Source organism: Pinus tabuliformis, chromosome Q, assembly GCF_031772625.1.
Source record: "Pinus tabuliformis cultivar Carrire ecotype Pingquan chromosome Q, CPIR1, whole genome shotgun sequence".
NCBI classification, from domain to species: domain Eukaryota; kingdom Viridiplantae; phylum Streptophyta; class Pinopsida; order Pinales; family Pinaceae; genus Pinus; species Pinus tabuliformis.
This window is the reverse complement of record NC_142296.1, coordinates 968,215,804-968,287,892: the sequence shown is the minus strand read 5'-3', so window position 1 is coordinate 968,287,892 and position 72,089 is coordinate 968,215,804.

The following is a 72,089-nucleotide window of genomic DNA, read 5'->3' as shown; positions in this document are numbered from 1 at the left end:
ACTGGGTCTTTCTCTGAACTAATATGCATGAGTTATTTATGAGAGAATATTCAGTTATCTGGAGAACACTAGTTGCATGCATGCATGCATCAACTGACTAAACTCACAATTAGTTCCACAAACTGTTTGGAACTAATCTAACTGGACTTAACTCAGTTAACTGAGCTAACTAATTACAACTCAAATACAACTCAACCTTATCTCTTTAATTAAGGGATAACTTCCTCAATCAAAGGGATAATTGTTGCATGTATTCACATAGACTTCATGTTTGATTTTCTCCAACTAATTAACTCAAGATGAATTAATTAATTATTTTTCAAACAGCTGCTAAGATCAAATTCGAATTTTAATTCTCAATTTGATTTCAGGGACTAATTAAAATTGGAATCTATCCCAAAATGCTATTTATAGCAATGCTATTTTTATCATTTCTATTTTTTGCTATTTCCAATAGAGTTAGAGTATATCCTGAAATGTTATTTTGAGCATTTCTTGTTGCTATTTTCAACGTGGATTCAACAACATGGACGTCATTGTGTGCACACATGCGATCCAACCCATTCAGCACACTCACCAAGGCAAAGACAAGAATCAATTCCAACTGGAGCTGAACATGTACTTCGTCAAGTTGATGTGCATGACCACCAACACACACTTGAAGATCAACACAAACACTATGCATCAATGTGTTGTTGGTTCAGCCACAGCCAAGAAGGCCATGCGCATGTTAGCAGACAAGTTGAATGAAGGAGTTGAACCAATGCACATGTTGCAACAGAGGCAAGAGTTCGCTTCAACAAGATGTCACCATGGGGTGCATGCACACCATCACGGACGACCAAGCTTGGCATCAGCTTACCACCTTCAACATCACAAGCATGTCAAAGAGTTGGTCTCACCTCAATGGACCGAGTGTTAGTGATGTCTTGCATGGCTTTCTCAAGCCATTTCATCCCACATGAGCACATGTGCATTGTAATGTAACGTCATGTCGAGTGGAAGTTCAAGTGTTAATAGTTGGATGTAACAGTCATAGAGTAGATGAAGAGTCATGAGGGTAGATGAATTGTCACAAAGGGGAATGTCAAGGGTCACCCCAACCTTTGCTATAAATAGAACCTCATAACTCATTGTAAGGGCTTTTGGTCAGCCAAGCTTCTAATAAGACTATCTTGGAAAGAGATTGGACAGTATTGTAACGCGCCTTGGATTCTCCACTGCACAGAGTTAGTTCATCTCTTTGGAGGAGCAGGCGGATGTGGCTGTAACATTCCACTGTTTGGGCTAGCAGGTTTACATGAATGTATTGTATGATTGGAACTTACACTTCTTTATATAATAAGAGCCACCATGTTTTCATGCATATGTTGTTATTCTAGTTGGATTGTTCCGGTTGCTGTAGCAATGTATGTTGTTTAACTTACATAGTTGTGCATGAACACTTTTATATGCAATTATATGAATCTTGTCGCAGATGTGTTGTTGGTTTAACAATCACTTTAGATTGTTGGACTGACCTACTTTCCAGATTGTGATGCATCTTCGCTCATGTGTTCCCTTCCCAGCTGAGTACACTTACAGGTTTCCAAGGGGCACACTCATCTCAACCCACATGTGTTAGAAACCTCCCATGCACCTTCCTTGAATCACTGCAACAGTCAGACCCTTGCTACTGACAGAGATATCTTACATGCCTCTGTATGAAATTGCGGTCAAGGCATTACCATGTGACCCACTATTGGGACTCCTACACCAAATGGTCTGAGGTCTAATTGGGAATTCTTACCTGGGATATCCCCTTACATGTTGGTGGGTACAGCACCATCAACACCTCTAAATATGATATCTCCACCACCATTGCTTTCTTCATCTCTGTCATGGCGGACCCTGCAGACTGCTCTACTCTCTACCTAGCCTCTTACATGTCATTCGCCATTCGATCATTCTCTACTACCAAGAACTTGAATGTCTAACTCGTGGCTTCTGCATAAGCCTTAGAAGCCTTGGGCATGGCAACTAGATGTCTTCTAACATCTAGTACAATCACCCTCTATTTTGTGTCCACTGGTGATGTATGATCATCCAGGAGGTGCTTTCTTTGTGCATGTACAATCCTCTATTTTGTTTCGTCAAATGCCAGATTGTACACATCTGCCTTTGGATCATCTTCAAGGAGAACAACTTCTCCTTGCTGGCTGCTGGAAATACTGAGAGGGGGGTGAATCAATATTTCTTTTCAATTGTTATGTTTGTCAGTTAAATCATTTATATTTAGAACACAAAATGAACAACGTGAATAAATGATTTTATTAATATAATATTTACAATAAATCAAGTACAATGTATATAGGGCTCCAAGCAGTTGTCAAGCACCAACTTGGACTTCTTGTGAGGCTCCAACCTCTAGGGCACCAACCTTGTCTTTTCAAGGCACCAACCTTGGATTTAGGAGCAACAACTCCAAGGACATCAATCCTTCCAATTTTGAGGCACCAACCCAAAGGGTTCCAACCCTCTACTATATATTGTCTAGATATGTTTGGTAGTTATTTTCTGCTACCAACATCTTCTTCATTGAATTCTGTCTATCTACACCTTCACTACTACATCAATGACAGCCTATCTTCATATGAAGGAGTCTTCACAACTCTTCATATTTCCCTAACAGAATCTGCAAAGTTACCTCATGATGATTTCAAATAGGCATCATGATCTCCAATAATGTTTCCAAGATTTGTTGAAGCTTTCCAACAAGATATCTATGCTAAGCCTCAATGTATGCACAAAAGCAATTCTCAGTTTTCAAGCCTCTGATCTTTACTGTTGTGGTAATTGTTTCAAGCATGACTGCTTCTCACTGTTCTTACTATCGAGATCTCTTACTTCCCAGAACCAGACTCACTAATGCTTCAATGCTAGTGCTGGCTACTGCTCCCTTCAAATGTTGTCAGATGAAATTTTATTTTTCCCCTTCACAGAATTGTTCTTCAGGTTGTGTTATGTACTTGATTAATTCATCACAGGTCTGAGCCTTTCAAATATCAACCTAATCAACAAAATTGCCTCATCCTTTGGCTTCCTCCTGTCCTACTGGACCTTCGACTTCCTTCTGTGCTGCTGGACCTTCGGCTTCCTTCTGTCCTGCTGGACCTTCGGCTTCCTTCTGTCCTGATGGACCTACGACTTACTTCTATCCTTCTGCTTACTTATCTTTCACTCGATCTTTGGCTTCTTTTGTACCTTCATTGTCTACCAGACCTTTCGACTTCTTCTTTCATTCGCTTGGCCTTCCAGCTTCCTCTATTCCTTCAAGTTCATGAGTTGTGAGTTGTTACGTCTTCTCTGTGATAGATGCCCGAGATACGTTACCCATATGGAGGTCCCACATGCCACATAATCACCTTTAATCACAATCGCAACTTCCGAAGGTCTTCTCATAACACAGTCGATCCCCTACGGCCGACGGAGCGGATGCGATATGATCTTAAGTAGTTGTTAATAAACCCGTCGAGTCCATAGCCTTATCGCAATCAACGGTTTGCGGGACTTCGACTGGCACATGGATTAAAATCGGCCTTAACCCCCGCAGTTGACCGTGATCTAAGGGTTGACTATGAGATCGACGACTAGGATTGAGTGTGGACTTCAGCCATGATCAAGGAAGTCCGTACTTTCCTACCCCCGCTCTTTCGATAGTTGTTGCTCCTGTGAATTCTCTTCACTCTTCCGCTCTTCTGATAGTTTTCTTCTTTACTCCTCTGTTATCGATGTTGCTCTTTGTTCTTTTGATAACACTTACCCTTAGGCATATGCGATAACCTACTTCTCTTGCTCTGATGATTTGTTTATTTGATGGATTTCGATAAACTATTCATCTTTCTCTTTGGATTCTTGCTCCTGTTGCTTTACTGGATCTACTGCGTCACTTGTTGTTCAATTGCTGATCAATTGACCTCCTGCATCATTTGTTGTTCAATTGTTGTTCAATTGACCTCTTGCGTCATTTGTTGTTCAATTGACCTCCTGCATCATCTTCTATTCAATTGACCTCCTGCGTCATTTGTTGTTCAATTGATGTTCAATTGACCTCCTGCGTCATTTGCTGTTCAATTGACCTCCTGCATCATCTGCTATTCAATTGACCTCCTACGTCATTTGCTATTCAGTTATTGTTCAATTGACCTCCTACATCATTTGCTGTTCAATTGACCTCCTGTTATTCAATCCACTTGGGTCCTCCATCTCATCATATCATCATATATCAAACTTTTATCACTATGAGCATTATGATCAATGGGCATAAATGGGCAATCATGTATCAAAGAATTTGCCATCAAAAACATTGTTATATTAACAGCAACCTAGATTAACAATCTCCCCCTTTGTCATTGATGGCAATATTCTTCTTCTATCCCCCTTTGACATCAATAGCAAAGGAGTGCACAAGGACTCCCCCTGTCGAACTGCTTCTGTTCTTTATGAATAGTATATTTTTATGGGTATGTTACTCCCCCTGTTGTGGTGCTCTTCTTTTTACTCAAGATAGAAGGATTTCTCCCTCATCATCAACTAGCACATTATCCCCTCTTCATGTCTCAAAACTTCTTAATAATGCTTTCAACAATGCTTAAAGATGCTCCATTTCAATGCTTCCGAATAGGCTGCAAATATCCATACACCAAATGTTCAAGTCCAAGTTTTTATGCTTCTACAATCCGAATTTTGTTGTCTTTGTAGGTTTTAACCCCGTACAGAAATTACCTGCATACGAATTCTAAAACACAGAAAATAAACAATGTGAGAGCATAACACATAAAACACATATACACAGAGATTTTCCCCTGGATCCCAAAACCGGGACTACCAGCTTGATTTTTCATTATGTTCCTTTCATTGTTACAATAAATATTTATACATGTCGAAGCATCCAATACCATGGACCGAAAAACCATCGCGTCCAAAACCATGGACCAAAAACCATCGCATCCAAAAACATGTGCGAAAATCATGCACAAAACCATAGATGGGTCCGCCCTACCTAAAATATGGTCCAAAACCCCTCAAACCCCCTTTGACCTCCCCCCTCTAACCCCCGGTTAACTACGTGGGCTAGTCGTGGAAAGAATATAACACAACTCAACATTCTCCTACTTGTTGTTTTCTTTCCATAGGGGACCACAAGAGAGCTTAGTCATTTATCCAGCCATACAACGCCCATTGTTTCTCTACACCAAGAGAACATCTTAGAGCTCACAGATTTTGTCAATGCATCTGTAGTATTCTTCAAAGTGTCCACCTTTACCAGCAACACCTTTTTGTCTTCTATCATATCCCTCACAAAGTGATACTAAACATCAATGTGCTTTGTCTTTGAATGATATGCAGGGTTCTTTGCCAAGAAAATTGCACTTTGGCTGTCACAGTCTATCCTTATAGCTTCCTGTACTAACCTCATACTTGAACACAATCTCTGCAACCAAACTGCTTCCTTGCTTGCATGAGTGGTTTCCATGTATTCTGCCTCTGTAGTTGATAGTGCCGCTACAGATTGTTTCTTACTCATCCAAACAACTGCACCTCCAAATTGGTTAAACACATACCCACTTATAGATCTTCTCTAATCCAGATCCCCAGCCTAGTCTGCATCAACAAACCCACGAATATCCAACACTCTGTCCAATCCTGGTCTTCCTTGGTAGCACAAACCATAATTACTAGTGCCACACAAATACCTGAAAACCCGCTTCACTATTGTCCAATGCTTCTTTCCTGGTTTTGACATAAACCTGCTCAGCACTCCCACTACATGTGCAATGTCTGTTCTAGTACAGACCATTGCATACATCAGGTTATCGACTACACTTGCATATGGAACACGAGACATGTCCTCTTCCTCTTCTTGTGTCTTGGGACACTATTCAGCAGATAACCTCACACCTACAGGAATAGGAACCTTCACCGGTTTACTATCCTGCATATTAAACCTTTGCAATATTGTCTCGACATACTTCCTCTGGTTTAACCAGACCTTCCTCTTTGCCCAATCTCTTTTAATTTCCATGCCCAAAATATAGTTTGCAACACCAAGATCTTTCATGTCAAATTTGGAGGACAATTGGGTCTTCAAATCCTGGATAATAGCTTTTCCATTTCCAACCAGCAACATATCATCCACATACAAGACCAGATAAATAACGCGGTCACCAATTAATTTAAAATACACACAGTGATCTGCTTTTCTTCTGGTGAAGCCAAGTCCCCGTATAAATGTATCAAATTTTTGATACCACATCCTTGGTGACTGTTTTAACCCATACAGAGACTTCTTTAACTTGCATACCAGTTCATTCTTACCCTTCAACGCAAAGCCTTCAGGTTGCTTCATGTAGATCTCCTCTTCTAGATCCCCGTGAAGAAATGTTGTCTTCACATCCATCTATTCTACCTCAAAATCAAAAGCAGCAGCAACAGATAAAAGTAACCTAATAGAAGTTACCTTGGCAACAGGAGAAAAAATGTCACCAAAATCAATTCCCGACACCTGGGAATAACCTTTTGCTACCAACCGAGCTTTATATTTCTCCATCTTTGCTTCTGCATTTGTCTTATTCTTGAACACCCATTTGTTGCCAATGGGTTTCCTTCCAGCAGGCAACTCCACTAGATCCCAAGCCTCATTTTTGTGCAAAGATGCCATTTCATCAACCATGGCCTCTTTCCAGAGTTTTCCATCCTCTGAATCCACTGCTTCCTTCACAGTTCTGGGATCATCATCAGTAACAAACAAAGAAAAATTTGAACAGAAAGCAGATGTACTATACCTTTCTAGTTGCCTTCTTTCTCAAATTGATCTTCTCAAAGCCGAAGTTTGTGTCTCTTCATCTTCTGATTCCTCCTCTGCTGTAGAGTCTGATTCTTCCTCCTTTAGCTCAAACTCTATCTTCTCAGGTTCCTTTGGTTGGACTTCATGTTTAATAACATCTTTCACCTCTCTGAACACCACATCTCGGATGTACACAACCTTCCTTGTTACTGGGTTCCAAAGCTTATAACCCTTTGAACCATCCTTATACCCAATAAAGATGCACTTTTCAGATTTACTATCCAACTTCGTTCTTTTCTACTTTGGAACATGTACATATGCATCACATCCAAATACCCTTAGATGTGAAAGAGGGAGTTTCTTACCAGTCCATACCTCTTGTGGAGTCTTATCCTCCAACGCTGATGAAGGTGACCTGTTGACCAGGTAACATGCAGTATCCACCGCCTCTGCCCAGAATTCCTATCCTAACCCGGCACCACTGAGCATGCTTCTTGCCCTTTCCATCAATGTCTTGTTCATTCTTTCTGCAACTCCATTTTGCTGAGGTGTATATGGAGTAGTCTTCTACCGTGATATACCACACTTCTTACAAAATTCTTCAAATTCCTTGTTGCAAAACTCTCCACCATTATCTATCCTCGGCACCTTTATCTTCTTCTTTGTCTGGTTTTCCACCAGAGCCTTAAATTCTTTAAACCTGTCAAAGACTTCAAATTTCTTCTTAAGGAAATATATCCATGTATTCCTTGAGAAGTCATCTATAAATGATACATAGTACACAGACTTACCCAGTGATGGAACCTTCACTGGTCCAAACACATCACTGTGTACAAACTCTAATATATGCTTCGCCCTCTTACCACCAGAGGGGAAACTCACCCGATTCTACTTCCCATATACACAATTTTCACAGAAATCAAAATCCAGAGAGCTATTACTCATACCTTCTACCATACCTTTACCATGAAGTATTCGAAGGCCCTTCTCTCCAATATGTCCAAGCCTTTGATGCCACAGCATGGTCTTCTCTCCAGAGACCACTAGATTTTCTGCTCCACTTTCAGGAACCATAGAACTATTGCACCCATCAATAACAATGCTACCTTGCAGCTTGTATAGAGTTCCAATCCGAACTCCCCGCATCAATACCAGTGCTCCCCAAACCATTTTGCAGGTATCCTTCTCAAACACTGTTTTTACACCTGCATCATCCAGCTTGCTTACAGAAATCAGATTTCTGGCAAATGTAGGAATATGTAGAACACCTAGAAGCGTTCTAACCCTTCCACCTTGCAACTTCAACTTTACTTTTCCGCTAACAACGATTCTAGCCTTCATGTCATCCTCCAAGAAGACATCACCACCATCATATTTCTCATACTCGCAGAACCACTCTCTATGCAGAGTGAAGTGAAAGGATGCACTTGAGTCAATCAACCATGCCTCATGATCTACATGTGTACTTGAAGAAGCCAAGTACACATCCCCACCTTCATGTGAGGTGGTTTTTGCCTCTGCAGAAGGAGCCTCATCAGATCCATTTCTTTTGTCAGGAGCTTTAGATTTACAATCCCTTTTAAAGTGGCCTTCCTTTCCACATTTCTAGCACACCACCTTTACAGGTTTTCCTGGAGATTTAGATCTCCCACTCGATGACTTATTTTTGTTTCTGTTTTGGGACCGTCCTCATACAGACAAAGCATCACCATTCTCGCTCTCCATAATTTTTCGTCTCATCTCCTCCATCAGCAAGGCTGAGACTATTTCATCAAATTGCAAGGCAGTTGCATTGCTACCTATTGCATTAACCAGACTATCCCACGAATTTGGTAGAGAACACAACAAACTGATGCACTTATCTTCATCTAAAATTTTAATATCAACAGATGCTAACTGACTTACCATGGTATTAAATGCATTCAGATGCTCTGTCACTGAGTCTCCATCTATCATCCTCAGGTTATATAGTTTTTTCCACAGGAACAGTTTATTCACCAGAGACTTAGATTGGTACAAAGTCCCTAACTTGTCCCATAAAGCCTTCGTCGTAGCTTCCCCTGATACATTCAGCAATACTAAATCTGAGACACACAATCGTATTGTGCTCTTTGCCTTCTGATCCAACTTCTTCCATTCTTCATCGAACACTCCCGTTGGTTTAGTACTCAGATCTACTGCAATCCACTGATATTTATCCACCAACAGATTCTCCATCTTGAGTTTCCACAACTCAAAACTCTGACCATTAAATTTATCGATCTCTATCTTTCCACTGCTCTCCATCTTCTTTCACCACCAGAATCGATCTCACAGATCTCCCACTGAACAGGGTCTACCACAAGCCCGAGCGAAACCCCTCAGCAACAAAGGCGTCCCCTTGAAGCCAAAATAGCTCTGAAACCAAATGTAGGTTTTAACCCCGTACAGAAATTACCTGCATACGAATTCTAAAACACAAAAAATAAACAATGCGAGAGCATAACACATAAAACACATATACACAGAGATTTCCCCTGGATCCCAAAACCGGGACTACCAGCTTGATTTTTCATTATGTTCCTTTCAATGTTACAATACATATTTATATATGCCGAAGCATCCAATACCATGGACCAAAAAGCCATCGCGTCCAAAACCATGGACCGAAAACCATCGCGTCCAAAACCATGGACCGAAAACCATCGCGTCCAAAACCATGGACCGAAAATCATGCACAAAACCATAGGTGGGTCCGCCCAACCTAACATAGGGTCCAAAACCAAAATTTTCTGGGGCACTGCCCTAGACCCCATAAAATGGGATTACGGGTGCCCCTCAAACCCCCTGTGACCTCCCCCTGTCTAACCCCCAGTTAACTACGTGGGCCAGTCGTGGAAAGAATATAACACAACTCAACGGTCTTCACAGTCAAAATTAAGGAGTATTTATAGTTTGAATCAGGAGAATATGCCACTGAAATTGTCATTCTCGCTATCTTTCTTCAAATCAGGATTCCTTTGTATCTTTGTGCTTCTCCTTAAGTTACTGAGCTATGTTTGACTACACAACATTCTCCTTCATATAGTCCTTTTGATGAGCCATCTTTTCCTTGTGTTCTTGTAAAAGTCTCTGCAAGTTGGGAATCACGATTTCCGTTAGACCAAAACCTACAAGTTATCTCCACTAGCAGATTTTGATATCCAATCTATGACTATCTTTTAAATTCTTTTACTGGTTGACAACTTTTTGCATTGCTTCAATTATGCTAGATTCTTCCAATTGCTCTTGCTTCAAGCTCCAAATGTGTTTGTTTGTTTGAAGGTTGCCTCTATTACTGTCCTTAATTTACCTATTCTCACATTATATCCCTGAGTCGAGACATTCAACTTCTGTAATACCAACAACATAGTTATTTTCCCTATTTCTATAGCATTGGATGGCCTTCTCTGCTGTTCCAATTTCTGCTTAGTGATCAAGTGTAAAACATCCTCAACAACAGTCCAAAGAATAGTTACAAGATCATGTTCTTCAATGTAGTGCTCCTGAGAAATGAACTTTATCAAAGGATGATTGTTAATATAGCTCAACAAGGATTTTATAAGGACCCTTTCATGAATAGCTTTTGCAATAATGATCAAGAATCACAAGCTCCCCCTAACTGTATGCATGGCCTCTTTTTGGCAGAATCCCATCATCAAACACTCGAAATATCAAGAATATTTTCATCAAGTCTGTAGAATTTCCCACTGTAGATCAACAGATTATGCAATATACTAAATCAAAATACAAGATCTACTTCTACAACAAACTTGCGGAAGCATAATCGATTTTGAGCAAGATCAAATAGAACACATATAACTAAGAATGAGAAAGAAATCACACATGAACATAGAAGAATACTCTGGGGAAAGCCTTAGCTAAAAACCTCGATCTCTGTATTATCATACAAGTGGAAATATGTTCAGATTACACAAAGCATCAGCTCACAAGCTATCATTCTCTCAATACTAACCAACAATACAACTCACAGACTGAATAGACACAAGATATGCCTTCCCTCAGCCCTCCAAGCCTCCTATTTCCTTGCGCAGTTTTCCTTGGGGTCCAACATTGCTACCTGTGTGAATTGGCCTCATCAAACACTCATCAAACCCAAAAGTAACTGCGCAATCTCCAAGGAATGAATTCCTTCTGCATGCAAGAGATATCCTCCATGGAATATTCCTGCAACTGATAGTACATTGTCCCATCATCTGATCTCAACTAGGTCTCTGTCTGAAATGACATGCATGACTTATTTATGAGATAATATTCAGTTATCTGAAGTGCAGTAGTTACATGCATGCATGCATTAACTAACTGAACTCACAATTAGTTCAACAAACTATTTGAACTAATCTAACTGGACTTAACTCAATTAACTGAGCTAACTAATTACAACTCAAAGTACAACTCATCATGATCTCCTTTAATCAAGGGATAACTTCCTCAATCAATGGAGAAATTGTTGCATGTCTTCACATAGACTTCATGTTTGATTTTCTACAACTAATTAACTCAAGATGAATTAATTAATTATTTTACAAACAGCTTCTAAGATCAAATTCGAATTTTAATTCTCAATTTTAGTTTAGGGACTAACTAAAATTGGAATGTATCCCGAAATGCTATTTATAGTAGTGCTAATTTTAGCACTTCTATTTTTAGCATTTCTTATTGCTATTTTCAACACTCCCTCTCAACAAGAAAGGGATTATCAGTAACCCCAATCCTGTCTCTGTGGAACTCGAACTTTCATTTTGATAATGCCTTAGTCAAATATCTGCATCTTGTTCCTCGGTCGAAACATACAGCAACAACACAATCCTCTTGCCCACACTGTCTCGAAGATGGTGATATCGTATATCAATGTGCTTGGACCTATCATGAAAAACTGGATTCTTAGAGAGTTTGATACAACTCTGATTATCGCAGTAGATCACAGTTGGATCCATCCTCTAACCAAACAATCCCACTAGAATATTCTGCATCCAAATGGCCTCGCATGTTGCCTGACTGGCAGCCATGTATTCAGCCTCTGCTGAGCTAAGTGCAACTGACCTCTATTTCCTACTGTACCAGGAAACTATCGTTGAACCAAGGTTGAAGATTCCTCCAAAAGCGCTCTTCCGGTCTAATGGACTCCCTTCCCAATCTGCATCTGTGAAGCCCTAAAGCTTCACTCCCTCTATCCGTTTGTACCACAATCCATAGTGAGATGTGCCTCTGAGGTATCTCAACACATGCTTCGCTGCCTTCCAAAATAGCTTGGCAGGCAGAACCATAGCTTGACTAAGCTAGTTCACTGCAAAGCATAAGTCTGGTCGTGTGTTCACTAGATACATAAGTGAACCCACAAGCTGTCGATAAACAGTAGCAACTACTACCTCACCTGAAGTAGCATCCTCCTTCCTCTAGTTCCCAACTAGAGGAGTCTGCATGGGCTTGCACTTCTCCATGTGGAAGCACCTGAGTATCTCATTGGCATACTTGCCTTGAGACACAAATACTTCCCCATCTTTCTGCCACACTTCCATGCCTAGAAAGTAGTGCATAAGACCCATGTCTTTCATCTCGAACTCTCTTGCAAGGTCCTCCTTGCAAGACTTGATCAACTGATCATCACCTGTAAAAATTAGATCATCCACATAAAGAACAATGATCAATGGTTTACCTTCTACCATGATGTGGTAAAGGTTTGCATCTGCTTCACTCTTGGTGAAGCCTAACCCAGTGAAATAGCTGTTGATCCTGGTGTACCAAGCACAAGGTGCTTGCTTCAGCCCATACAAAGCCCTCTTGAGTTGGCACACATGTGACTCACGATCGAAGGTCTCAAAACCTTCTGGATGCTCAATGTACACCTCTTCCTCAATCTTCCCATTGAGGAACACAGTCTTCACATCCATCTGATGGATCTTCCAACCCATCTGAGCTGATAGTGCCAACATCGATCTGATAGATGAGTACCTTTATACAAGAGAAAAGGTCTCATCGTAGTCAATCCCCTCGACCTGTGAGTAACCAAGGGCAACAAACCTTGCCTTATGTTTCTCAACACTACCATCAGCTGTCTGCTTTACCTTGTAAATCCATCTAGAACTCACCACTGACTTGTCCTGAGGTCTTGGGACAACATCCCACACACAGTTCTGAATGATAGAGTCATGCTCCTCTACCATTGCATCAACCCAGACTGGTTGTTGCACTGCCTCCTCGAATGAAGAAGGTTCGGTCTCTACACTTTCCCCAACCAGGGCCATGTAACCAGTGTACCACTTGGGTGACTTCCTCTATCTACGTTGAGAAGATGGCTATCCCACATTCTCTCGTGCATCCATAATCAACCTGTCAGCCTCCCTTGAGCATTTCCGCCAATCTTTGGAAGGCTCAATATGAGTGGATGTCTCCACTCCTGGATCCTTTGCATGCGACTGCTCCGCATCAATCTGAGGCTCCTCCTTCTTAGGAACTGAAAGTTCCTCCTCTGCATGCAACTTGAGCTCCCTCTCAAGTGATACTCGCATGGCTTTCTACTCGTCGAACTTCAGATCTCTGTGTACCACTGTCCTCTGACTAGTAGGCAGAAACACCCGATAGTTGTGGGGTGTATCAGCGTAGCCCACAAGTATCCCCAACTCAGTTTTTGGATCTAGCTTCCTCCGGGCATCTTTGGTCACATGGCAATAAACCGATGATCCAAAGATCCTAAAGTGACTCACATCTGGTCGCTTCCCAGAAAAGGCCTCCATAGGTGTCTTCATCCCTAGTATACAGTGCGGGCTTCTGTTCTGCAAGTATACTGTTGTATTGCATGCCTCAGCCCACAAATGAAGTGGTAGGCTTTGGTCATGCAACATCACTCGAGTTGCTCCCACAATCGATCTGTTCTTCCTTTCGGCCACCCCATTCTGCTGTGGGTTATGGGGTGCCGTCAACTCCCGTTTAATTCCTTCTGCAGCGCAAAAGTCCTTAAACTGTTGGGAGACATACTCTCCACCATTGTCGCTATGCAAGGCTTTTATTTTCTTTCCAGATTCTTTCTTTGCCAAGGCTTTAAACTCACAAAACCTCAAGAAGGTCTGATCCTTCTTTTGCATAAAGTAGATCCAACATCTACGAGAAAAATCATCAATACAAATAACATAGTACCTTTGTTTAGCGGTGGAGGTTGTAGAGAATGGTCCACAAACATTTTTGTGAAATCACTCCAGGATTTCTCCAGCTCTACTGTCTCGATCCTGAAAGGAATATTTCACATACTTACCCAAGGTACAACCTTTGCATGTATCTGTCTGCTCTAGTTTTCCCTTGGGAAGTCCGGTAGAAATCTGTTGCATGATCTTCAAGGCCCCATGGTGCAAGTGGCCCAATCTTCTATGCCATAGCTCGCCAACATCTTGGCTTTCCACTACGTCTCCTTTGGAACTCAATGCAGCATAGTCGTCTACCTCCAACTTGTAGAGATTCTTAACTCGAATCCCAATCCTCTTGGTCTGTCCAGTACCGATATGCCTCAGGAATACCTTTCCTTTACTAAAGACTACATCATAGCCTTTGTCTTCTAGCATAGCAACAGACACAAGATTCTTCTTCAGACCCAGTACATACTTTACATCAGTCAGGGTGAGAGGAGCTCCATGCTCCCTCTGAAACACAACCATACCTTCAACTAAAACATGATACTTTCCATCATCACCCATCTCGATCCACATCTAGAGATCCTTCTCCTCTAGAGTATTGAAAAGATTCTTGTCAGCGGACATGTGGAAAGAGGCTCCACTGTCCAGGTACCAAACACATCCCACCATGGATGAAACCATACATGCAATGAGAGAGAAATCCAACTCAAACTGTGAGGCCAATGCCTCATTGTTTGATCCCTTCAAGGATCCCTCCTTGGATTTCTTCTGTGGATAATTTGTAGCATAATGGCCCACCTCATGACAATGAAAGCATCACACTTTCGATTTGTCAAACTTCTTCCCACCATGGGAAGAACCGGATTTGGGATGGGACGCCTTCCCTTTCCCTTTCCTCGCCTTACTCGCTAAGCCTAGATTTTCTTCATCATCTTGCTTTGATGATGATCCATCTCTGGTGCTTCTTATTATCTCCTCTGGCATTAGATCCGACCAAAGTCATTCCCAATCTGGTAGTTTCTCTCTTCCATTTATTGAGTGTTGGTAGCTATGCCAGCTCTTAGGAAGTCTGAGGAGAGCTAGACTCACCATGTCATCATCGGCTGTCGTGATCCCTACACTTTCAAGCTCGTCCCTGCAGGTGGTGAGCTTGTTCAGATATGTAGAGATCGTGTCGCCCTTTTCACACTTGATTTTCCGAAGCTTGTCTTTCAACGCCAGCTTCCTTTGATCGTTGTTGTTCTGATATAGATCTTTCAATGTTTTCCACATTGAAAATGGTGTCTCCTTCCCATGGAGACTCAAGACTATGTGGTCTCGAACTCCCTCCAGAAGGATTCTCCTCGCTCTAGCCATACATTTCTTCCATTCTGCCAATTCTGTAGCATTAGCTGCTGCCGGCATGGGGACTTCTTGATCAATGAAGTCCTTTAGACTGTTGTCCTCTAATACTGCTTCCATGCGATCCTTCCAGGGTATATAATTCGAGCTGCGATCAAGGGCATACTCAAGTCTTAAACCGTTGAACACCATTGGGAAATTTGAGATGTGATAAGAATTAGAATTCTATAATCAGGAACTTCAACCTTCGAACTTCTCCCTTCTTTGTATATTGTTCTTTGCTTTGATCACATTTGCTCTGATACCATGTAGACTTTCCCACTGTAGATCAACAGATTATGCAATATACTAAAGAAAAATATAAGATCTACTTCTACAACAAACTTGCGGAAGCTTAATCGATTTTGAGCAAGATCAAATAGAACACATATAACTGAGAATGAGAAAGCAATCACACATGAACACAGAAGAATACTCTGGGAAAGCCTCAACTAAAAACCCCAATCTTTGTATTATCATATAAGTGGAAATATGTTCAGATTACACAAAGCATTAGCTCATAAGCTATCCTGCTCTCAGTACAATCCAACAATACAGCTCACAGACTGAATAGACACAAGATATGCCTTCCCTCAGCCCCCCAAGCCTCCTATTTCCTTGTGTAGTTTTCCTTGGGGTCCAAAGCTGCTACCTATGTGAATTGGCTTCATAACACACTCATCAAACCCAAAAGTAACTGCGCAATCTCCAAGGAATGAATTCCTTCTGCATGCAAGAGATATCCTCCATGGAATATTCCTGCAACTGATAGTACACTGTCCCATCATCTTATCTCAACTGGGCCTCTGTCTGAACTGACATGCATGAGTTATTTCCGAGAGAATATTAAGTTATCTAAAGTGCAACAGCTACATGCATGCATGGATTAACTAACTGAACTCACAATTAGTTCAACAAACTATTTGAACTAATCTAAATGAACTTAACTCAGTTAACTGAGCTAACCAATTACAACTCAAAGTACAACTCATCCTGATCTCCTTTAATCAAGGGATAACTTCCTCAATCAATGGAGAAACTGTTGCATGTCTTCACATAGACTTCATTTTTTATTTTCTACAGCTAATTAACTCAAGATGAATTAATTGATTATTTTACAAACAGCTGCTAAGATCAAATTCGTATTTTAATTCTCAATTTTAGTTTAGGGACTAACTAAAATTGGAATGTATCCCGAAATGCTATTTATAGCAGTGCTATTTTTAACACTTCTATTTTTAGCATTTCTTGTTGCTATTTTCAACAAAGTCAGCAACATGTGTTGTTGGCTGGAGGGTTCAGGAGATTTTCATATTGTATTTGCTTTCTTCTCCATACTTGTGTAACTTTATTTTCTGGCATGGTTCTAGCTTGAGAAGGTGCCCAAATCAAGTTACAATTATGTGCCATATGACCAATGTTATGACACTTGAAGCATTCTATGTTGTTCATGAATAAGAATTCATGACTTCTTCTTGTGAAATTGCTTCTCGGAGATTGACGGGGATCATTATAAGCCCTACAATCTTTTGCCATGTCTCCAAAGTTTGTAGAAGAATAACAATAACCAAGAAATAAACTTTGATACCTTGGAGATGGAGATTTTCTTGATGTACTCCTGAAGCCTTTCTGCCTTGAGATCCTTTGATGATAATTATTGCTTCTCGCATCCTTGACAACATTTGCATTTCTTCTTAGAACAGGACTTCCTTCATTATCGCCTTGACTCTTATCTTTACCTTTGCTGAAACTGGGAACATCAAGATTTTTTTCTAACTTCCTCACATCCTTTTTGTTTGAAGCATTATCATTCTTGCTTGAGTATTCACCTTTATACCTGAGACCTGATTTATCAAATGGACATCTTTGATGGCTGAGCATGTCATCCAAGGCTTGAGAGCTCTTCAAGGTTTTGTCCATCCCTCCAACCTTTTCCTAAGAGAGACAATCTCTTCTTCCAATTTTTCGCAGTCATTATTCTTCTTAGCAATTTGTTTCTCAATCTCTTCCTTAATACATATTGCATCGTTTGCTTCTAATTTAAGGGAGATGATATTTGACTTCATTTTGAAGATTTCTTCATTTTCCTTTGCTAGATTGCTCTCCATTTCTTCCTTGATCCTTGTAGCTTTACATGTTTCAGCCATGAGAAGGTTGATGTTAGATTTTAATTTGAAGATTTCTCCATCCTTCGCTTTTAGTTGACATATCATGGTGTTTCTCTCCTTTTCTGCTTCATCAACTTGTCCTTCTACGATTGCAAATGGTTCCATTGTCTTCTCAGCTCCTTGTTCTAACTTTCTTGCTTCTTGTAGTTGAGATTTGAGAGATGAGACCTCTACCTTGTACTGAACAATCTCTTCTTCAAGTTTGTTCAAGCTCTTGTACCTTTGTTCAAGTTGACTTGACAAGGTGTTTTCCTGTTTCTTTGCTTTATCCAATTGATTTATTGTAGATATGACTTCTTCATGATGCTTTCTTTTGCTTTGATGAGATTCCTTCTTAAGCTTCGCAAGCTCTTCATCCCTTTCTTGTACTTGAAGCTTGACAAGGTCAAATTTCTTCCTTGTTTGGTCTTGGTCACCAGCTAGTGCTTTTTTATTAAGTTCCTCGTTTTCCTTTTTCAAATTGATAATCTCTTCCATGGCAGTCATAAGTTTAGTGAGGATATCTTCTACAAATTCTTTTTCATTCTCTTCATTTTCTAGATCTTCTCTAGCCTTGATGTCATCAATCTTATCTTCAGCTTCCTTGATGGGCTCTGGATTTTCTTCTTGTTTTCCATCATTTTCTTGACTAGAGATCATTGTCAATGCTCCTTTTGAGTGAAGATCATGAAGTTTGTCCCATATACCCTTCACTAACGAACATTTTCCTAAATTGTTCTTTATAGAATCTGGTAGCCCATTCAAGATTGCCTTCGTCGCTTTTGCATTGTACTCCTTGGATTCTCCATTCATCATGTTATAAGTAACTACTAATTCCCATACTTCAATGCCTTAAGTCTTTAATAAATTCCTCATTCTTGCTTCCCATACATCAAATTTTTCATTGAACCATGGAGCCTTCACAAATTGAGTGACTTCTATTTCAGTGGTAGAGGGAGACACATATTTAGGAGGATTGGAGACTTTCTTCCTTGACTTCACCATTTTTGTTCTAATGATCAACCTTCAAGCTGTTAGGATTTTGAGTGAAGGTACTGGCTTTGATACCAATTGTTGGAAATACTGAGGGGGGGGTGAACCAATATTTCTTTTCAATTGTTATTTTTGTCAGTTAAATCATTTATATTTAGAACAGAAAATGAACAACATGAATAAATGATTTTATTAATATAATCTTTACAATAAATCAAGTACAATGTATATAGGGCTCCAACCAGTTGCCAAGCACCAACTTGGACTTTTTGTGAGGCTCCAACCTCTAGGCAACCAACCCTTTCTTGTCAAGGCACCAACCTTGGATTTAGGAGCAACAACTCCAAGGACACCAATCCTTCCAATTCTAAGGCACCAACCCAAAGGACTCCAACCCTCTACTATATATTGTCTAGATATGTTTAGTAGTTATTTTCTGCTCCCAACATCTTCTTCACTGAATTTTGTCTATCTACACCTTCACCGCTACATCAATGACAACCTATCTTCATATGAAGGAGTCTTCACAACTCTTCATATTGCCCTAACAGAATTTGCAAAGTTACCTCTTGATGATTTCAAATAGGCATAATGATCTCCAATAATGTTTCCAAGATTTTTTGAAGCTTTCCAACAAGATATCTGCCCTAAGCCTCAATGTATGCACAAAAGCAATTCTCAATTTTCAAGCCTCTGATCTTTACTGTTGTGGTAACTGTTTCAAGTGTGACTGCTTCTCACTGTTCTTGTTATCACGATCTCTTACTTCCCAGAACCAGACTCACAAACGCTTCAATGTTGGTGTTGGCTACTACTCCCTTCAAATGATGTCAAATGAAACTTTATTTTTCCCCTTCACAAAATTGTTCTTCAGGTTGCGTTATGTACTTGATTAATTCATCACAAGTCCGAGCCTTTCAAAGATTAACCTAATCAACAGAATTGCCTCATCCTTCGGCTTCCTCCTGTCCTGCTGGACCTTCGGCTTCCTCCTGTCCTGCTGGACCTTCGGCTTCCTTCTGTCCTGCTGGACCTTTGGCTTCCTTCTGTCTTGCTGGACCTTCGGCTTCCTTCTGTCCTGCTGGACCTACGGCTTACTTCTATCCTTCTGCTTACTTCTCTCTCACTCGATCTTTGGCTTCTTTTGTACCTTCATCGTCTACCAGACCTTTGGCTTCTTGACCTTTCGACTTCTTCTTTCGTTCGCTTGACCTTCCAGCTTCCTCTGTTCCTTCAAGTTCATGAGTTGTGAACTGTTACCTCTTCTCTATGATAGATGCCCAAGATATGTTACCCATATGGAGGTCCCACATGCCACATCATCACCTTTAATCACAATCGCAACTTCCAGAGGTCTTATCATAACATAGTCAATCCCCTACGGCTGACGGAGTGGATGCGATATGATCTTAAGTAGTTATTAATAAACCCATCGGGTTCACAACCTTATCACAATCGACGGTTTGCGGGACTTCGACTGGCACATTGATTAAAAACGACCTTAACCCTTGCAGTTGACCATGATCTGAGGGTTAAATATGAGATCGACAGCTAGGATTGAGTGTGGGACCTCAGCCACGATCAAGGAAGTCTGTACTTTCCTACCCCCCCGCTCTTTTGATAGTTGTTGCTCCTGTGACTTCTCTTCACTCTTCCGCTCTTCCGAGAGTTTTCTTCTTTACTCCTTTGTTATTGTTGTTTCTCTTTGTTCTTTCGATAACACTTACCCTTGGGCATATGCGATAACATGCTTCTCTTGTTCCAATGACTTGTTTCTTTGATGGCTTTCGATAAACTCTTCATCTTACTCTTTGGCTTCTTTCTCCTGTTGCTTTATTGGATCTACTGCGTCATTTGTTGTTCAATTGTTGTTCAATTGATGTTTAATTGCTGATCAATTGACCTCCTGTGTCATTTGTTGTTAAATTGACCTCATGTGTCATTTGTTGTTCAATTAACCTTCGACGTCATTTTTTGTTCAATTGTTTTTCAATTGACCTCCTGCGTCATCTGCTGTTCAATTGACCTCCTGCGTCATTTGTTGTTCAATTGACCTCCTGCGTCATTTGTTGTTCAATTGACCTCCTACGTCATCTGTTGTTCAATTGACCTCCTGCGTCATCTGTTGTTCAATTTACCTCCTGCGTCATTTGCTGTTCAATTGACCTCCTGCGTCATTTGTTGTTCAATTGACCTCATGCGTCATTTGTTGTTCAATTGACCTCCTGTGTCATTTGTTGTTCAATTGACCTCCTGCGTCATTTGCTGTTCAATTGACCTCCTGCGTCATTTGCTGTTCAATTGACCTCCTGCTGTTCAATCCACTTGTGTCCTCCTTCTCATCATATCATCATATATCAATCATCACTATGAGCATTATGATCAATGGGCATCAATGGGCAATCATGTATCAAAGAATTTGCCATCACAAACGTTGCTATATTGACGTCAATGACAACCTAGATTAACACTCTCTTGGTGTTGGGTTGTGTTATATTCTTTCCACGACTACCCCACGAGCGAGGGCATCACAGGGGGTGCGGTACCCCCCTGTATGTTGCGCGGGGGGTCATAGGGCAGTGCCCTGGAAATTATTTTTGGACCCTATATTAGGTGGGTGGACCTAACTATGGTTTTGTGCATGGATTTCACACAAGGTTTTCGGCATGCTGGTTTTCTGTCCATGGTATTTTGTAGATCCAATCAAAGGGAACTACAATTATGTTTTAATCTAGGGTTAATGGATTGGGGTTTATGGATGCTTCATCATGTATATAAATGTATTGTAAAATTGAAAGGAATAAAATGAAAAATCAATATGGTAGTCTCGGTTTTGGGATCCAGGGAAAAATCTTTGTGTATATATGTTTTATGTTTTATGCTCTCGCCATTGTTTATTTTCTGTTTTGTAGAATTTGTATGCATGTAATTTCTGTACAAGATTAAAACCTACACTCAGGATTGGTTGTGGTTTTGGAGGTGGCAAAGGCTGTGGTTTGACCCTGGATGCCCTCAGCATGAGATTGATGTCTTGGTCCTCTAGCTTCGGTTCCATCTCCATGTCTTTTACCTCAACCAACTACTCAATCTGCTGAGCAGATTCCCGAACGTGCACCTGCTCACCCTGTTCATCATCTCCCGGCTGCTTTGTTGTCTCAACCTGTATCTACTGTCAATGTGCCTTGTCCTTCTTCCTAATCTAGTTTCTGCCTTTCTTCACTCTCTCTCCTCCTGAGTTCTTGTTATGCTTTTAGCTTCTTCTCCATCTCTTGAAATATCATTTTAGTCTCTTCCAATATTTGCTTCTCCTTCTTCCTTTGCGCTAATCTCCTATGCGCTCTCGCCTCTTTGCATATATATCCCAAGCTACTCTCTCAGTAAGTGGATATTATTTGAACTTGTAGCTTTGCTCAAGTTCTGCGTTATTGGTAATCTTCCTCTTGCCTTTGTCTTGCGTGGGTTTGTTGCTCACTACTACTGTTGTTGTTTCTTCTTGTGGTGTTGTTGCCTGCAGTGCTGCTTTCCATTCCACAACCATACTGGTCGGTTCATTAAGCCTAAAGGAGTTATAGCAATACCTCCAAGGATCTTCCTCTAGCCAATGACATGCCCCATGGATCCATGGGTAGTACACCTTCACACAGTGGTTCTTGCATATGCAGTGTGGATAATAGGGATTGAAACTCTTGGTGTCGAATCTGAACTTCTTCATTCCTCAGTCTTGACATATTCATATTTCAAGGTACAGATCTCGTACATCCCAATCTGCAAAGAAAGAGTGGGCCATGGTGCCTTCTTCCTCCTGTATAGTCCTGCTGATAACCCTCTGGAGATGTGGTACACAATTTCTTGCATGACCAACTTGTCCGTGGCAAACCTCGGTAGCTCATGTAGAGGCTTCTCCATGCCAAACATCTTGATGAAGGTGCCACCGGGTGAGGCATACCAATATGCAATATTGAGCAATCTCCTCATTACTTCCTAGGACATGCAAGGTGGGTCATGTTCAAATATCATCCTATACAGTGGGGTGATGAAGTGGTTAGGCAGCCTCGTCATGACTCCTCGGTAGCTGCACTCGGAGAGCAACTTGCAATACACATTCACAACTTCTTCTAATGGTGTTCGTGTCTAACCCATGCTAGGGAACTGTTGTTGGGCACAGATTGCATCAAGCAAGTATGCAGACATATTAAATCTTTCTTTTCCATCCTTAGGCAGATTTCGGGCATTTGACATATGCACTTTTAGCTGAAGAGCCAACATGTCCACCAGTTGAAAGGCATTCGTTCATTTTCCAACTAATCCAACCTAGCAACTCAACTATGCAGGAAGGTCTTCATGCTCTCTTGGCCATACAAGAGACATGCAAATCTGAACAGGAGTTGGTAAGCCTTCCCGAGTGACTTCATCTTGTAGACCTAGTTGGGTGTTGTCTTGAACTTTGATGGCTCTTTTACCCAACGCTTCAAGATATATCTTGAGTTCACATTGTTGTTGGGAGTGAAGAACGGGCATCCATGTAGTTCATTGGATGTGGAAAGTGATACATCTGCTAGTAGTTTTCCTTCCTGAAGGTGGCAAGCTCTATTGCACTGGCGCTGCTCAGTGTCATCGTCTCGAGATTGGTATGTGAGACAACTCAGTGAATGACATCCGTGCACGGGAAGGCAAGTTACCTACATGCAACCTTGTACAAGCCTGAATTATGATTGTTAACATAGACTTAACGGTCTTCCAGATCTTCCTTGAAAGTTCCCGCAAATATGTCCTTTATTTCTTTCCATGTGTTCTTCATGTCCTTCTCTACGAACAAATGTGTGTTTATATAAATGAGCAAGTTTATTGGCACCTGTTCCACGTCTCCAATGTTTCTCTTTATAGTGTCCTTTGAACCATATCTCTTGGAAACCATGATGCCTTAACTGCTGAGAGAGTTATCAACAACTGATGTACCCGAAGACAAAGCGAACACTCACAACAAGCAAATTTTAGTTTAAAACACAATGCACTTCATAGAATGATCATTCAACAGACCGGGTGACTGGTGGGCAAGATTACGCAGTAGTGACTCTAGGATGCTTGGGACTGTCAGCTCGAAATACTCATTGCATAGTCCCAGCTTCGAGTGAGCTTGTTGTTGACTGAGAGCGCAGTCCAGCTGGGTTGAATGTGGACTGGAATTGCGCAATGCGCAATTTAGTCTAACTTGACTGATCGCTGGGATTGCACATTGCGCAATACCAGTGGGAAAGAATGGGCAATGACTCACAGAACAACGCAAAGCACTATTGGAGGCCAGTGATAGGCAACCTCTATGCAATTCTTGGGGTCAAGGCAAAGCCTCGAGTTCAAGAATGTGCAGAGCATGCCGGTGAAAGCAAGATCTGAGCCAAGGCAGCCTAGATCTGCCCAAGCGCGACTTGAAAACCGAGTAGATTTGAAAGCGAAACCAAAGAATGGTGCAGACAGGAGTGAATGATCATGCATGTAATCAAAACCAATGCAGGAATCAATGAAATTGATGAACAATGACGCTGGTAGAGAGGGTTGCTGCAACAACGATCGTTAGTGAAAAAACAATGTTATGCATGTGACACTTAGGAAAGACAATGAAAAACTTGGAATAAAACTTCTACAAGTTAAAACAAACCAAAACGCCAACAATTGTTCCATAAAACACTCGAAACAAAACTCACACAAGCCAAGGAAAGAAAAGAAACAAAAAAAACAACAAAAGACTTGGAAAGCAAAACTTACCTGGAATAAAATTGTGCCTACTATGCCGAAGGTTTCTATATGTCTTGGGAATGCCATAGCTCTAAGATTAGATGTGTAGAACGAGCTCTGGGGTGTTGTTTAAATAGATTTAGAAGTTCTAGGGTTTATGACGTGCATGCCACAAATCTAGGAAAAAGTGACACTTAGCGAGAAGTTTCGAGAATCGACTTTGCATGTAACTCCCAGTGCTAAAAATAGATCCCTATTTTTTAGGGATGCTTTTTGTTTTTTTGTTTTTTTTTTTATTATCTTTTTTTCTCTTTTCAGGAAAGGTTGCCATGCATGCATGGGAAGATTGCATTGTTCCAGAGGGAACCAGGCAACTTGCCAACACATGCATCAAACAACAAACTGAGGAATGATTCTACGCAATTCCTGGGTTGAGTGGCTCTGGCTGCCTCTGCACAATTTCCCAGTTGAATGCAAGTTGCCAGTTGGGTCAACACATTTCCTAAGTCAAAGCCCGATGCCTAGATGTTTTGCGCAATTTTCCTAGGCAAGGGAGTCAGACTACTCTACGTATTTCTGGAGAGCAATGTTGACAGACTATTTTGCGCATTTCTGGAGAGCAGTGCTAACTGTCAGGCTGCTTTACGCAATTCCTGAGAGAAAGGCTAGTTTCCCTCGAGGATTGCACATTTTGTCATGACACTCCAAAAATGAATGTGAACTAAGTCACAGGGTCAGCTTGTGGGCGGAAAACAAGACATGTTAGCAAACACAAATTGTCAAGTGAAAGATAACATCAAATAAAACACAAGTACCTAAGTAGTTCAAGACATGCTGCTAAGATTTTGAGGAGGGAGGCTCCAAAACAAAGTGAAGGGAAAATTTTGGAGGGTGGTTGTAGCCACTACAACATTGGAGACACAATGGTAGAACTACAACTCTCTGTATGGACCTTGTTTTGTGAAAAACGAGTCTAACTCCTGTGGAAGTATTGTTTGATTCTTTGATTGTCATGGTTTCCACACTAGCTTGAGTTAAAGATATAGTCTCTACCATTCTCTTGCTCGGTCAGCACATATACCAAGCCAAGTCAACTGAGTTGTTTCAATTGGGGATGAGGGGTATATTGATGCATAAGTAATATAAAGTGTCAGAGTCTTAGTTTCATCTCTAGTGTTACTCTGCTGCCAACAGGCTTGGACAGTACGTCGGCGGAGTCACACAATAACACAAGCATCGTTCCCGTACGAGTGAGCATGGTCAATACCTCGACGGAGTTACTTGCATCACCTCTTTGCATAGGAAGCCTTTCTCTTCTTTCGCCTTTATTTATTTTCATTTTTTATTTTTTTTATTTTCAAAGAACTGTGCATATGTACTTATTTGTTTTCATGATGTGGAAGAGGGATCCCGACTTATTGAGAGTAGAAGAAGTTATCCCTTCAAAGACGTATGTTATATATACCTCTAACATAATTGTTAAGGTTTTCCCCCTCACCTTACTCTACTTGACTGAGCTGACAAGGGTTAACTAAATATACAAATCCAATTAGAGTAGGCAGTACTAGTTAAAAGTGCAAGTGTCGTGTTTTCACCAAGACTCACTCTGAACAGAGCGTATTTTCCATCAGTGTATCATCGACTGAATACAACAAGCTCTTCACAAAGAGAGGACAACAAAAAACCAATTGTTGATAGTTGTACAAGTCCTCTTGTACTTCACCTTGCTTGCCTCAAGAGCCAAATATGGTTTCATGCGAAGCTAAACCTACAGGTGCATAACAAGCAAACAAACAAACAAGCAAAGAACATAAGTAAATGAAAGCAAAACATGAAAGCAAAGCAAAAACTACTCCTACTCCTATGCTAAACAGTGCATGGGCCTATTCATGTGAAGTGATATTTTCAATGTAGCCACCGATGCATTGGTTGGCCCATGTTGGTGAAGGCATATTTGACAAGCAAGATAAGCATGTAAACTAGAAAATAAAAATGATGAAATAATGAAGACCAACACACTCAAAGTTTGAATGCGTCCACATAAAAAAAAAGAGTAAAAGAACAAAACAAACACTCTATGGACGTACCATGGTGTTGCAATACACTGTGCGTAGATGATGAGCATGTACACTCTTTTGACCGTGACACACGAGCAAACATGAAAAAGTAAGACAACTTTCGTTTAGCAAGAGTGCTCATTGCGTATGATTCCTCCAATGAATGGGCAATGGGATCATGTGATTATGGTGGAGGAAGTGAAATCTGTTAATTTGATTGATCTTCAATGCAAGTAGAAGAGTGATGGGGAGCTTGGGGTGTTTCAATAGATTTTTTATCAGAAGTGGAACTGACCTTAAGACAACGAGGACCTGACATAACCATCAACACACGCTGAAGTGCTTCAACAACTTCAGGGGTTTCCGCTTCATCATCAGGTAGATCATCAAAAATTGGTGGCTTAGAAATATCAACAACAAATGAATCAACATCGTGATCGAATGAAGGAGTAAATAGATCATGACAATCACTATCAGAAAATTCGATATGTTCATCAACATCCTCATGATTTGATGAATCATACAGAGGGGTTGATGAGAAACAAGAATATTCACCCTCTGCATTTCCGAAAATGACAAATGAGAGATTTAGTGGATTTGCAAAGCAAGATGTGTCCTCTCGGTAATGTAATGACAAACTGACATCCAGTGTGTTCTGTGAATGATCGGAAGTAGAAACATCTGGTGCGTTTTGTGAATGATCGGAAGTAGAAACATCCAGTGTGTTCTGTGAATGATCGGAAGTAGAAACATCCGGTGATGAGTTTTCACAAGGAAAATAAAAAATGGCAGAATCACAAAAGATGTAAGGATAAAGCGGATGAGGCGTGAATGGACGGAGGTCATCCTTTGTTGTGGGTTCTTCTCTAGATTCCCACACATACTCATCATAAATGAGAGCGTAGGTTGCCTGCTAAACACCAACTTCGTTGGCAACTTGATCCTCGTGCACAACAAATGTGAAGTCTGGAACAAGAGGACACAACACAGTACAATCCAGAGGATCAACAGAACAAGAAGACATAGGTTGAGAAAATGAGACATCATGACAACCAAAAGGATTGCAAGCCAAATATGCACAGATATCTAGAGTGGGTGGGGTGGGAGGATGTGATAGTTCAATTGATGGGTTCACAACTTCTCCCGCCTCGCACTGCGGGGCTAGAGTTGTTTGATGAGAAGCAGGCGGAGGGTCACTTGTGACAAGAACCTTGTCCATTTGAGATTTGGTAGCTCTAACGCCGAGGTATGCTGGGAGGGGTTCAGATGATTCCAAGATATGTAGATTTTCAGATATGTGAAGAAGATACTAAAATCTTTCATCGAGAAGTTTCCAATCAATTTCGTACTCAGGAATTTCAAAAGAAAGATTACGAAAGTGTTTGTGAAATTTCTCAAGGGATTCATTAGGTGCTTTCCGTAATTTCAGAATTTTTTTATTGGGTGCTTTTCAATCATAGTGATAGAAAGCACGCGTGGGCAACGTGACACACCATTGTAGTGCATGCCCTTGAAACGTGAATGCGAACAACGAGCAGGCAATGTGGTCCTCATGGATTTCATTTCTTTCATAGAAACCCATGAAGGCAACATCGTGACTAAGCAAAGCTACTCCACCTTCACCATCATACAAGTTACGTGACAAGTCATTGGAGACATCCTCTAACACTTTAAAATCACGTCTATGAGAGAGCCATGTTGGAGGTTGGATTGTAAAGTTAGTCATGAAAGATGTGCAAAGATTCAAAACAGACTTTGAGGACTCAACTTGTCATCTGTCCCTCCTTCTAGTGCTAGAAATGTTGACGGTGTTGGACTTGCCAACATGTTAGGGGATCTCCTCAGTAAGAAGTCCTAACTAGACCTCAGACCGTTTGAAGTAGGAGTCCCAACAATGGTAAGTAAAGTTATGCCTTGACTGCAGTAGTGTAGAGGTAAGCAATATATCTTTGTCGGAATAAAGTGTGTGACCTTGCAGGGATTCAAGTGAGATGCATGGGGTTCTAACACATGGAAGGGGGAAAAGAATGTGTGCCCCTTAGAAGCTTGTAATGGTACACAGCCTAAAAGGAACACACGAGTTGAATGACATCACAAGCTGAAAAGCAGAATTGTCGTCAATCCAATGTGACGAGTTAAACCAAGAACACGAATTCAACAAGATTCATACAATCATATACAAAATAGTTCACACACAAATGCGTAAGTTAAACAACATACATTGCTAAAGTAACCAGAATAGTCGAACTACAATAACAACATATGCATGAAGACATGTTGGCTCTGTTATATTATATAAAATGAAATTTTCATCCATACATACACCATTGACAACTACTAGCCCCAATAGTGGAACATTACAGTCAACATTGCCTGCTCCTCCAAAGAGATGTACTCGCTCTACGTAGTGGAGAAGCCAAGGCTCATCACAATACTCTCCAAGCCTTCTCTAAGCAATGCCTAGCCAAAAGATTGGCTCCCAAAAACCTGTACAATGAGTTATTAGGTTAGATATATAGAAAAGGGTGGGGTGACCCTTGACATTCCCCTTTGACTCTTGGACTACCCTCATGAATCTTCACATTACAACAATGACTGTTCACATTCCACTAATGACACTTGGAATTTCACCTACAACATGTTTACAAAAATACAATTTCCACATATACACATGTGGGACAAAATAGGCTTGAGTCAGCCTAACAAGACAAACAACATCATTCGGGGTCTTAGGGAAAGACCAACTCCATAACCTCCTCGCGATGATCTTCGGTGACGAACTAATACCAAGCTTGGTAATGCTCTATTGTGTCCCCATATTGTTTGATGGCATCTTTGTCAAAGCGGACCCTTGCCTCCATGGCTTCTTGGTATATGGTTCTTGAACCTCTCTCTAGCTCATCCTGAAGCATGTGCAACTTTTTCTTGAGTGTGGCTAGACCATTGATGTACCTTTGAATGTTCTTTGCATTGAGCTGCAAGTCATCATTGGTGGCTATGTGCATCAACTAATCTATGTACTTGTCGACATCCAACATGACTTGGTTCTTCCTCATGGCCTGGTTGATGGTTCTGATGGAAGGGATCTTGTGCATTCGCAGTATGACATCAAAACTCTTGAAAAACCATGCATAGGAAGCCTCAATTCTAGTGATGAGCGGAGGGAGCTACTCATAATTCTAGATCTGCATCCGAGTTTGTGCTTTGTCAAGCTCAACTTGTGGTTTCATATTCTTGTGCAAGTAAAGTGGGGCTCCCTTGTAACTCATTTTCCATTATTGCATGTGCGCAAAAGCAGTGTGAATGTCTTTGAGCGTTTGGGCCGTCCATGCGCACTGCTGCTGAAAACCGTATAGATGGAAAACCGCTTTGTGCACGGTGACAAATCTGTTATACACTGTCCACATGGTGGCCTCCAAAGTTGATATCTTGGACACCATTGCTTTCTTTATCTATGTCATGGCAGACCCTGTGGACTACTCTGCTCTCTACCTGGCCTCTTTCAAGTCCTTTTCCATTCGATCATTCTCTGCTACTAAGAACTTGACTGTCAAACTCGTAGCTTCCGCATAAGCATTAGAAGCCTCATCCATGGAAACTGGATGTCTTCTAACATCTGGTACAATCACCCTTTCTTATGTGTGTGCAAGTGATGTATGATCATCTTAGAGTTGCTTTCTTTGTGCCTGTACAATCCTCTGTTGTGTCTCATCAAATTCTAGATTGTACACATCTGTCTCCGGATCATCTTCAAGGAGAATAACTTCTCCTTGCTCGCTTGGGACTGGTTGTGGTTCTGGAGGTGGCGGAGACTGTGGTTCGACCTTAGATGCCCTCGACATGAGATCGATGTCTTGGTCCTCTAGCTCTGGTTCCGTCTCCATGTATTTTACCTCAACCAACTGCTCAATCTGATGAGGAAGTTCCCGAACCTGTACCTTCTCACCCTGTTCATCATCTGCTAGCTGCTCTGCTATCTCAACCTGTATCTACGCAGTTTTCTCTGACAACATGCCTTGTCTTTATTCTTGTTCCTATTTTTGCCTCTCTTCACTCTCTCTGCTCCTGAGTTCTTGTTATGCTTTTAGCTTCTTCTCCATCTCCTGTAATATCCTTTTTTTCTCTTCTAATATTTGCTTCTCCTTCTTCCTTTGAGCTACTCTCATGTCGTGTTGTCACCCCTTTGCATCTATCTCCAAAGTTACTCTCTCAATAAGTGGACCTTCTTTGAACTTGTAGCTTTGGTCAGCCTCTACACTATTAACAATCTTCCTCTTGCCTTTGTCTTGCACCCATTTGCTGCTCACTGTTGCTGTTGTTGTTGCTTCCTGTGGTGTTGCTGCCTGCAGTGCTGCTTTCCATTCCAAAACCATACTGATTAGTTCATTAAGCCTAAAGGAGTTATAGCAATACCTCCAAGGACCTTCCTCTAGCCAATGACATGCCCCATGGATCCATGGGTAGTACACCTTCACACAGTGGTTCTTGCATATGCAGTGTGGATCATACGGATTGAAACTCTTGGTGCCGAATCTGAACTTCTTCAAGTCCTCGGTCTCAACATCTACATCTTTCAAGGTACAGATCTCGTACAACCCAATCCGCAAAGGAAGAGTGGGCCATGGTTCCTTCTTCCTCATATGCAGTCCTGTTGATAACCCTATGGAGATGTGGTACGCAACCTCTTGCATGACCAACTTGTCCGTGGCAAACCTTGGTAGCTCATGCGGAGGCTTCTCCATGCCAAACATCTTGATGAAGGTGCCACCAGGTGAGGCATACCAATCTACAATGTTGAGCAATGCCTGCATCGCTTCCTGGGACATGCAAGGTGGGTCTTGTTCAAATATCATCTTGTATAGCGAGGTGATGAAGTGGTCAGACAACCTCGTCATGACTCCTCGGTAGCTGCACTCAGAGAGAAACTTGCAATAAATATTCACAACTTCTTCTGATGGTGTCCATGTCCAACCCATGCCAGGGAACTGTTGTTGGGCACAAATTGCATCAAGCAGGTATGAAGACATATAGAATCTTTATTGTCCATCCTTAAGCGGATTCTGAGCATTTGACACATGCACTTTTAGCTGAAGAGCCAACAAGTCCGACCAATTGAAAGGCATTCCTTCATTTGCCAACTGATCCAACCTAACAACCCAACTCTGCGAGAAGGTCTCCGTGCTCTCTTGACCATACAAGCGACAGGTGGATATGACCAGGAGTTGGTAAGCCTTCCTAAGTGACTTCATCTTGTAGACCTGGTTGGGTGTTTTCCTAAACTTCGATGGCTCTTTTACCCAACTCTTCAAGATATCTCTTGCGATCACATTGTTGTTGGGAGTGAAGAACAATGCATCCATGTAGTTCACCAGCAGTGGCAAGTGATACATCTGCTGGTATTTTTCCTTCCTGAAGGTGGCAAGATGGGTTCCACTTGTGCTGCTCAGTGTCATCGTCTCGGGACCAGTATGTGAGACGACCTAGTGTATGATATTAGCACACGGGAAGGCGAGGTACCTGCGTGCAACCTTGTACAAGCCTGACTTATGAATGTTGACATAGACTTGACGGTCTTCCAGATCTTCCTTGAAAGTGCCCCCAAATGTCCTTTATTTCTTTCCATGTGATTTTCATGTCCTCTACGAACAACTGGCATAGATGGGCAAGTTTATTGGCACCTTTTCAACCACATCCCCAATGCTGCTCTCTACAGTGTCATTTGATCCAACTCTCTTGGAAATGATGATGCATGTACTGCTGAGATATTTCTCAACAACTGATGTACCTGGAGACAGAGCAGACACTCATGACAAGAAAATGTCAGTTTAAAACACAATGCACTTCATAGAACGATCATGCAACAAATCGGGTGACTGGTGGGCAAGATTGCGCAGTAGTGACTCTGGGAGGCTGGGGACTGTCAGCTGGAAATGAGCATTATGCAGTCCCAACTGCCAGTGGGCTTGCTGCTGATTGGAATTGCGCAGAGCGCAGTCGTGTTGGGCTGATTGTGGACTGGAATTACGCAATGCACAATTCAGTCTGGCTTGAATGATGGTTGGGATTGCACATTGATACTAGTGGGAAATATTGGGCACTAACTCCCAGAACAACGTAGAGCACTGTTGGAGGCCAGTGACAAGTAGCCTCTGCACAATTTCTGGGGTCAAGGCAGAACCTTGAGTTCAGGAATGCGCAAAGCATGCCAGTGAAAGCAAAATCTGAGCCAAGGTAGCCCAGATTTGCCCAAGGGCGACTTGAAAACGAGTATATTTGAAAACGAAAGCAAAGGATGGTGTAGACAGGAGTGAATGATAATGTATGCAATCAAAACCAATGCAGGAACCAGTGAAATGGACGAACAACGACACTGGTGGAGAGGGTCGCCACAATGGTGACCGTTAGTACAAAAACAATGTTATGCATGCGACACTTAGGAAAGACAATGCAAAACTTGAAACAACACTTCTACAAGTTAAAAACAACCAAAACGCCAACGGTCGTTCAATAAAACACGCGAAACAACGCTCACACAAGCCAAGGAAAGAAAAGCGACAAAAAACAACAAAAGACTTGAAAAGCAAAACTTACCCGGAAAAGTTACGCTGACTGTGCCAAAGGTTCCTAGATGTCTTGGGAAGGCTAGAGCTCCAAGATCGGATGTGTAGAACGATCTCTGTGGCATTGTTTAAATAGATTTAGAAGTTCTAGGGTTTATGATGCGCATGCCACAAATCTAGGAAAAAGCGATACTTGGCAGGAAGTTTCTAAATTTGACTTCGCATGTAACTCTAAGTGCTAAAAATAGATCCCTATTTTTAGGGATGTTTTTTGTTTTTTTTTTCTTTTTCGCTTTTCGGGAAATGTTGTCATGCATGCATGGGAAGATTGTGTTGTTCTGGAGGGAACTAGGCAACTTGCTGACACATGCATCGGACAACAAACTGACAAATGCTTTTGCGCAATTCCTGGGCTGAGTGGCTCTCGCTACCTTTGCGTAATTTCCCAGCTGAAGAAAAGTTGCCAGCTAGGTCAGAGCCTTTCTTGATCCAAAGCCCAGTGGCTGGATGTTCTGCACAATTTTCCTAGGCAAGGTAGTCGGAATGCTTTGCATATTTCTGGAGAGCAGTGGTGACAGACTGTTTTGCGCATTTCTGGAGAGCAATCCTCACTATCGCGCTGCTTTGCGCAATTCCTGAGAGTAAGGTTGGTTGCCCTCTAGGATTGTGCAGTTTGCCACGACATTGCCAGAATCGAATGTGAACCAAGTCAGGGGGTCAGTTTGTGGGTGGAAAATAAGACAAGTTAGCAAACACAAGTTGTCAAGTGAAAGATAACTTCAAATCAAACACAAGTAACTGAGCATTGCAAGACATGTTACCAAGATTTTGAGGAGGGAGGCTCCAAAACAAAGCGAAGACAAAATTTTGGAGGGTGGTTGTAGCCGCTACAACAATGGGCTAATACAATGGCTTATCAATACCACACGCCAAAAAATCATAACCTATTTCACAATCAAAATATTTTATAACAATATGACAAGATTCTTAACCATCGATATTCACCTCCTCTTTACCATAGATATTATTAACTTGTAAATAAACTTTGTTATAATACCATGGTTTTATCAATACCACATGCCCAAAAATTAGAACTTATTTCATAATATATATATATATATATATATATACTTTAATTTTATAACATTTTTTTAATTGAAGCTAATAGGAAAAGAGTTGTAATTAGTTTTGAGATATGTCTAAACCCTCTATCCTCACGACTTCTAAAAATATTCCCATAGAAATTAAATTAAGGTTTTAATAAAATTAAAAATGAGAATACTAAAGATTTGAAATTTATATAATACAAATATTATTAATAAGAACCAACATAGATCCATTTTACCTAAGTATCCAAGTGATGACATCAAGCAAAATGGAGGGAAGAGAGAGGGAGAAAGATGTGACAAAGCTCGCAAAGAGAGAGAGAGAGTGAATGATGGGGGAGACAGAGAGAAGGATATGGGAGAGAGAGGAAGGAAGAGAGAGAAGAGGGGAGAGAGAGGAGAAGAGAGGGATGAAAGAACAAAGACATAGGGGATAGAGGTGGAGAGAGAGAGTGAGTGACAAAGGGGGGGAGAGAGAGAGAGAGAGATGGGGGGTGAGAGACACAGGGAGGTGGGAGAGGAAGGGAGAGAGAGGTCTCGAGAGAGAGAGATGGAATTGGAGTGGGAGAGAGAGGGAAGGAAGAAGAAAGACATAGAGGGAGAAAGGGAGAAAGAGAGAGGGAGTGACAAGGGAGCGATGGAGAGAGAGTGAGGGAGAGAAGAGAGGAGGGAAGAGAGAGAGGAAGAGGGAGCGAGAGATAGATATGGAGAGTGTGTATGTTTAGGGGGTGAGATAGAGATAATGAATAAGAAAGAGACACATAGATACAAATATAGATATTATATAATGATCCTAGATCTATCTTAACCCGGATCTATCAAGCACAAAGAAGGATCAAATCTCTCGAGTGCAAACTCAAAATTTTCACTCAAAAAAAAGTTTACACCTTGAGAAGTTGGATCCTTCTTAACGTTTAATAAATCCAAATTAAAACGAATCAATTTTTATTTTTTTTAATTTTATTTTATTTTCACATAAATAAAATATTTATATTACAATAATCTTTTTATTAAGATATATATATATATATATATATATATATATATATATATATATATATATATATATCTATATATATATATATATATAGATATATAGATATATATATATATATGTTACTTGTCTAACATATTGCGTTGCAGAGCGCCTCTCCGTACCACAAGGATTGAGGATTGAGGTCTATCTCGACTGAATTAGAAAAATCCCTAATTTCATTGCTTGTGCAATAGCAATGTTCTACAACTACTTTTCTTCATCCTTACGGTCTCTCCATCGCTTGGCGGCTGCTGCTGCTGCAACACCATTTCAACGGATTGTTTTGTTAAGGTTATCCTTGCTTTCTACACATACTGCTGCTAGTAATGGCAGGCTCACAGGCTCCCCAGAAGCGGAGACCATATGCCCCATGTCAGATTTCTTACTCAATGGCATTGGGTTGTGCCAGTCTGAGGTCTCAACTATGTTTACAATAATGCCAGCCCTGGTCAGAAAGAGATCAACTCGTACGCCCCAACAAGCGGTTCACTTCCTGAGAGCTTCAGGATTCACAGAATACCAGGTAAGGAAAATCATTACCAGGTCCCTAGGTATTATTTGTCTCAACACTGATCGGAAGTTGAAACCCATGATTGAGTTGATGAAAATGTGGGGCCTTACTGGACAAGAGTTCAGAAATGCCATGTCCAAATAACCCAGATTGCTTTGCTGCAATCTGGAGAAAAATCTGTGCCCCAACATCGAGTATGTTAGAGACCTGTTCGGATCAGACACTGACGTATCCAAGTTTTTCAAATGGGCATCTCAGATTTTAACGTGTAGTAATGGGCCTGAAATTTTTGAAAAGAGATTGAAGCATTTGGCAAGTTTTGGCCTCCTGGAGGATGATATCAAGGAGCTTGCTAGGAGGAACCCAATCATATCAACTCTTTCCATGGATAAAGTGCAGAAAAGCATGGACTATTTCATACATACAGTAGGGCTTCCTGCAAAGTCTCTTTTAACACATTCTAAGCTCCTGTTGTGTAGTTTGGAAAGTAGAATCAAGCCTCGTCACAGAGTTTTGAAATCTATTAGTGCAATGCAACCCTCGAAGCATCTTCCTAATCTCACTTATGTTTTTCTTTTAACTGAGCGACAGTTCCTTCAAAAGTATGTGAAATGCAATCCTCATGCCACAAAGTTACTTGAAATTTACAGTGGAAAGCCAGTTGATCTTGGCATTATCCATTGACAATGTCGTCTTCGAAAAGACTGGAAAGTTATGGTTTCCTATTCATTCAAGGTTGGATTGGATTGCATAATATTGCTCTTATTCAACGTGAGAAAGAGATTCAAGCACATTAACCAGGGGATCATCACTCCATTAGGATCTAGTGTGGTCCCTCTCGCTTACATGAGTATAGAGTGAGAGTTAGTGTATACAGAAGACAATCACGCTGGTCATGACGCAGTCAGTCCAGGCCAGGAGTTTTGGTTTAGCGAGTTTATCGTTTCACATCACAATAATCAACAATCACTATTGAAGGATACTCAGTAATACAATTGTGGAGAAATGACCTCTGGGGTGTACCAGGTAATGCATTTTGAAAGATGAAGAGAGAAACTCTGATCACAAGAGAATTTGTTGTTTGCTAGTAATGTTGCAACTTTTCTGCATTGTTCCTCCCTTTTAGTTATGACAAGGATAGGTGTGAAATTTATACTTTTGTTTAAGTCATAGATAACGGTAAAACTAAATGCTCAAATCCCACATGCAAATGTAGGACTTTCAAAGTTCTGGTATTCTTTACAGTGACATGAATTGTTTGTTTCTGATCAGCCATATCACTAAAAGTCAACTGGAATAATATATATATATATATATATATATATATATATAATCCAAGCTAAAGATTGGATACTAGTTGTTTACTACTGATATGCTGAGTTGAATTTAAGCAAGACTCTCATGCGTGCTTTCTCACTGTGCTTTGTCAAGGATTTCTATTTCTTTGCTGGGGAAAAATCTCATGGCAATGAATTTTATTCCTGCTATCAATAACTATCCTAGTGATAGTGGAATGAGATCCTCTCCAATCATGCCTATTGTTAAATATAACTCTAGTCACTATGCAAAAAGTTCGCATTGCAATAATTTCTGATGCATGTTTGACTCCGCTGCAAATCATTCGTGCCTTTCTTTGTCTCGATTCCTAATGATCATTACTTAGAGTGGGTCCAACAAATATTCATAAGAAGTTTGTCCTTTTCTTCTTGCATGGTGTCTCCCTGTTGATGGTGATAGAACCCGCCAACATGTAAGGGGGTCTTTCTGATGTCTCAATTAGACTTTGCACGTTTTGGAATAGGAGCCTTTCCAGAATTAAGGCCCGACTGCCATGATTCTTAAAGATTTGTCGTGGCTGCAATGGTTAGCACAAGAGAGAATTGAACATGTACTTTTGAGGGAACAAGTGAATATTCCTTGTGATATGTTCAATTGTAAAATGTATCGAAGTTCTTTCATGAAAGGGGAGAAAAGTGAGCCTTTAAGAGAAGAGTAATAGTACTAATCTAATAAAGACACACGAGTATATACATATAAGGAATCGTTGAACAACCAACGAAATAGTGCATGTAGCAACAATGATCGTTAAAATGTATACGACACACATTCAATAAGATAAGTACCAAAGCCCCCGAAATAGTTCAATTTCTTTAGTATAGAATAACAACAACGTACACCACAAACATTCAAAGAATAGTCTTACAATATTTACGATATACACATGAAAATGTGTCGGATCAACGAGCTTCAATTATTAAGTGAAAGCTCCAAGATACATAATTACAATGAACATCACTAGCTCCAATAGTGGAGCATTAGAGTTACCATTTGCTCTCCAAAAGAACTAAATTTCTTCTCTAATGCCTAATGGTAGGAGCCAACGTGAAAAGTCCTTTGCTTGAGGTATGAGAATGTATAACAAACGAGATGACTCTTCACCTCCTTTGTGACTCTTGGACTCCCCTCATGACTCTTGAGCTTCCAAGTAACTTTTCAAATTTCAATGTGACTCTGACTTCCACATGACTTTTCACATTCTATTGATGACTCTTGGATTTCCACTTTACGTTACATTTCTCATAATAGTCAAAAATTACATAACTACATCCACAAATGATGTGGCACATGATGACTCGTTTGACACTTTGACAAAACATGATTTGACATTGTGTTGAAGCCCCGAAAATCGGGTCGACAACAAGGGGGATACCCGCCCGGTCCGGACCTTGGTTGGCAGCTCCTTATCCGTTTGGTATAGCGGGTCCGACTAGGGATAATGGGACCAGTTTCCCAATCTAAGGGTGTGTGTGTGTGCAGAGTTGGATGACGCTGATCTAAGAGTTCTAATCTAAGCTACTTTAATCTAATTCTATGCTATTGTAATCTAATGAAAACAGCACATCTAATCTATGCTAACCCGGGATGTATTTCTTCTATTATGCGATCTAAAGAGATTTCAAATAATAACTGGTAATAAAGATCATTCAGCTATCATAAGAATGGAAATCAATTAAGATGAACCACTTTGCATAAAAAGTTAGGCAAAATAGTTGCGAACAGCATATCGCATAATAAGTTATTCATATATCAAACATAAATAAATGGCTCCACCGTACAAAAGTGCCAAATGGTAACTCAAACATTCATGCAATAACATATAAACAACTAAAAACTATATATCACTTTAAGAATATAAGCAGAAATGGTCAAGAGATAAAAGTACCATTTATGATTGGTCCTACTCATAAGCTTCAAGCAACAATGATTTATCTCTCCTTGTTCTAATATCTACCAAGAGTACAGAAGTGCAACATCAGTAGCAGATATCAAATGCAAACATCAATAAACCTTGATCCATTCATTTATCAAAACCTCCTCTGAGGGTGCAAAAGTGCATGTTTTGAGGACAAGTTTTTGACAAATTTCTGGACCCTTCTCTAAATGCATGAGGAGGGTTTAAATATTGCTAACTAAATAACTTAATTACATAAATTTAGGATACGGTTTAAATGACTGCCCTTTATCTAAGCAAACTTATTTCTAAAAATTGAATCTAATTTCTAACTATTTCTGCATTTGCTCCTTAATGTTGCGAGCATGCAACATTTGCCTGGGAAGAGTCGACTGGTTGTTTTCTGCTTTTACTTGGGCTACACAAATAGAAATGGCAAGCGCTGGCACCACTTTTTAGTAAACTAGAAGATATTTTTGGGAATCATCCTCTGGCTGGGTGAATTTACTGCGTATATATTTGGTAACAACCCAAATTTCTCTCAAATTGCTTCTGCTTTTGCTATCTCGGTTTCTGGACTCGTGGATGACTAAGCAAGTTAGGGACTTTGCTTTCTGAACAATTTTCTTAGCGATGCGCGATTAGCGCTAGGCACTAATCGCGCATCGAAAACTGCCTCCATTCTTTGATCCGGGCCTTTCTGGTGCGTTTTCCGTCTTTAGCGCTTTTTCCTTTACCAGGCATAAGCTTCAGAATTTTGTAAACATGCTGCTTTTGTGAGCTTTTGACCTTGAGTGTCGAATCGCCTATTGATATCAGCATCTGTTCAGTAATACTCTGAAATCCGCGTTTCTGTTGCATGCGGTATCTGTTTATGAGGACATCTCTTCTCTGTTCTCCGAGCATTGACGCTTTCCCTTTTTCCTTAGATGTTTCCTGCACATTGCTTCATGTTGTTTCCTGTTTTTCATTCCTGCAGTTCACGCAAAGAAAAAGAGTAATGATAATAAATTTTGACACGAAAGCTCTAAGCTCCACGAATGTATAAAATTATGACACCCATAGTGAACTAACTCTTCGAAAAAATACAAAATTGTCCTTCATGAATACTTTGGTGTACATTCATTAATTTCCTTTAAGGCGCGCGCCCAATTTTTGGTTTAGGGACAGCTTTTCTTGAATGCTGAGCTGAGGAAAATTTGCGATGGGTGATTTCTGCGACTCGCATCGCAGCATCGCGAATCGCATTATCAAGATGTGTCATCGCAGGGTTTCCTGATCAGTTTATCACAGGATCACAGCATTCCGCTTATCGCAAGATCGCAGCATTGCGCTTATCGCAAGATCGCAGCATCGTGCTTATCGCAAGATCGCAGCATCGCGCTTATCGCAAGATCGCGGATCGCAGATCGTTGCAATTTGTTAAGTTATTGTGTGTTGTTTATGCGATGTTGCATATCGGCCATTGGAGATTTCTTTCATTTATGGGCGTTTCTTAATGTATGCGATGCGATGAATTTCGTGTCGCTTCTTCGCAGTTTTTTATTGTGCTCATAAAAAAATGTTTTACTCTTCTCTGTGCGATGTATTTTTAAGGAGTAAAATACAAAAAAATTTATAAAATCTTTTTGAATTTTTTACTAAGGGTCCCCACTACTTTAGTGTTATTGCTAATACTAAAGAAGGAGGGGGGTTGTTGGTGGCCACAACAATGGCGATTCACTTGGAAGAACCAGTTATCTCTGCTCTTCTATTGAATTTTTTAAACTTCCAAAACGGAAAAAATTTCATAAATCTAAACTTTGTTATGGACAGATAGAGTACATTATGCCTTATTCTATCAATGATATTTTGTTTCAACCTCTTTCTATTCTAATTGTTTGCTTCCTCAGGCTTGTCCTTGTATTTATATCAGCCATTACTTGGTCTTGTAAAGATAAAATAAAGTCTTCTCTGTGTGCTAGATTTTAAAATATGCTCGTTTGTCGTAGGTAGAGCCTCTGCTGCCAGCAGGCGTCCATAGCCTCGACAGGGTTACCTGTTACCCATAAATGATCCTTTATCCTGCTTAAGGTTATCTACAACCTTCAAAGAAAAATCCACATTGACACTTTTTCCTTTTTTATTCTTAAAGAACAATGTCTTGGTTTGGTAGCCAAATTATGACACAGTCATTCACTTGATTTACACTTTTTCTGAACAAGCTGGCTCGTGATGAGACCCCTTGTCTTTTGATTTCAACAATCTTGAGTCATTGCCCTGTTTTGATGGACAGTGTTTGGCAAAGTCAGCAAAGTTATAATATCTGTGATCATGATAAGCCGGCTCGTGATGAGACCTCTTATTCTTTGAGATATAGTGTTTCTTGGATTGTCCCTCTGAATGCTACGATTTTCTTTAACAGGGAGGAAATCATTGTTTTCCTTAAGAAATATCTGGATGACAATAATAGAGTTTGAAAACAGTAGTTTTATAGAGAATCTTTATTTTGTTATTGATACCTTTCATTGTGCTGATATAAAACAATTTCTTCGCTAAAGGTTGCTTTCATCAAATTTTTTGAAGTTGAAACTAGTATCATATCTAGGCTAGAGTTTTTAACTGTATCTGTCAATAATAAAGATCAGATTTTCAAAAAATTTCTATTTATACAAGCCAAAAGCTCAAAATCTGAAAGAGAATTGGTGTCTTTTCGTGAATACCGGTAGTAACCATTTACAACTGGTTTTATTATAAAAAAGAAAAAGAAAAATAAAGCTATTCTACAAAGTAGAAGAATAATCTTCTATGGAAAATATATTTTAAGGATTTGTCCATTAACAGGCAAAGAATCCCTTCTACCTGCTAAATCCTGTAAGACAAACGTTGATGGACCTATGACTTCAACAATCTGAAAAGGACCAAGCCACATCTTTTGAAATTTTGTATGTTTGCCCTTTTCTTCATGAGCCTTATCCCATTTTAAAACTAAATCTCTCATCTGAAAAAAAATTCTGGTCATTATGTTTGAATCAAAAGAGGATTTTATTAGAGCTTGATGATGAGCATGGGTTTTCTTAGCTTGCTCTCGTTGTTCTTCTAATTTAATTATTTCCATTTGTCTTAGTTGTATGGAGGAAGTAGGTACTTCATCAATGTATTGTATTAAAGACAAAGAGGGAATGACTAAGTGAGTTGGAAGAACCACTTCTTTCCCATAAACTAATTTAAAGGGGGAAGTGCCAATCGAAGCTTTTTTCGTTATTCTATCTGCCCATAAAGCATTTACCAAAGCTTTATGCCAATTCTTTTGGTTCTGGTCAACTGTTCTTTTAATAATCCTTATTAGGTATTTATTTGTTGACTCAGCTAACCCATTACCTTGCGGATAGTAATTGGCCGAATATTTTAGTTTGAACCCTCTTTTAAGTGCAAACTCAGTCATTGCATTTCCAGAAAAGTATGATGCATTATCAAACATTAAAGCCGTTGGCAATCCAAACCTAGTGATTATAAATTGATCTATGAATTCGATAATATTTTCAGAATTAGCCATCTTGAGAGGAACTGCTTCTACCCATTTAGTAAAATAATCTGTTGCCGTGAGGATGTATCTATGCTGCTTAGAAGAGTGAGGAACGATCTCACCTATTATGTCCAAGCCCCACTGACTAAATGGTTGCTCGATGTTTACCGGTTGTAGTGGCAGGGACGGCTTCTTTTGTCTTCCAGCAGTAGTTTGGCAGACTTGACATTTCCTCATGTAACTGTGTGAATCTTTGAACAGCGTAGGCCAGTAATATCCTGCACATAAAATTTTATGTGCAGTAGCATCTCCAGCATAGTGTCCGCCTGCTGGTCCATCGTGGAGTTCCTGCAAAACTTTTTCAGCTTCAGTTTTTTCCAGACATCTAAGAAAAACAGAATCATAATTTTTTCTAAAAAGAATATCATTTATGAGCTGATATTGTTTAGCTTTTAATCTCAGAGCTCTTTTCTTAGTGTGATCCAAGTGTGATGGAGCATACCCGTTCTTAAGATAATAAATGATATCAGCATACAATGATTCTGCATCGTTTAGGCTTACCTCATACATTTGTATCTCTTCGGATGAAATTTCAGAGATTTGCGATGCTCCAGCCAACATTTTGCAGAAGCCTTGACCTCTTACAATGTTTGCTGGTTTGATCTCAAGGTCGTATTCCTGTAAAGAAGTGATCCAATTTTCTCTTTTCTCGCCCATATCCTTCTGTACTAGAAGATTTCTTACCGTTGGAAACGGTACTATGATCTTAGTATGGGTTTTAAGTAAGAAAGGTCTGAAATATTTGACCGCTTTGAAAACAACATAGATCTGTTTTTCCACGTATGAATAATTGAGTTCAGCACCTTGTAAATTTGAGCTAAAAAATGCAATTGGAGCTTCCGCTTTTTCTTGATTTGCTTGAGTTAGAATTGCAGCATATGATTTCTCTGAGGCAAATGTGTATAAAACAAAAGATTCTAAAAAAATTGGGGTTGCTAAAGATGGAGCATTAATAATAGCTTGTTTGATCAGGTTGAATGCTTCATGTTCATCTTGACCCCATTTGAAATTTGAATTCTTTTTAATCATGGTTTGCAAAGGAGACACAATTCGTGAAAAATATGGGACAAATCTCTTTACAAAATTGATTTGACCAAGGAAAGATTGCATGGTTTTTTTATTATGAGGTAGAGATATTTCAGAGATTTCTTTGATTCTGTCAGGATCAATGTCAATACCAGATTTTGACACTATGAATCCTAGAAGTTTTCCTTCACTTAATGCGAAAAAAGATTTCTTTGGGTTAAGTGAAATCCCATACCTTAAACATCGTTGAAAAAATTGTTTTAAATCTTTGAGATGGTCGCTTCGCTTCTTGGAGTACACTGTTATATCATCCAAATAAATTACTACAAATTTATTGACTAAACCCTTAAATGCGATGTCCATGGCTCTTTGAAATGTAGTGTCAGCATTAATCAAACCAAATGGCATCTTCGATATGCATATGTGCCCCATTTAGTTCTGAATGTGGTTTTCAACTGATCATCGGGATGCACCAGCACTTGATTATATCCTGAAAATCCGTCCAAGAAAGACATCAGTTCTGAGCCTGCTACTACCTGTAATATCTGTTCCATAGGTGGAAGAGGAAAATTGTCTTTTTGACAGGCTTTGTGAAGATTCCGAAAATCGATACAGATTCTAATATCTCCGTTTTTCTTTCTAACGGGTACCATATTGGAGACCCATTTGGAATGTCTGACGGGGAAAATTATTCTGGCTTTTAATAACTTATTTAGCTCAGTTTTTATCTGATTTTCTAAATTGGGGTGGATCTTTCTCAGTTTCTGTTAGACAGGTTTTTCGTTGTCAATCATAGGAATAGTATACTGAATGATAGAAGTGTCGCACGTCTTCAGCTCATCGTAATTCCAGGCAAAAACATTTTTATATTGTCTCAAAAGGCGAATATACGCTAGTTTTTCTTCAGGGACTAGGCCAATGCCTAGATTAACGTTTTGTGGTTTATCATCGGTTCCTAGGTTTACTAATTCGTATTTCAGAGTTGGACTGTAGAGCTTTGAATTGGTAGACCTTTTAAACCGATTTTTCAAATCGTATAATTCTTCTAACTTAACCACCGATTTAGGTATAGCATTATCAGTGCTATTTTGTTGTATTTGTCGATCGTGATGGTCTTCGTCAATTATCTGATTGGAGTAGGATCCTTCAGAAGTGAGGAAATTTACAATATCAGGATCGTCATTGAATACTCTCCAATTTGTAATGTTGTCAGGGATGGATGGTCTAAAGATTAATTCTATTGAGAATCTATCTGGACTAAAATCTTCGGAGGGAATAAGCCTAGAGGCTACGTTAGCCAAAAGGTCTGCACGTGCATTTTGGAGTCTCGGGATTGAAGAAATATTAAATGTTATGAAATGCTCAGTCAGATCTTGTACTAAAGATTGATAGTGTTTTAAATGACCTGATAGGCAATGTATAGTGTTACGTACCTGTTTGACGATAATCTTAGAGTCTCCAAAGACTTGAAGATACTTGACGTTTAACCCGATTGCTTCGTATAGGCCTTGCACCAAGGCCTCATATTTTGCTGTATTGTTTGTGCAATTGAATTCGAGTCTGCACGTAAGCATGGTCTTGTTTCCTTCTGGACTAATCAGAACGCATCCTGCTCCTGCTCCTTCGTTAGATTTAGAGCCATCGAAATATAATTTCCAAAACAAAGATGTATTTACAGGTTTATCTACAAAATTGACACACTTTGAACTATCAGTTTGGGAAAAAATTTCGACTTGGGACAAAACCGAATTTTCTAAGTAAGGTGATGTGTGAGCATTGAAATTACCAAGAAAAGAATCTACTGAGTAATTGCCTATGATACTGCTGTTATACGCTACTGCTTCATTTTCTCCCTCTAATTCCGTTACTATGTACTTCTGGTGTAACTCTCGTTCAACCTTTATTTGATTCGGTTTACCGTTGTAGGGTAACCACATGTGCAACCAGTCGGTTGCAAAGTATCCATGGAGTTTCTCGGACCAATCCCTGCTAAGAATTAAGCCATAGAATTCTGGGATATCAGCCACTAGAATGTCAATAACCTGACATACCTTCGGGTTAGATGACAATCTTATGGTTACTTGATTAATTTCACCAATCACTTCGACTTGAGATCGATCAAGCTGAACTATGCGCACTGCGGATTTTTGTGGTTGAACATTTAACTTAGCACATATTGATCTGGGCAAAATATTTGATGAAGCACCAGAATCTACCAAACAATTGTGCACATTTTTATTGAAAATTTTGTAAGTGAGAAGAAACGGGGGAGTGTGAGATCTTGATCTTCCTCCAATCAAGGCGATATCATTTGGATCAATCTTATTGATCGCGTTAGTTGGAGGTCTTCCCATGTTGTGGAAAGCATGAAAGACTACAGAGGTAGGCAAAGGTACAATAGGCACAACATGTAATTCTTTCATCATTATCTTCTGTTGATGCTTCAATTTGCTCAAATCATAAAGGGTAATATTAGCCCTAGTCTTTTTCATGTCATCAATAATATTGTACTCCATTTCATCCGACACTATCAGTGTTTTTGATGGAGTTGTTTGATCTGCTCGGACTGGGCTAGATTGAGTCACTTTAGCGGTTGTTTTCTTTGTTACGACTTTATCTTTTGTTGTAGGGCTTGCGCTCTTCTGCTTAGGGGTAGTTTGGGGAGGATCAAGCTGATTTCTGCTTCGAGTGCTAACCGGAAATACTTCTTGATCTTCTTCTTGTGGGAGGATAAAATCCCACATTCCTTGTAATTCCACAACTTCTTCGTCATCGGTCTGCCCTTCAGTGGCACTTTCTTCTTCTTCCTCTTCCTCAGTTTCAGCATTGGAGATGGCATTGGGTGGTTTTGCATCCGTTGAAGGACCTCTTTTAAAAGCTCTGTAGGGCTTTTTTAAAGAAGTTTCTGCTACTTGTTTTTTTATGTCAACCATCTCATTAGACATAGTCTTTAATACTTTCTGCAATCCTTCCAAATCGAAAGGGTCTTTTGTTTGTTTCTTCTTGGAGTCTTCCTTAAAGGTGACTTTTTTAGACTTGCGTTCCTCTATCGCGGATCTCTTTTCCAGGGCTATTACGCGTTTCTCTACTGCTATCGCCTCTGTCATGTTTTCAACTAAGGTTGTTTTATTTGCTCTATCCACGAAGATTGCTATGTTTGATGGTAAAGCAGTAATATACCATTCACATCGTACTTCTTCGCTGGGTTGGGAAGCAGCGGGAATTTTGTTGAGAATTTTATTGAACCGTAAATCGAAATCTTTGATAGGTTCTTTAGCTTGGGCCTTAAGATTGGATAGGTCATTGATTAATGTTGTCGTTGATCTGTCATCACCAAACTTGATAAGGAATTGATTCTGGAAGATATCCCAAATTGTGATAGACCAGGAGGGTAATGAAAAATACCATGACCCGGCTGTCCCTTGGATTGTATAGGGAAAAAGCCGAACAACAACATCTTCGTTAGTAACTCCGTTGAGATTGATAGAAAGCATGAAATTGTTTATGTGTTCTTCTGCTAGCATGCCTGCTTCTGGATTGAATTTGGGCAGCCATTTCTCAGGATGGGCCGGTATTTGACTCAAGGGCGCAGGCATTAAAATTGCCCCAGGGTTGTTCCATGGAGACTGGGCCATCGTTGAGCTGCTAGTAGAGAAAAGTGCAAAAGATGATCTCTGTGGCTGGGAAGATGAGGATACTATGATCATAAAGGATTGAAGAGGGGTTGTGGGAGTTCTGGTAGACGGATGGATGATGGTTTGGAATGGAGGTGTGGGTGGTTGACTTTGCGGTGAGGTAGTTGAAATGGGTGATGTAGACGAAAGAGTCTCACTGTCAGACTCTTGTGGTGATTTCCTCGCTCTTTTCCTGGTGGGAAGAGGCAACTCAGTTGGCTGGATTCCAAATTTTTCGCTCTTTAACCTGGTCAGGGGATGAGCAGGATTATACTGCGAAGTCACACTGCTTTGAGATTTATCAGACCTCTGAGGAGAAATGGAAAATCCCTGAAGTTTGTGAATCAGAGATTCAACTCCAGGGGGTTTAATGGTAGATTGGTCTGAAATATCAGGGTGTGTAGCAGTGATTGATACTCAAGCGACTTCTGACTCTGGATTTAAATATACTAGAGAAGTCGGGGGAGATGATGAGGGCGATTTACTCTCAGAATGGTATTTAGATTTTGATTTAAGTGCCATTCATAGTTCAGGCCCTCCTTCTAGCGCCAAATATGTTGAAGCCCCGAAAATCGGGTCGACAACAAGGGGGATACCTACCCAGTTCGGACCTTGGTTGGCAACTCCTTATCCATTTGGTATAGCGGGTCCGACTGGGGATAATGGGACCAGTTTCCCAATCTAAGGGTGTGTGTGTGTGTGTGCAGAGTTGATGATGCTGGTCTAAGAGTTCTAACCTAAGCTACTTTAAACTAATTCTATGCTATTGTAATCTAATGAAAACATCACATCTAACCTATGCTAACCCGGGATGTATTTCTTCTATTGCGATCTAAAGAGATTTCAAATAATAACTGGTAATAAAGATCATTCAGCTATCATAAGAATGGAAATCAATTAAGATGAACCACTTTGCATAAAAAGTTAGGCAAAACAGTTGTGAACAACATATCGCATAATAAGTTATTCATATATCAAACATAAATAAATGGCTCCACCGTACAAAAGTGCCAAATGGTAACTCAAACATTCATGCAATAACATATAAACAACTAAAAACTGTATATCACTTTAAGAATATAAGCAGAAATGGTCAAGAGATAAAAGTACCATTTATGGCTGGTCCTACTCATAAGCTTCAAGCAACAATGATTTATCTCTCCTTGTTCTAATATCTACCAAGAGTACATAAGTGCAACATTAGTAGCAGATATCAAATGCAAACATCAATAAACCTTGATCCATTCATTCATCAAAACCTCCTCTGAGGGTGCAAAAGTGCATGTTCTGAGGACAAGTTTTTGACAAATTTCTGGACCCTTCTCTAAATGCATGAGAAGGGTTTAAATACTGCTAACTAAATAACTTAATTACATAAATTTAGGATACGGTTTAAATGACCGCCCTTTATCTAAGCAAACTTATTTCTAAAAATTGAATCTAATTTCTAACTATTTCTGCATTTTCTCCTTAATGTTGCGAGCATGCAACATTTGCCTGGGAAGAGTCGGCTGGTTGCTTTCTGCTTTTGCTTGGGCTACGCAAATAGAAATGGCAAGCGCTGGCACCACTTTTTAGTAAACTAGAAGATATTTTTAGGAATCATCCTCTGGCTGGGTGAATTTACTGCGTATATATTTGGTAACAACCCAAATTTCTCTCAAATTACTTCTGCTTTTGCTATCTTGGTTTCCGGACTCGTGGATGACTAAGCAAGTTAGGGACTTTGCTTTCTGAACAATTTTCTTAGCGATGCGCGATTAGCGCTTGGTGCTAATCGCGCATCGAACACTACCTCCGTTCTTTGATTCGGGCCTTTCTGGTGCGTTTTCCGTCTTAAGCACTTTTTCCTTTACCAGGCATAAGCTTCAGAATTTTGTAAACATGCTGCTTTTGTGAGCTTTTGACCTTGAGTGTCGAATCGCCTATTGATATCAGCATCTGTTCAGTAATACTCTGAAATCCACGTTTCTGTTGCATGCGGTATCCGTTTATGAGGACATCTCTTCTCTGTTCTCCTAGCATTGACGCTTTCCCTTTTTCCTTAGATGTTTCCTGCACATTGCTTCATGTTGTTTCCTGTTTTTCATTCCTGCAGTTCACGCAAAGAAAAAGAGTAATGATAATAAATTTTGACACGAAAGCTCTAAGCTCCACGAATGTATAAAATTATGACACCCATAGTGAACTGACTCTTCGAAAAAAACAAAACTGTCCTTCATGAATACTTTGGCGTACATTCATTAATTTCCTTTAAGGCACGCGCCCAATTTTTGGTTTAGGGACAGCTTTTCTTGAATGCTGAGCCGAGGAAAATTTGCGATGGGTGATTTCTGCGACTCGCATCGCAGCATCGCGGATCGCATTATCAAGTTGTGTCATCGCCGGGTTTCCTGATCAGTTTATCACAGGATCGCAGCATTGCGCTTATCGCAAGATCGCAGCATTGCGCTTATCGCAAGATCGCAGCATCGCGCTTATCGCAAGATCGCGGATCGCAGATCGTTGCAATTTGTTAAGTTATTGTGTGTTGTTTATGCGATGTTGCGATATGCGATGTCGCATATCGGCCATCGGAGATTTCTTTCATTTATGGGCGTTTCTTAATGTATGCGATGCGATGAATTTCATGTCACTTCTTCGCAGTTTTTTATTGTGCTCATAAAGAAATGTTTTACTCTTCTCCATGCGATGTATATTTAAGGAGTAAAATACAAAAAAAAAATTATAAAATATTTTTGAATTTTTTACTAAGGGTCCCCACTTCTTTAGTGTTATTGCTAATACTAAAGAAGGAGGGGGGTTGTTGGTGGCCACAACACACTGATGACATGGACTTGATGATAATGTGGCAATGTCAAGCCACTCTTCATGCTACTATCCTTTTTCTTCTCGAGAGATGGTACATGATCTATCCCTTCCTCCTTCATAAGGCTTGAAGATAGGGAGTCTCCACAGTGATCTTGATCTTCCAACTTTTGTCGCAATCTAGTATCCCTTCATCTTCTTGTTCAATGGTCAGCTTATCTGTTCATCTTCATATGTGTCTTCTATCATGGTATCCTTCTTCTTCTCCTATATCATCATCCTGTCATGACAAAGTATAGTACCTGCAACTGGAAATCACTCATGAAAAGACGACATCAGTCCCGAAATCTCCTAGCCTAACTCGCTTCATGAAAATGTTGATTGAGCTGGAATTGGGTGTTGGACTGAGACACTTAGTCAAGGATTGCGCAGTGCATAGTTCCAAGGACTACGAGTGATGGGCTGAGACTTGAGATTGCACAGTGCACAGTTCTAGAGGCCAGGGCAAGATGACTACGTAATTAAGGAGGTTAGTGAGACAGTGTTGAGGCTTGAAGTTGCCCAATGCGCAGTGTAGGAGAGAGAGAGAGGCCTAAGGATTTCGCAATTGTGCAATTCAAGAAGGTTGGATGAAAACTTGAGGCTTTCCATTGTGTAATGCGCAAAAGGAGGCTAACTGGAAGGTGAACTGCGCAGTTGTGGAGGTTAAGGGGCTAGGGTTGAGCATTGAGAATGCGCAATGCGTAGTACTTAGAGGCAGGAACCGCACATTGCATAGTTCTAGGAGGCAAAAAATGAGCTTGAGGGTTGACATCGCGCAATGCGCAGTTCCAGGATACTGAGTGAGGTCAAGTTGATTGGGCAGGAAATTTTCAAAATTTGACTGTGTGGGATCAATGAGGTAGAAGTGAACGAGTATTTGAACATGATCACACACTAAGAACAATCGAAGATGCAACATTGATCACTTAGAACACAAGAACAACAAGATTCCCTCAATGTGACGACAATACAACAACCTCCTCCATGTGCGACACTAAAATGTACTTTGCGACGATAGTGACAACACTCGTGCGATAGTGCTTGAAACTTTGGGAATGATTCTAATACATGTCTATATGATAAATATGACTCATCAATACCAAAGTTGCCCCTTGAAATGACCCATAAACCTGCTTTTGCGATGTGCGATACTTCCCATGCTAAAAGACAACACTTAAATTTTCTTTGCAAAGGGACTAGAGAAATTAGAGGATATGCATGGAATGACTCACAGTACTAGAAACGACAACATGCAAGGTCAAAGTAGGCTCCGAAATTTAGATGTATGCCAAAATTTTGGAGGGTATTATAGTAGCGACAACACTCCTACATGACCTTCTAGATGAAACCCTACTTTTAGGGTCAGATGCAAAAGAGATGACTCTCCCCAAAGAAAAAAGAATGGGAACCATTTAGCTTTTTGGACTTATAGGGTTTAAACTAATTGCAAATTTCTTGTTGTTTTCTTTGTATGATTTTGAATTTTCAGTGTAACATCTACTGTGAGATATGCATCATGCTTATCTGTAAGTATCCATCACAAAAGTATTCTTCCCCTTAGGATGTTAGCAAGAAGTATTCTAGAAGCTTAACCGATCAAGTTCAGAAGTATCAAATTTTAAAGGACGAGGTAAGGCATAAGCAATCTTTCTTGTAATTGGTACATATTTGTTACCTTTGGCATCTTCATTGCTTGATTGATCTATAGGGTCCTTTTTCTTAAATGTTCTATAATGTACCAAGCAAGCCTTCTAGCTATTTAGAGCAAATAACTTCTTCAAGCATATGTTTCCAAAAATATTTGCAAATTTCTTTAACACCTTTTAACAAATAGTTGATGTACACAATCTGGAAAATACATTTCAAGGAATCACACACCAATTTGTCAAACAATTTGTCACACAAATTTGAAGAGGCAAATTTTGATCTTTATTGGAGAAATTTTCAAAGAATATAACTTGGAGAGAAACACCTGGAAGAGCCTTCAAATCTGAAGATGAATACAAGTGATTACTTAAGGAGAGCTCGGCCCTTTCAATATAGATCGGTTGTTGAAGAGACAAGTTTCGACCCAATGGTGTTTCTAAATCTGCTAGTAATGAATCACACCAGGGAGAGCTCGGCCCTTTCAATATAGATCCGTTGTTGAAGAGACAAGTTTCGACCCAATGGTGTTTCTAAATCTGCTAGTAATGAATCACACCAAGAAACTGCACACAACCTTCCTTCTGAAATGCAAATCCACATCCAAACAAACAACCAAACTGTAGAAAATTTGAATAATTTAACACATATTCACAGAGATTATCCTGATCATACAATTATAAGCAGAACATGTATAATACATAATCTCCTCTACGTTGATCATCAATTTACAGAAGCAGAAACATTCACAGGCACACATAGAAGCATCAATCAAACTCATTAACACAGTATGTATCCCGGGGAAAGCATCTCGCTAAAAACCCACACTATCTGTATATTATATTGATTGAATCATGTAACATTACAAAGTACAATGCTTATCACAAGCAATCCAGTACCAGATCCACCTGTTACACACAATACAGCTCAAATATGATCTCCAAATCTGTTCCACTGCTTGTCTGCCTCTCCAACTCAATACCTGCTCAAGAACTGATGAGAATGGCTTACCAAACTCGTATTTGACCTGCAAATAATCACTCACACTGTGTTAGACGTGAGCACAGGCTACAATTCTTGGTATTGGCCAATTCATTGGCATACTCAATCCCTCTGATTGTGCAAATCATCATGCACAGCTATAGTCACAACTGATAGCAATCTGATCCTCTAACACCTATCCCTGTTGAAATGAACATGAACTGACATGCAACTGAGTTAACTGATGTATTCTATAGTTGCATTATGAGTTAATAACTTGTGAATTAATTAATAACTAATTCACCCAACTCATCTCTAGTCTATTGATCAATTAGACTAAATACAACCAGTTTAACAAGGCTAAACTGAACACAACTCCATCAACTGCACCTCTAGTCCACTAAACTCAACTCACTTGAGTTCTAACTGAAGTCCTGCATGCAAATATTAGTCATCCCATAGGTAACCACGTATTTCCTTCTGGGATCTGCATGTACCACATCCGTAGCTCATCCTGAAGTGCTCCAAGAGCATAAGATCAAGTTTATAGTCCAAATATTATTATGAGACAATAATATTTGACTTTTCTATTTTTGACAGCCAGTCTAAAAATAGACTTTGATCACTCACACTGTGATCACTCACACTGTGATCACTCACACTGTGGTCACCCACACTGTGATCACTCACACTGTGGTCACCCACACTGTGATCACTCATACTGTGATCACCCACACTGTGCTCATCCACACTGTGATCAAAAATAGAACTTGCGCCATAATTTGCCTGCGAACCCACTTAGTGAAAGCGACTCTTTTCACTAAGCTCCATCATCTTGTTGCTTTCTCAACAAGCATTTCTTGTTGCACACTTTTCAACACAAACGACCTCTCTGAGAATGAGACACCAAGCTACAACCAAACAACATATTTGGCCTCCCTGAAGTGTTGGAATGATTGTGAGGGAAATGAACCAGTGATTCGATCCTTCCCTTGTAGACAGAAATGGGAATGGATGGATGATTCGTTTCTCCTCTGAAATGATCAGTCCACTCCAACAACAATATTACAGCCCAATGGATATTAAATCGGGAACCAATCTATCAGTTCTTCAATTATTCGGCCCTTCTATATTTCGCAATAATTCGGCTTCATAAACCACTGTCAATGCACAAGAGATTCAGCCTCATAAACCATTGTCAATGCACATGTGATTCGGCCTTATAAACACACTGCCAATGCACAATGAATTCAGTCTCTCTTCACATATATAACTTGCTCTATGGCTGATGGGATTTCTAAAGAATTCATGGCAGTATGGCTCTTGAAACCCTCGGTCCACTAGAAGGAAGAATACGGCTCCAAGTATGAACAACTAAATTCTATATAGGCTATTTGATCTGGTTTCAAATACCGGAAGAAAGTAGTTCTCAGTCTCTCTATAGAAATCTCGGCCTCCTTATCTTCTGCAAACAATCCTTGCTTGGGAATAGATTTTCAACCTTGAACAATTCTGAAGCTAACAAGAAATCGGCTTCCCAATCCTTGTACTTGGCTTTCCTGGGAAATACTTGCACTCAACCCCTTGGAGTAGAATGAATAACCCTGCGACACTGAATCACAATGCTAACAATCACCTACAACAAATCTAGTCAGATCTTCAGAAATAACAATGAAGAAGAGATCCAACTAACAATGAAGAAGAGATCTAACTAGGGTGGAAAATAATGTCCACCAAAGATGGAAGAAATCTAATTAGGGATGCTAACAAACACCTACAACAAATCTAGTCAGATCTTCAGAAATAACAATGAACAAGAGATCCAACCAGGGTGGCAAATAATGTCCACCAAAGATGGAAGAAATCTAATTAGGGTGGAAAGAGATCCACCAAAGCTAGTGCGAGGGCTTCACCAAAAACTCTCAGAAGTGAACTCACTTGAGCTCCTCACCAATAAAAAATGATATGATGGAATAGAATGATCAATTATTGAGCTCCAACCTCTTTTTATAATCTTTTATTGAGACTTTCCAAGCTTCCAAGTTTCAAGATCTCCTTTTAATATTATTTTATTGAAAAAGTCACCTTCTCCTAAGTGATTTTTGCCCCTTTTATAATTTATTATTTACCCTTTTATTTAATAATATCAAAATCAGGTAAATTTCCATAAATATCATAGATATTTCCTTCTGGCTAGCCTATGAGGAGATAACTAGGCAAGCAGATGTCTCCAGCTCATGAGATATGGGACATTACATGTTATGCAAGTTTAAGATAAACTTTGACTTCTTCAGCTGTAACATCATCTTCAAGAAAAGGATATTCCATAGTAACATAACTGAATGGGATAAGGATATTTAGTTGTAACACAATCTTGGGGAAACTACTCCCTTGATTGCATCAAGTATCACATTTTTTAATTAAGAAAAAAGAAATTACCATCACTAGTTTGATTGCTAGTAATTTTGCAACTATCATGCACTATTCTGTTTGCTCGTAATTTTGAAACTATCATTCATTGTTCCCTTCCTTTTAGTTGTGAGCAATGTTATTAGAATAGGACCGGAATCGACTAGTCCAATCAGTTTGGGGTCAAACTGGTATGGTTCAAGGTTTGAAACTAGAAATGGCCAGTTCGGTACTGAACTAGTCTTCTGTCACTAAATCGGCTAGTTCCGTACAATTTGACCAAAGAAGTTCCAAACACAATTTTGTTTAAAGAAAAAACAAGAATTTTTGAGTGGGGCAACCTAATATTCAAGCCTATGTTTAAAGAAAAACAAGAATTTTTGAGTGGGGCAACCTAATATTCAAGCCTATGGCCAGAGTATTGTTATGCAATTCATGATAATGTTAATTTTTAAAGTCCCCACAAAAAAAATGGTTAAATTCTTAAAGTAAAAGTGAAATAACTCAGGATGTTTGAGAGTGGTTCCGACCTCATTGGATTTCATATGGAGAAAGTAAAATTTTAGATCTCACTCAAAATCCAGTAGATTAACAATTTTTAAGGATTTCAAGATTGGGGGATTGCAACATTTTCATTAGATTTTGACATGTATGAGGGTATGGAACTAGTATTTAAGCAAGAGCACCAAGCCCTCTATGTACCTTGATCCTAGTGGCATTGGTTGTCGAACTCCTCTATCATGACTGTACTAAAAATGTACCCATCAGTCAAACGAAATCTTGACTTGACATGCTATGTTTTTTCTATCTTATTTTTAATGCTTAGAGGGTGATATTGATGATGAAGATCCCAATATAAGCAATGGTTTTGATAATATGTAGGTATTTGTTGTAGCATTATTTTTTTGGATGCTAGAGGCCATCTAGAGCCAGTTTGTTGTTCTATTTTGGGTTTAGAGATGGATTGCACTCGATGCTATTTTGGTTATGTGCACCCTTACATGTTATATAAATGAGAACTTTTGCTTATTTGTATATAAATGGTTTGGATTCATATGGATGCACATGAATATATATGTTTCTCTTTAAAATTTGAATATTTTATGTGTTTTTGGGCAACCAGTTTTTTGGTCCAATTTTTTACTGGTTCCGATCTGGTTCTGACTAATTCCCAGTTCAATCACCAGTTCGGTTCCAATAACAATGGTTCAGTCTGTGACAATGATAAATATGAGATTTTTATTTTGTTTAAATGATGGGTAACTTGTAAAAGTAAACGTTCAAACCTCACAGTGGCAAATATAGGGGCTTTTAAATTCTTATATCCTCTACAGAGGCATGAATTGCTTGTTTCTTGATCACCTATTGTTTTTTTATGAGGCTTAGTCAACTAGTATTGACACATTAGTTAATATCGCCATGAATTTAGTGGTCGCATCACACAACCTTTAGAGAGTTTATGTTAATGCTATTCACTCAACGAATACACCTGCTATGTTAGTAGCTAGCAAGGACTAGTCTAGAAACACAGAGAAGGAAAATGTCTAATAACACCGAAATTTCAAGTATCGAGCCCTTTAACAACTGCTTCTAGCTAGCTATAACTTCTCACAGTTAAAAGAGTGTTGCTTGTTTTATGTGTTGCATTTGTAGTAGGAGAGATTGCCGCTGCTTTTGCTTTTTTTGTTGCATTGGAATAGGAGATATTACAATGTAAGGCAAAGACCTGTTATTGATTTTGGTACAAAAATATCTCCTATAAAGACCTTAAAACTGCCTTGAAGTCGACCTTCCGATAAAGTTGTCCCAAAGACTGTTGATGTTAAATAATGCACTCGTCCATTCTCCCTGCTGATTTAATGTTTGCTATTGAGGGCTGACACTGACCTGTCATTTAGTAGCACGGTTAAATCTCTTAGCAATTTTGCCTCAAAACCTGCTTTACGGGGACCATGGACTACAATAGCCTTAGATTTATCTTCTGGAACATTGTTCTTCATACATAAATCTGAAAGTTCAAATGCTAAAAGGACAGAAATCAACAACCAAATGGGCAAGAGAATTTGTGATTCAAATTTTGGAAAGATGGACTCAACGTGCTTATTAATAAAATGTATTCTATCACTATTGACTTTGCACAGAGGGTGTATAGAACTCTATGGTGAACTGTCATAGACTTCTTTCCCTAGGTGTCAAGCAGTAATTGTGATCTGAATTGGATCCATAAACGACTGTCATAAAACCATGACTGAATCGGGACGAACAAATTCGTGAAGAATCCAAAACAACAATCGAAAACACCCTGAACCAGTGGCCATGACAACCAGCGCAAAATGATGAGGAACTTGGTCAAAGCGCACTGATCGAGGCCCATGGAGATTGCGCAGGAGGTTGATGAAGCCCCTGGGAGCCCCGAAATGGGAAAACGAGCTGATTTTTGATGCGCGTTAAACAGGGCTGAAATGGTAGAGCTAAGCACCCGGTCATGTTGGGAGCCAGAGGACTGTGGGCGGAGAACCAAAAAGGCACCATCGTATGATGGTGGGACCCATGACCTGGAAACCGATGGTATTACTCGGGGTGCCCTTGAACGATAAGAGGTTTTGGAAAAAAGCGGAGCGAGCACACTCAGCGATCGACGCGTGGCAGCGGAGGTGAGAGAAAAACCGTCGTGATCGCTTGTTATTGGTCGAGCAAGTCAACCGCACTCGACATGCGAATGACATTGGATCTGGAGGATCCTAGATCAGACGGCTGAGATTGCGCTCGATAGACAGAGTGGAACTAACAGGGAATAAAGCCGAATTCTAAAGAGATTTGGAGTACGTTGACCGCCACAGTGGAAAGAAAAATGAATCGACGAATAGGATGGCGTTGTTCCAGTGAGGACACGTGGCTACTTCTCGAGCGATCATGCTGATGCCGAACAGGGAATTCCAAGCATACAGGCGACATGCGAATCGACGCAGGCGAGAGAGGAACCGAACAGGTATGGAGGCCAAATGGTTAAAGCCACGAACAAAGACAGTGAACAAGATTCGAGGAGATTTAGAGCAAAGAGTCCAAGCAGCCAAGAGAGACAGTGAACAGTGAACCTTGAGAGGAGGACTAAGCACAGAGAGCAGTAAAGCCAAGTAGAGGAGACAGAGGGCCGAGCTGACCACAGGCAGCATCGAGCACCAGAGAGCTTGAAGATTCAAGCCTTCCCATAGAGGAATCTGTCCGGATTGAGCATCACAGTTGGCTCTTTCCACTGTAGACCGAGGGTCACAGAGCTGGTAGGAAGAACAAGAGTCTGTGTACTCCAAGTGGCTTGGGGAATCCAAGAACCACCCTGCCAAGAAAAATTTGCTTCAGGAGAACTCACATTGAGTCCCTGTATTGTAATTTCTCTACTCAAAGACATAATAAAATAAGGCCACCACTGGAGCTAGACCGGAGACGTAGCCCTAGAGAATAGGGTGAACTCCTTATTAAAAAGTGTTTGTGTCTTTGTGTTGCTTACTGTATTTCTCTGTTGTCTTTCCATTTATTTTCTGTGTATTGGCAATCTAATCGATCCGTTGTTGCAATAACACAGAACGCACACCAACACATGGGTCTGTAATACCTTTTTGTTTAATAAATCTTCACTGAGGTCACTCATAGGGTGATTATCAAATCAAATTGACTGATTATAAATATTTGAAGCATGTTGCAGGTTTTGTTTTGCTCAAATTATTATAAATATTTGAAGCATGTTGCAGGTTTTGTTTTGCTTAAATTATAAGGCAAGAATAGGTTTCTAACTCTTGAGATTTTTCAAACTCTTATGTCTTCTATAGCATAATTTGTGCCTTTATTTGTTTAATTATAAGATAGGTTGGGCAGCTACATAAGATTGTATTGTTATTAAGTGTGTGCATTAAATACAACACTATCTACTGGGAATCTTCTAGATGTAGGCCACCAACAGAACCCACAATCACCTCGTTCCAAATAATTCTGCAGCAAATATATGTCTACATGTGGATACTCTTCCACCGTCCAGAGAAATCTACCACTAATAGTGATATGTAATATACAACTTTACAGGTATAAATTCGAGAGTAGGAAAAAATTTGGCACGACCTTTGATTGTTCAATCTAGTGTTTTGCACCCCATCTTGTGTTTTTTCTCATAGTATCAAGCATTGAAGTTTACGGGCATGTGAGAGCTTTGCTTACATGCCAGTCTAAGAGATCAAAACACATATGTAAATGTTTTTGGCCCAAATAAGATTTTAGAGTGTGTATTTGTTAACCTTGTAAAGTGTGTTGTAACTTATGTTCATGTGTATGGAGTGTGCCCTTATTTTGGCTGGTTTCTAGCTGTTGTTATGTGAAAATCTCTATTGTTGTGTTGTTAATTACTTTTCTACGTGAATTGGATATCTTTTATTATGCCCCACCTTAGTATGATTGTGAAAAGCCTTCAAAATTATGTTTGTTTTCATTGTAGACAGAGAAGCTGGTCAACAATGTTGAGGGCAATATTTTGGTTAATAACTTCCTGGCCAAGCAATCCTGCTTTGGACAAATCTACTGTCTATTATTGAGTGTGTGTGGTTTCATAAAGAGCAAAATTCTTCTGGTCACCACACGAGTATATACCACATGGCATTTTGGTCCTAATTATGGAAATTTAATTATAGAGTTTTGTGTGTATATGCCACATGGCTATTTTGCTTGGGCAAATATCCCTGTGGGCTAAGTATAAAACCCCTGGACATGGACGTGATCTTTTCATATGTTTGCTAAATTGAAATATATGTAATGTGAATGCACTTAGATGAATAGTGATAAAATAGTCCATGGAATTGTGGCTCAGAGTAAGGAGGGACTATGATGTGGCAAGGGGGAAGTAGAGGACTCTGTTAGGTTAATAATGCTACCATGTGTCTCATGGTTCATTCCTCCATTTTTCTATGAACAAAAGATTTATATTTGATATTTCAAATTTGATATCAAAATATATATATATGCATGCCTTTCAACACTTTAAGAGCTATAGGTCTTCACTTCTTTCTTCTAAAAAGACCAAGAAGGGCTTCCTATACTAAATATTATAGTCATCCATTCACATTTTATTCCTTAACCTCTTACTATACTCAATATTACAGTCATCCATTGGAATTTTATTCCTGAACCTATGCCTTGTAACACCAAAAATTAAGTTCAATACATACCTATCTTGGTCCATTTCTAGGCTTGATAAAACTTAGACAGTTAGATGTACTAATAGTAACATAGAACAAACTTCCATTGTCCGACTTTGGATATAAAGATGGAGAAGTTACTAGAATATTTCTTCCTTAAATTCCTATTCAAATAGTATTTCTTCTTGTATGCATAATGTTTTTTTAGATAATCTGTGTGCTTGCTCATTGAGTTTTTTTTTTTTTGTTGATATGAGAAAAGAAATTTTAAAACTTTATTTTTACTTCTAAAATTATGTGCATGTTAGGAATAAATACTAGATTTACAATGTAGCTTCTGACATTTGTCCATTTAAGGATCAAATTTTGAATACTACATGACTTGCAAGTTGTTTGTTCTTTTGTCAGCTGCAATAACAAAAGCAACCATAAAGCATAAACTTAGTTGTATTATTTTTGTTGAAGTGTTTTTGAACACATAATTTTATTGAATAAGGAAAACCTAATTACAACAATAGTGAGTGTCAAATTCTATTTACCTTACATAAAAAATTAGCTAGTTCATATAGCTCAACTCTAGGAGAACAACCAATCACATAAGCACATAAGTATGATAAATGTCCTTTACATAATCAACTAAATATTCAATGGACAACAAATAAATAAATTATTAGTTTAAACTTTCTAGGATTATTACATCATTATTTATTTATCTAGACTTTTATAAATTTGTAGGATTATTAATTTAACATTTCTCTTTTCAATCTGAAAGTTTATTTTATTCTACTAAGAGGCTTAGTAAAAATATTTTAAGTTTGATCTTTAGATCGATAAAAGCCTCGATGATGTCCTTGATGATGAGAGATGTGATGAAGTGGTACTTGGTGTTGAAATTCTTAGTCTCAAGTGAAATATTGGATTCTTGGTAATCTTTAACGCTGATTGATTGTCGATCAATAAAGTTGTTCTTGACTTTTGAGTTACACCAAGATCATGTAAAATCTTGCTTAGCCAAACAATCTCGCATGCTACTTCCTAAGCTGATATGTACTTTGGTTTTGTTGAAGAATTGCCAATTGTAGCCTACTTTTGTAAGTCCAAGGCATTGTCGTTGAACCCATGGTCATAAAATAACCTGAAGTTTATGCTCTATCATGAATGCCACCTACAAAATTAGCATTTGAATTTCCAACAAGTATAAAATGTTTGTTATTTTTAGAAATAATGCCAAAATCTTTTGTGCCCTAAATGTACTTCAATATATTTTTTGTTGAATTCCAACGACTTTCCCTTGGTTCTCGCATAAACCTTGAATGTATGCTAATAGATTAGAGGATATGACAAATTTGATTAAGTATTTGTTAAATAAATGAGGATTCCAACCAATTGCTTGTACCTAGTACTATCTACTAACTCCTCCCTTCAAATTTTGAAAGTTTTAAATTCTACTCCATGGGGGTAAGAAAAGGTTTACAATATTCCATGCCAGATTATTTTACCAATTCAGTCGCATACTTGGTTTGACTAAGGAAGATTTGATGAGGTCGTTGATTTACTTCGAGTCCAAGATAATAATGAAGTGGCTCCAAATTTGACATTTTGAAACATGCTTGAAGTTCTTCCTTGACATGTTTAATGTGATTTTCATTATTTTTTGCAATGACTAAGTCATCAACATAGAGTACAATAATCACCAAGTGCTTGTTTTGCATTCAGAAATACAATGTGTCATTTGATTCACTTCTTTGAAAACCCACCTTTTTAAGATAATCATCTGCGAAGCTCGAGGAGCTTTTTTAAAGCCATATAAAGCTTTCACTAACTTGCATATTTTATCTTTTTTTCTTGTAACTTTAAACCCTTTTAGTTGAATCATGAAGACAACTTCTTTGAGATTACCAATCATAAAAGCACGTTTGGAAACCATTTGATGTAATTTTCAACCTTGTTGAGTAGCCAAATTGATAGCTTATTCTAATTGTGTTCCATTTAGATGTTGGAACAAGTATTTTCATAACCTATTCCTTCATGTTGAGCAAAACCTTTGATGATATACTTATCTATAACAAATAATAGAAAGACCACATTAATCATGTTAATAAAGTCCTATAGTTTCTTGAGAATAATCAATTGTATGTAAAAAGATTCAAATATGCTTTTGGGAAACCATAAGTGTTTGGGTTGTATTGTTTCAAAGGAAGGGGTTAAAGGTGGACCTCAAAAGATCTATGTTATTACAAAATGGCCTATTCGTAGGAACATTAAGAGTCGCAAAGGATTTTTATGTAGAGGATATTCTCAGAAATTTGTTAAGAACTGTGTACGCATAGTAGGCCCACTGACATCTCTCTTGAATGAAAACTCATTTGTATGGAATGACAAGGAAACCTCGACATTCTCTCTCTTAGAGGATGCCATGTCTTCTACCCCAATATTGGCAACACCCAATTTTGTAAAGCATTCACAGTTGAATGTAATGCATTAGGACAAGGAATTGTAGTGTTGATGCAAGAAAGGAGACTGTTGGCTTTTGAAAGTAAACAATTCAAAGAAAAAGACTATGAAATATACAAATAAAAAGAAATGGAAGCAATTTTACATGCAATAAACAAATAATGATAATATCTCATTGGAAGACACTTAAAGTCAAGATAGACCATCACTACCTAAAGTACATATTGGAGCAAAGACTATCGTGATAAGAGCAACACAAATGGGCATTTTGGTAGAATTATGGTTCGATATCTTACAGTTGGATCATACACATGATATAAAGTTGAGATGTCGATTGACAATATCTTTTTGTCATTTTCTGAGAGCAATTTTGGGGACGTTTTGTTCACTTGAATGGTTATTTGACCTAGAAAATGACAACTATATCCATCTACATTACTGCGTGGCATTTGATTGAGTCGTTAGGCATTTTTAGGGATATGATAGGCGTGTAGTTGATTCACTTCTCATGATTCACTCTCTTTAGATATTGGAGTTAGTGAACAATTACATATGCTCTAGCTTACATGTTTACACCATGAGATTTTTTGTTAGGCAACAAATATCAAAATAGCTTGAAAATATAGAGAAGAAGCTCCACATCTTGAGAAATAGATATAAAAATGACAGATAAGCCTCTTCATAGGGACAACCTCTTTTGATAATAAAACAAATGTACAAGAACGAGATGAGATGATTCTAGAACTATGTCTTCTTAATGTGTGTGTGCGCGCGCACGAGAGAGAGAGAGAGAGTACAATTACAATTAAAGGGTCTTGCTGACAACAATAGTATACCATTAGGAATATAGTGTTAAGAATGAAGTTTCCTTTTAACTACCCATTGATAACATTGATAGGGTTTTATCACAAAGTACAAAATAAATAAGGAAATCCATTGCTTATCATCCACAATATTGATCTAGGTTATATAAGGAATGAAATGAAAGGCAAGGAAGGAAATGAAAAACACATGAAGATAAATTTCAGAGAGCACAATAATATAGTGAAAACCCAACTTCTATTAATAATAAAATAACAAAACACAGTAGAACACAAACTAGGTAGAATGGTGGTAGCTATCTTTAAAAAGAGAGAGATGATGGATATACTCATTTGCAAAACACTATTACAAGAGGTTGAAAGAATGACCTTTTGACATAAAGAAAGAACCCTAAAGGCCCAGATTCCTGACCCTAGAAGATGAAGCGCCAAAAGGTTTGCAGTCCCCAAGGCATTAGTTGGTACATAAACTTTCTAGGGGCACAACTTTTGGATACAATGTTTGTTTGGGGCATACAATAACTCTTTAGAAAGAATTATAAGAGGATTACAACTCTTGGTTATGTTGAAATTGATAGCTTGGGAGGTACTCCAAACCCTAGGAAACAGGGTTATGGAGGAATTGGCACCACAAAAAGGCTTTGTGAGCTAAGAACCCAAGGTTGGGGTTTTGTACCCAAAGTAGTGGTCCCAAAACTAAGAAGAGATTTGATGATTTGACCCTTGGAGATGGTAGAGAACCTTTAAAGGAGCAAGGGGCTGCCAAGAACACCAAGAGAGGAGTTATGGTTTAAGAGAGATTAATTTTTATGTGTTTTATGTGGGTTTCAAAAAAGGTTTCATGTAGGTTTGACATGAAATAAGCTCCTAAGGGTTAGTTGTTGCACACCCTAAGAAAACATATAAATAGAAGAGAGGAGAAACCTCATTTGACACATCCTAAGTTCAAGACGTTAAGGAGAATACTTTTGAGGCAGTTGTAGCTTTAAGAGACCTGGTGAAGGAGAGAAAATAAGTATGTTTTGGGTTTGTTTCTCATGACTGTTTGGGACAAGTTTGAGCAAGGATAGGTCAGCGAAGAGGAGGAGAATTTTGGATGGTTTCTACGCTAGTTTGGAGGTCTAATTCTCTGATTTAGCAGGTTGAGATTCTTTTGTTCACCTGGGCACAAGACAGAGTTGTTGTAGGTTGTCATCTTGTAGGTTGAAAAGAGCAACAGGAGGTTGGCATTAGAGAAATTTTATGGTCTAAAATGAGCCTCAAAACAAAATGTACAACCAAAATTAGCTTTATAAGAACCAACAAGATTCAAGATGATGATGTTAACCATGGGGGATGATTCACCATTTTTAGAGTAAAAAAAAAACGATTTTTTCAACTTGTATTTTCAACTTATCTCCTTATTGTTTTACTCAATTTTCGAGTGGGAGCACTCATTGGATGTGGAATTTAATTCTCCATCTAAGGAGTACCCATGTTGCATATTTTTGATGTCCCCACTACACGAAAAATGAGAAATATATGAAAAACGTGATTGCATTCACATTTTTTCATGGATTTCTCATTTTTCCTGTAGCAAGGTCCATTGAAAGTATGCAACATGGGTAATTCTTGGATGGGGAATTAAATTCCACATCCAATGAGTGTTCATGCTCGAAATTTGAGTGAAACCGTAGGGAGATAAGTTGAAAATACGAGTTGAAAAAATAGTTTTTTCTTTTTTCCCTCTAAAATTTGATGATGTAATCTAATTTTATTTTATTATTTCCATTATTATTTTATAATATTCCTTAGGAGGCCCATTTTAGACCTCAAAATTTCTTTAATGAAGGTGTCCTAGAGTGGAGTGAAGGAAGGAGCTTGTAGAAGGAGGGTTAGCCACAGTCATTTGAAGGTAGTTTGGCACAAGTTCGTGTGGTTGTAACAATTGTTACATAAGCCCTAGTTAGAGGGTCAAATTCCTTAGGAGCAAGCACAAAACCATGGATAAGGAGGGCAAAAGGAATTTGTATAACAAGGTATGTTTAGCCTTATTGTTTTGATGTCTAACTAGTGGATGGTTATCGTAGTTTAGGACAGTGTTTGGAGCAGTCAAAAGGAATAATTTTGGGAGGAATCAAAAGAGAGTTGTATAAGTCATCTACAACTAGTACTCATGAGATTGGATGAAAGATTGTGAAAGAGACATGACTTGAAAAAGGTAGTTGTATGGAGTAAATCAGATGGCATAACTATTGGTTCAACCCTATAGTTCGTTGAAGGGAAGTGATGAAGAAGATGGTCGATGCCCTACGAAGAAGTTCTAGAAGAAGAAGGCTCCATAATGAAGAAATTGAAGTTCATGACATGATAACGAAAGGAGGATCCCTACAAACAATTGATAGTACGATGATCTCCACCAAAGAAGAAAATAGGTTGAAGTTGGAAACTAGTCCATAAATAAGAGGGGGCTTGGGTATATTCCTTGCATAGGAATGATTAGATCCTTCCTGGTTGAGAGGGAGTGATGGATATGGTTCTATACTTCATGTGTCATGCACTAGACTAGGACTAACAACCTTAAGTCTAAGTGAAGACCATGAAGGAGAGATAGACACATCATTCTTGTATTAATTTTATGAAGAAAGAATGGAGGATTGGATAAGCATATGAATGACAATACTCTTTGAGGATGTGGTAGGGCATCCAATAAGTAAGAGTAGTAGAAGAGTAAATTCCTCGAGGATGTGTTAATCCAAGACATGAATTGTCCTAAAAGGACATACCTTGTGAACATCCGGGTGGGGTATGTGCCTTAAGAGACAACAATGATGGTGTCTATCAGTCATTGTCTCGCCATCATTGTGTTATGATCTTGTGGAGAGATAGAGCTATTAGTCAAGGCCTTGCTATGTGACAATGTTGGATGGTATGGTGAGATGCAATGAGATAAGCTTAAACAATAGGTTATGAGATGGCTTACCAATTCGACTCTTCTTATGAGAATTCTTCAGTATGAGAATGTACAAGTACCATGTATGGATTATGAATACCTCCCTAGTTAAGAGGGAGTGTTGAAATATGTAACTAGGTTTGATCTTCATAATGTCTATTGTAATCATAATTTTATATATTTAATATTAAATATAAATAAATTTATTATTTCCATTCTTGATGCATGAGTTTCATGCTCAAGATAAATTTATTTATAGGTCAAGTACCCATTGAGTGCTTCTAGGTTTGTCATAGAGTTATGAAGTCAAAAGAGTCAGTGTCATACATGTAAGACCCCTTTGGGCATGTTGTATCTTGTAAAAAATAAATGTAAAGTAAAAAATGTCATAAAGACCCTCTAAGACCTTGTCAAACAAGTCGACCTACAAGAAGGATCACACCAGCCTCATGGACAACAATTCAACCTCCTTAGAAGCTTATATATAAGAAGGAACTTGAGCTCATTTGGGGACAATGCAAGGAAGTTTGATCTCCAAAATAAAGAAGCATTATGGTAGAAATAAAAGGATGGAAATCAGAGATATGAAGAAGAGAAGCAAGATCGAAGTTCTGGACCTCTATCTCTCTCGTGTTAGGGTTTATAAAGTAGTCGCTAGACTGAAATTTTAGAAGTTGTTGGGTAAGTCGAAGTTGTAAAAGAAATTGTTGGAGAAGTTGAAATTGCATAATTTGTTGGGCAAGTTGAATTTGCCAAAGAAGTTGTTGGGGAAGTCGAAATTGCAGAAGTTGTTGGGAAAGTCGAAGTTGCTAGGTCAAATTTGTTGGGTCGAAGTTGTTGAACGCTGCTAGGTCAAAGTTGCTGGAAAGGTTCATTAATAAGGAAAAGTTTGACTTGGTCTTAGAGGGGTCTTTGTCAAGGGTATTAGGTCTTGGAATTCATCATTTGAACATTCTATAAGAAAAAAAATCTTGTGGGGTTTCCTCGCAAGAGGAGAGGTTTTCGCCCTGACTTACAACCTACATTTTGTGTCCTCTTGTCTCATTGATCTTCAATGTTTGGTAGATGTCTGATGATAAGAACACTAATAATAATCAAGTGAAAGAAGAAGCTAATCAAGTTAAGTTAAAATACATCACAAGCAATTATCAAAGAAAGAGAAATCATTTAATTAAGTCACCCTTAGATTTCTCAACATCAACACGCCGAGAAATGGAGGTTTTATCAAGAAATCACGAGTCTAAAATATTTCCATTTCCTCACTCACATTTGTCGATGAATATAATCCACTTTGAGGGTGAAACCTTCTTTCGCAATGAATACAACATAAGACAAGATTTGCTGATTTTAAGACTAGGTCTCCTTGGTATATCTATAGAAGATAAAGAGTACAATTATAATGAAAGGGTACAATGAAAGGTTTTTCCCTACATAACAATATAACAATAAAAATATAATAACTTAATATTTAGGGCTTAATAAGGGGTTTCAAAGTTAACATGGGCTTGTTTAGGGCTTAACAAGAGGTGTCAAATCATTGCATGTCTAGTTAAACCCAAATAATAGTCTATCTAAATCATATGGGATTTTGGTTGCCCATGAATGATTTGTTGTGTTGATTTGAGATTGTCATTTAAATTGATTGATTAAGAAGTATAATGCTAGCTCTGTAATGAACATGGGCAACCATAGGAATTGTTCGATTTATAGTATAAATATGGATTTGTTGTGAATAATTAATTCATTCACAATGTTGGCTTGATTATGGACTTGAAATCCCTCTTTCACTATTTGAATTAAATGCACAAATAATTGCCTCTATTTTGGAGCATGAATTTGCATATGGTTTCTCTTACAAAAGTAAATTTATTTGCTCATAAATTGTTGAATTGATTCGTTTGCTACAGTTGTAAGAAAAGGAAATCCCCATGGATAAATTGTCCATATCATTTTACTTGTTTTAGCTTTAGTAAGAGACAATCCATATGGATAAATTGTCCATATCATTTTACTTCTTGTGGCTATAACAAAAGGAAATCCATATGGATAAACTCTCTATATAATTTTGCTTGTTATCGTTGTACCAAGAGGCAACCCATATGGATAAATTGTTCATATCGTTAAAGTTGTTATGCCTCTAGTAAAAAGGCGGTTTGCATGCCTAGATTGTTTGATTGATGTGGTTTGTATTTTAGTGTTTGTTTTTCCAAGAAACATGAAGCTTGGTGTGACTTATATGCCATTTCATTGTTGCATTTGGTGGAGTATACAACATTGGCATGAGTTATGTTATTGCATAACTCATGAATTATGTTATTGCATAGATGAGTAATTAATGTAAATGTGAAATGGCCATGAAGCTTGATGTGGCTTATATGCCATTTCGTTGTTAGATTTGGAGGAATATACAACATTGGCATGAGTTAAATTTTGCATATATGGGTAAGTAGTGTAAATGCCAAATGGTCACGTATTCTTCTATAGTCATTGAGGTAATTTTGCATATATAATTAACATAAATGGTAAAATGTTGCTTATGTTCGAGTAACTTTTGAGTTGAATTTTGCGTATGAGAAAGTGAAATGTTTATGCAAAATTACTATTCTTGTTGGGTATTTTCTATGATGGGAATGCTTATGAATGAAAGATTTATTTGGACTATAATGTCTTGACTGACTAACCATGTGCATTTGATGTCCTAGTCTAAATAGCAACCTAACCTGAGATATATTTAAGAGAAATTGAACTAATGTGTTTATGGAATTCAAAATCGAGGAAGAGTTTGTTAACTTGAAATTATTGCTAATTTTATTTTATTTTTCTCTAATTATTCATATTACAATATTCCATTGAGAAGCAAGAGCTAAGTGCTTTTCATTAAGAGTCATTGACAAGTTAAAGGTGAGGAAATTTTTTTAGTATCCTACCATTCTGATAGCATATAAGGTTGGCTAGGTATGTTATAATTGTTGACTTCTTTCTTTATCCAATTTTTAGATACTGCAATATCCCACAAATTCCCTAGAGAAAATCACTTTGATACCATATACTATTTAAATTTTCGTGGATCTTCTATTCATCAATTCTTCATAATACATCACACAAATTAATACAAACTACTATGAAGTTGTCCGCTCTTAGGTAGTGTTAACTTTTGATTAAAAATGTAATGCTATAAACATAATGCTCAAAACCTTGAATTACAATGAGAATATAAAAGAGAAGCTATCACTATAAAGTGAACATAAGATCTACCCTAGGATACCCTTGAAAAAGGTGATGACTATGCCTTGCCCTTTTCTTCTTAGATATAAAATGCAAAATATAAAGAGAGATGGATTCAATATGGAGTTACAATAGATATTATGTCCTAAATGATTGCTATAGGGTCTTCTACTTCCTCCATTTTGCTCAAAATATCCCACTCCTTTTCTCTATTCATCTACAGAATAGTAAATCAATACACTTGGAACAAAATCCATTTATTTCCTTTAAGCCTAGTGTTAACATGCTTGATATCCATCTAAGGTTAGGCTTAGGATTTTTGCATGCCCTAGTTTCCAATTAAGGGTAGGGCTTTGGACCCTCCAGAATTTTTTTGAAGTCTACATGTGACTAGCTCTACATGTGTGAGTAATGGGTGTTAATGTGTCATCCACTTCTACAATGGTAAAAACACAAGTCAACCTGCGTGAAACATTTTTCTCTCAAATAGACTCTAATTAAGATGCTCTTTGGATTGTTGGAAATCTCTTAATGAGTAAAATGATGTTGAAATTTATGAACTTTCTTGCAAACATTGACCCCTTAAATAATGACTCAATGCTTGAAACAAGCTCTAGATGATATAGGAAACCAAATCACTAAAATAGGATTTGCCCCTAAAGTAGGCTCGACAAGTCCATGTCTCTAATTTTTCCACTCAAAAGTACCAAAACATATGACAAATTATATAGTTATCCACTTGGGAACACCTTTGACTCTAAAATCCCTTAATTGCAAGTTTATTAAAAATCCAAATGACATATTCTTGGTTTAGGATTTCATTCAATGTTAATTTATCCCCGTGTGCAAAAAAACATATAGAAATCAATTAACCAATTATGCTTTCCTATCCCTATCCCTTGGTCCAATCTGGTTAGCCGTTTCCTAGTCAAATATAACCGTTACCAGTCTAGTTGCCCAGTTCAATATAGCCGTTGCCTAGTCAAATATAGTTGTTGGATGTTCTACTCTATCTATTTAACATGCAACCATGATCTGATTCTTCAACTTGTTCTGACGATGAACCACACTCGTTGGTCCGAAACGCATCGACAAATGCATTCAAATGTGATTTACGCCGAAAAATCTTCTCAAAAAACTTGATATGGATCACAGAAGCCTAAATTCAACAATATAGAAATCTATTGCAAAGAATATAACAATCTCACTTTGACAAGAACTCTCAGACAATGATAGTTCATGAAGTATTGCACACACATTGATTTTCCTCTTCCACTTTGGTGTCAACATTACTTAGAAATGCTTATTCGTGTTAGATAACCCATTCTTCATGATTGTTGCCTTTGTAATATTTTTTTTAAATGAAATATTTTATAAAAAGTTATGTCTCTTTTTAGAAACAAATGAATATTCATTTAATGGAGCAATATGATTTTGTCCAACAAATCAAGCTAATTATCTCACAAACCATTGACAAGGTATGGAAATAAGATCACACACAAAGGCTATATCAAATTTAAAACATAAAACCTTGAATTACACAATATCTTAACAAAGTGGAAAATTAAGATTGTGAGCTAGTAGATATTAGTTCATCCATATAAATTAAATGGTTGGTAAACACATATACTCCATAATAAACATCAAAATACTTCATCATACATCGAAGTTGCTAAAATTATAAAAACAATTAAGTTATAACTTTATTGGGCCGAGAGGGGCTCTCTAGCTCCGTATGGGTGAGATGTGGTAATGTAATGTTTAACATTTTGACCAAGTCAAACTACATAACAATAAAATAAAATAAAAATATTAATATAATTTAAATATTTTAATAAGGTCAAAATAAATAATAAAAATAGATAAAATTTACAAAACAAAAATAACCTTATAATAATAAAAATAAAAGAGGTTAATGGTATTGACCCATGGTATTCATGTGGAATATTGCCTATTTAAAAGGGGAAATTAAACCAGCATAGATCCATCTTAACTCTAGATTTACCAAGTGCCTAGAGGGATCAAATTTCGTGATATGCAAATATAATAATAATAATAATTATTATTATTATTATGTTGAGAGGTGCTTTCTAGCCCAGTATGGAAGATATGTTGTAATGTTCTAACCTGTAAACATTTGACTTAGACAAATTAAATAAAAACTAAATTAATAAATAAATAATTAAAATACATTTGTTTTTGACTTAGTAAAATAAAAATAAAAATTAGATAAGATTAAAGAAATAAAATAAAATTAATAATAAAAATAAAATTTAGGTAAATAGTCAATTTACTTTTGGTGGTTTCTTAGCTTGAGGTTTTAACAACCCATGGTATTCTTAACTTTGTCTTAACTCCAAACCTACAAGTGTCTATAGGATCAAATATATTGAGGTACAACTTCTTTTAGAGTAAAAAGTGATTTGATCCCATTCAGAGCTTGGTAGATCGAGAGTTAAAATGGATCGAGATTGATTAAAATTATTATTATTAATATTAATGATAAAAAGAAATAATATATAAGTTAAACATATATGCATTTTAAAAATTCATTTAGGAAGATTCTTACCATAGATATTCCTATTATGAA